Genomic DNA, 72,089 nt, shown 5'->3' on the forward strand with positions numbered 1-72,089 from the left:
TGTGTGCTAAAACCATCATTGTGCTAACTATTCTATTTCTTCTGTGCTTGTAGTACATGGAAATGTCAACCAAGGATTTCACAGTCTATTCCTTCAGATTGAATTGGTTTTGGATAGCCTAAGATCAGATTCCTACTTTCATATATTTATTTTTTTTTATTTTATTTTATCATTTTAACATTTACTTACATGTGTATATATTATTTGGGCCACCTTCCGCTTCCTTCCCCCCACACCACCCCTGTTCCACCATCTTGATCTGACTTTGTTGAAGAGAAAACGTAAGAGATAATATGAAAAAACCTAGCATTTTTGCTAGTTTGAGATACACATAGCTATACAAAGAGATTCCTAGTGTTGTTACCATGCATATGTGTATTATAAACCATATTGGTTCATCTCCACCAGCCCTCTTTACTACTTCCTAGTCCCCTTCCCATAGTGGCCTCTGCCAGTTTAAGGTTACTATATTCATTTCTGTACAGTGGGCATATCAACAACATTCAAGTTTTAGGTTTCCTTCCCTTTCCTTATTCCTCCCATGCGAATTCTCCCCTTAGTCTATAATCTGCATAGGAGCGAGAACATGTAATTTTTGGCCTTCTAAATCTGCCTAACTTCGCTTAAGATGATGTTCTCCAGTTTCATCCATTCATTTACTTGCAAATGACAATATTTCATGGTTGCTGAATAAAATATCACTGTGTATAAATACCACGTTTTCTTAATCCATTCGTTGGTAGTGGGGCACCTTGACTGTTTCCATGGGTAGGCTATTGTGAATAGTGTTGCAATAAACATGAATATGCAGGCGCCTTTGTAATAACCTGAGTAGCATTCCTTTGGGTATATCCCTAGGAGTGGTATTGCTGGATCATATGGCAGATCTATGCTTAGTTTTTTAAAGAAGCCTCCATATTGTTTTCCATAGTAGTTGTACTAGCTTACATTCCCACTTCCAGTGTATGAGGGTTCCTTTTTCCCCGCATCCTTGCCAACATTTATTGTTGTTGGTGTTCTTGATGGTAGCAATTCTAACAAGAGTGAGGTGGAATCTTAATGTGGTTTTGATTTTTCATTTCCTTTATGGCCAGGAATGGTGAGCATTTTTTCATGTGTTTTTTTGGACATTTGGACTTTTTCCTTTGAAAAAGTTCTGTTTAGTTCACTTGCCCACTTCTTTATTGGTTCATTGATTTTTAGGCTATTCATCAGTCCCTTGTCTGATGAATAGCTAGCAAAGATTTTCTCCCATTCTATTGGTGGTCTCTTCAATTTAGAGACCATTTCTTTGGTTGTGCAGGAGCTTTTTAATTTCATGTAGTCCCATTTGTCAATCCTTTCTCTTAATGAGCCACTTGAGTTCTACTGAGGAAGTCCTTGCCTACTTCCAGAGTATTCCCTGCTCTTTCATGTACTAACTTCAAGGTTTCAGATCTGGTATTAAGGTCCTTAAGCCATTTTGAGTTGGTACTAGTACAGGCTGTCAGGCATGGATCTAGTTTCAGTTTTCTGCAGGCAGATAACCACTTTCCCTAGTGACATTTGTTGAAGAGGCTGTCTTTTCTCCATCATATGTTTTTGGCACCTTTGTCAAAAATTAGGTGGTCACAGTTGCATGGATTCATATGTGGGTCCTCTATTTTGTTCCACTGGTCTTCATATCTGTTTTTGTGCCAGTACCATGCTGTTTTTATTGCTATGACTCTGTAGTACAGTTTGAAGTCAGGTGTTGTGATACCTCCAGTATCGCTCTTTTTGCTCAGTATTGCCTTGGCTATTTGTGGTCTTTTGTGTTTCCAAATGAACTTTAGGATAGATTTTTCAATCTCTGTAATGCATGTCATTGGATTTTGATGGGAATTGCATTGAACATGTAAATTGCTTTTGGTAGTATAGCCATTTTTACTATATTGATTCTGCCAATCCATGAGCATGGGATATCTTTCTACTTTCTGTAGTCTTCCTCGATCTCTTTCTTCAGTGACTTGTAGTTCTCCTTATAGGGGTCATTTATATCCTTTGTTAAGTTTATTCCTAGGTATTTGATTTTTTTTTTCCTGAGGTTATTGTGAATGGAATTTTTTTCCTATATTCTTCTCAATCTGTTCATTATTGGTATATAGAAAGTGTACTGATTTTTGTAAGTTGATTTTGTATCTGCTACATTGCTGAAGCTGTTTATGGTGCCTAGGAGTTTTGGGGTAGAGTTTTTTGGGTCTTTAAGGTGTAAGATCATGTCATCTGTGAATAGGGATAGTTTGATTATTTGTTTACCTATCTGTATTCCTTTTTTTCTTCTTCTTGCCTTATTGCTCTGACTAGGAATTCCAGGACTATGTTGAACAGGAGTAGAGAGAGTGGGCACTCTTGTCTTGTTTCTGACTTTAGGGAAAATGGTTTCTGTTTTTCCCCATTAAGTATGATGTTGGCTATAGGTTTTTCTTATAGAGCCTTTATTATGTTGAGGTAAATTCCTTCTATTCCTAGTTTCATCAGAGTTTTTATCATGAAAGGATGCTGAATTTTATTGAAGGCTTTTTCTGCATCTATTGAGATGATCATTTGGTTTTTGTCTTTGCTTCTGGTAATATGCTGTATTACATTTAGTTGTTTGTATATGTTGAACCATCCCCGCATCCCTGAGCTGACTGTCATATATTTATACAAACCATATAAAGGATACCTGTAGATCTTTTCTCTCTAAATCTTACTTTAGAGATATAACAAAGTTATAAATTGAAGAGTAGTTTGGCATAAGCTACTTGAAGTCACACAGAACAGAATTAAATTGGGTTTTTGCATACAGTTGCAGGCAAAAGATAAAATTTACTTTCCCATCCACAGTCTCTATCAGACTCATGACAAGGGCAGACACGATTTTTTCTAAGAAAGTAGAATGTTATATTACATTTGCTACTGGAAAGCCAGTAAGAAACACCAAATAAACATTGCTTTTGTAAAGAAAATGATTGAGATAAGATTTTATTTGATAATGTTCTTCAATGTGTTTTAGAATAATTTAAGTGTGTGAACAATGAAGTTTCCTCGAACATAATATAATTGCCCCCACATATACCAGATGAATAGAAATATCTGATTGGTGGTAAATAATTTATTTGGCAGTACTTGGGTTTGAACTCAGAGCCTTTTGCTGCTAAGCAGGCACTCTACCATTTGAACCCCACCCCTTTTATCCTTTAGTTATTCTTTTGCATAGGGTCTGGTGTTTTTACCTGAGCCAGCCTCAAGTTATAATTTTCCTTCCTATGTTCCCTGCATATTTGGAATTACAGAGTATGCCATAATGCCCAGCTTGTTGGTTAAAATGGGCTCTCACTTTTTGCCTGTGCTTGCCTCAAACTGTGATCCTCCCAACCACCATCTCCTGAGTATCTGGGATTAAGGCATGCACCACCATACCTGGACCATAAATAATCATTTTAACAACATCAGAAAGCAAATTGTATATATACTCGTCATCAATTTATATATGTATATGTGTGTGCGTGTATGTGTGGTATGTGTGTGTGTGTGTGGAGAGAGAGAGAGAGAAAGAGAGAGAGAGAGAGAGAGAGAGATACTTGTTTAGAAAGAATTTGAAAACAGGAAACCATAATCTTTAGCTTCTCGTTTTTCATGTCTACTGCTATAACTTTCTATGAAATTTAATTATATGGAATTAATTTTTCAAGCCCAATAGTTCTATAAAAGCTTTTATTCCATTACAGCTTGAGATTGAGTGAATGGAAAGATAATTTTAACTAAATGCTACACTGAAATTGGAATTTCAAAGAAACATATGAGTATTATGAGATATTGACTATATGTAAAAATTAAAGAAAAATTCTTTGAAAGGTTAGATTAAAAAGAATTAACCTAGAAGGTAACACACACATACAGGAAATCAATGTGAGTCAATGCCCTGTATAGCTATCCTTATCTCAACCAGCAAAACCCCTTGTTCCTTCCTATTATTGCTTATACTCTCTCTACAACAAAATTAGAGATAAGGGCAAAATAGTTTCTGCCGGGTATTGAGGGGGGGAGCGGGAGGGGGCGGAGTGGGTGGTAAGGGAGGGGGCGGGGGCAGGGGGCAGAAATGACCCAAGCCTTGTATGCACATATGAATAATAAAAGAAAAAAAAAAAAAAGAAAAATTCTTCGATATGTATGGCAAGGAAGTTTCTTCTTTCACTGTGACTCTAGCTTTCTCCTTGTCTTATTTAAATTGGCACCCACAGAAAAATATATCCATATTATCACTTTCAAATGTATCTGCAAACATGCAGACATGTGCACGTGCACATACACACAAACACACACACACACACACACACACACACACGCACACACTCGCACACCTTCAGTGAACTTCCATCACCTGTGAGTTTAAACTTGACTTTTGAGGCTTTGCAACTGTCACTCTTTTGATTTGGAAATACAAACTAGTAGAAGGCAATTGTATTGGAAATTCTGGAAGAAGTCCAGACTTACTAAACAAATTACTTATTATACATCTTTGGCTTATCTATGTTTTTGTCCGTATGTTTGTATGGCATTGTGCCAACTCATTATGATATATGTCAGTTTTACCCGGCACTAACTATTCAGAAAAGATGGCTCCAGATGGGTTATCTGGAAAATGGCATTAGTGTTATTACCTTGGAAAAATGCCACCTCTGTGACATCTCTTATTAATAGCTTATGTTTTATCAATTGCACCTGTGATGTGTCAATGGCTGCATATGTCATCCTTCCTTATTTAGGGCAAACCACCTTGGATTTCATGATGTCTTCAGCACCCCTCTGTCTGGAACCCCAAAAGATACATGATGAAATTGACAAAAAGAATTAATATCACTATTTGAAGAAAAGATAAATAAGATTAAATCAAACAAACACAGAAGAGAGCAATAAGTAGCACATGGTCTTTATACCATGTAATGTTTTTTAGTGGATTTTCAATTGAAAAGAAAATGAGAGAGAAATGACTACAGATGGACCTTACAGTTATATAATTTGTAAGAGTCTGGAATAAACTATAGCAAGAGCAGAAAAGTAAGGATAAACCTTTATCTTTTTAATTATGAGGCTGGAAGTACAATGACTTGCAGCTTGATGGTAATTTAGTATAAAAACATTAGTCTCTTTCTTTTCCTGCACAGAGTAATTGGCATGACTGCATCTCTATGACAAAATTAATGAATACATTTGTTAGTGACATTGATATAAATACAGCTGTATTCACCATTTTCAACTACTTACTCAGAGGATAACATAGTGGGTGAACTAAATAAACATTTTTGTCTGTGATATAGCGAGGAGCTCCCAAAATGTTGTAAACACACTGTTGATGTGGTTCTTTTAGGTAGACAACTTCAGGAGTGATGACAGCAAAATGGTAGAATGGAATTCATTAGAACAACTATATAGAAAGGAGAATAACTTCATAAGATCTGGGGAATCCAGATGAGAGTTACAGCACCTGAATGGAACATAGAATTTTTTTTTAAGGTACATTGAAAAGGACAGGAGAGACAGTTTCACATAAACCATATCACTCCAGAGAAATATACAAAAGAACAAAAGAAAAACCATTAACTGATTTCAGAGAAATGGAGATCTGTGAACTGCTTGACAAAGAATTCAAAATAATCCTCTTAAAGAAGCACAATGAAGCACAAGAAAGCACAGATAGATGACTAAATGACATCAGGAAATTAATAACTTAACAAAATTAGAACTTCTACATAGTAATATAAATCATAAAAAATGAAAATTCTAGAGCTGTAGAATACAATGTCATATTGAACTGAAAAATTCAAAAGAGAATTTCACTAGCCAAGTTGTTTAAACAGAATAAAGAATCAGTGAGCTCATTTGAAGTTACCCAATCAGAAAAAGCAAAAAGACAACAAAAGGGAAAAGGAGCAAAGAAAACCTACAGCATATATGGAACATATTCAAATGAACCAATATATGTTTTGTGTGTGCTCCAGAGGGAGCAGAGAAAGAGAGTCATGGTTAAAAAGTTCATTTCAAGAAATGATGACAGAAAACTTCCCCAAATATGGACAGAGAAATAAACATGTATGAATCCTGAAAGATCCTAAATGGATTAAATATAAAAAGGTTTTCACCAAGTTACATTATAATCAACTTCTCAAAAATCAAAGATAAACTGAGAACTTTGAAAGAAATAAGAGAAAAGAAGTTCACTGTATACAAAGGAACCTGAGAAAGCTTTCAGGAAATTTCTGAGCAGAATCTTTGTAGAGCAAGAGAAATTGAGATTATGTAGCCAAAGTGCTGAAAGAATGAAAACTGTCAGCCAAGACTGCCATACTGGATAGCCTGTCTTATAGCAATTAAGGAAAGATAAAGACTTTTTCAGATTAATATAAGTTGTACGAATTTATTATCACTAGATTTGTCTTATAAGAAATGCTAAAAAGAATTCAAGATGACAGAAAGATACGCTAACTAAAATATGAAAACACATAAAAGTATAAAACTGATTGTAATGGTAAGAATACGGTCAAATTCAGAATACACTAATACTGTAATGTTGCAATGTAGAATCACTGTTAACAGTATTAGAAAATTAAAGGACAAAACTATGAAAAATAATTATAGACTGAAATGTGCTACATGTAAATGTTCAAAAACAGCATAATGAAACCCACCCAATATCATGTAAAAAATAGAAGGAGAGAAGGGGAAATGCAAATATAATGGAGGGAGTGAACTCGTTCAAAGTACACTGTACACATGTATGGAAGTACCACAATGAACCCCCCATGTATTATTAATGTATACTAATTCAAAATATAATGAAAACTATAGCTGTGATAGTTTGTTAATGGATACACAATTTATAAAGTATGTAAATTTTGATGTCAGCAATATAATGTTCTAGGAGAAAAGAAGTTAAAGTGTAATTTCTGTGTGCAGTCAAAGTTAAATTGTTAACAGCTTAAAATGTACTACTATGACTATAAGATGTTTAATGTAAGCCTCATGATGCTATAAAGAAAATATTCTTCATTGTAGGACTTCTGTTAGGCTACAAAACAAGTCTTAAGAATTTTAAAATTAAAATCATACCAAGCATCATTTTTTAACACCATTATATGAAACTAGAAATCAATAAACAGGAGGAAAACTGGAAAATTCACAAATATGTAGGAATTAAATAATATGTTCCTGAACTATCAGTGAGTTAAAGAAGAAATCAAAAGTTAATAAAAAATATCTTGAGACAAAATAAAAATAGAAACGCAATATACCTAACCTTATAGAATGCAGTAAAAGCAGGTTTAAGAGGAAAGTTTGAAGTGATAATTGTTTACTTACAAAAAATTAATAACTCAAAGAAACAATCTAACTTTATACCTCAAGAAACTAGAAAAATAAACATCAACAGAAGTAAGAGTAGAAGTAAATTAGAGACTAGAAAAGCAATAGTAAATATCCATGAAAATAGGAGTTGGTTTCTTGAAAAGCTGAACAAAATGGAAGAAACTTTGATAAAACTAAGAAAAAGAGAGAGGACTCAAATAAATTTTTAATAAAAGAGGAAATATTGCAACAGAAAACACAGAAATACAAAGAATCACAGGACTTCTATGAATAATAGATTGGATGATCTAGAAGAAATGAGTAAATTCCTAGACACATACAGCTACCAAGAGTGAATCATGAAGAAATAGTATATCTAAAAAACAACAACAAAAAAAAACCCAATAATTAGTAAGGAGATTGAACCAGTAATCACAAACCTCAAGACAGGAAAAGGTCAGAACTAAGTGGCTTCACTTGTGAATCCTGCCAAATATTTAAAGAAATATTCTAATCAGAATAATTAGGCAAGAAAAAGCAATAAAAGGCACCCCCCCCAAAAAAAGAAGTGAAATTGTCTCTGCAGATGACACAGTAATATTTAAAATCTCCATCAAAAAGTTATTAGAACTGAGTCATTAAAGTTGTAGGATACAAAATCAACACAGAAAAGAGTTCTCTTTCTAAACACTAACAATGAAGTATCAAAAACAAGAATTAAAATTTCATTTAAAATAACTTTAAAATAAATAATAGGTAAGAAGAAAATTGACCAAGGTAGTAAAAAATTCCATATGCAAAATACTATGAAATATTGATGAAAGAAATTACAGAGAAATAAATGGAACACTACCCAGTGTTCATGAATTGCAAGAATTAATATTGTTAAAATGGTCCTACTAACCAAAGTTTTCTACACATTCAATGCAATTCCTATCAAATCAAGTCAATTCTTATCAAATCAAATCAATTGCTATAAAAATCAATGCATTTTTTCACAGAAATGGAAAAAAAATCTTAAAATTTATATGAAACCACAAAGAATTTGAATAGCTAAAACAATCTGAAGCAAGAAAAACAAAGCTGGAGACATCACACTTCTTGGTTTCAAAATACACAGCAATTTGGGCTTGGTAGAACACATCTGTAATCCTAGCACTTAGAAAGCAGAGGCAGGAGGATGATGAGTGTCAAGTCAGCCTGGGTATACAACAAGACACTCAAAAACTATACATACTACAAAACTGTAGTAATCAAAGCAGCATAATACTGGCATTAGAAACAGATATATAGAAAAATAGAACAGAATGCAGAGCCCAGAAATAAATTCACACATTTACAATGAATTCATCTTTGATGAAATTGGCAAAAAAAAAAAAACCACAACAGGGGAAGGGGTAGTCTTCATTAAATGGTGTTGGGACAACTGGATATCCACAAGCAGAAGAATAAAATTAGGCCATTATATCACATACAGAAATCAAATCAAAATGTGTTAATGCTTTAACCATAAGACCCAAGACTTTAAAACTACTAAAAGTAAATATAAGGAAAAGCTTCTTGTTATTAGCTGGGGCAATGAGTTTCTGTATATGACCACAAAAGTACAGGTAACAAAAAGAAAAAATAGAGAAACTGGACCGCATCAAATTAAAAAGCTTCTGGAGCTGGGGTACAGTTCAGTGATAAAGAATGCCTGCCTAAACACAAACAACAAATCCTCATGCACTGCTGGTGGGAATATAAGCTAGTACAAAACATTATGGAAGGCAGTATGGAGTCTCCTTAGAAAATTAAAAACAGAACTGCCATACAATCCAGTAATACCACTCCTAGGGATATACCTGAAGGAAAGTGACTCAGCTTACAACAAAGGCACCTGCACATCCATGTTTATTGCAGTACTATTCACAATAGCCAAGCTATGGAAACAGCCAAGATGCCCCACTACTGATGAATGGATTAAGAAAATGTGGTATTTATATACAATGGGATTGTACTCAAACACAAAAAAGAATGAAATTTTGTCATTTGCAGGTAAATGGATGGAACTGGAGAACATCATAAGTGAAGTTAGCCAGGCTCTAAACTGTTACAGGAATCGGGACGGGGGATAAAGGAGAATGGTGGACAGGGTAAGGTCACGTATGATGTATTCGATACATTGTAAGAACCTTTGTAAATGCTGCAGTGTACCCCCACCCAGAACAATAAATTAAAAAAAAATAAAATAAAAAATAGAACAACAAAAAGAGTGTTTGCCTAGCATGCGCAAGGCCCTAGACTTGATCCCCAGCACTGCAATCAATCAATCAATCAATCAGTAAATAAATAAATAAGAAAACAAACACATAAATAAATTAAAAGCTTCTGTACAACCAAGTAAATAATTAACATAATGAATAGACAAGCTATGATTGGAAGAAAATCATTTGCAAACTATACACCTGATAAAGAGTGTATATGTGTGTGTGTGTGTGTGTGTGTGTGTGTGTGTGTGTGTGTGTGTATGAAATACATAGGGAATTCAAACAATTCAATTATAAGAAAGCAAACCAGTTAAAAACTGGGCAAGAAACTTGAAAACACAGTTTTCAAAAGAAGACATACAAATGGCCAATAAGTACATGAAAAATTATTGAACATCACCAGTTATCAGGAAAATGCAAACAAAATCATATCTCACATCTGTTAAAATGGCCATTATCAGAAGGACAAGACATAAGAATTGTTGGTGAGGATCTGGAGAAAAGGGAACCCTTATACAATGAGTGAGAATATAAAATGGTACAAGTATAGAAAACAGTATGGAATTTCCTCAAAAAATCAGAATGACACATTATTTAGCCATCTCCCTTTTGAGTATATATATATATATATATGAAGGATATATATATATATATATATGAAGGATATATATATATATATATATGAAGGATATATATATATATATGAAGGATATATATATATATATGTATATATATGAAGGATATATATATATATGAAGGAAATGAAATCAGTTTTTTAAAAAAATAGGATCTTGCTATGTAGTCCAGGCTGGTCTCAAACGTGATCTTCTTGTCTCAATTTATCGATTGCTAGAATTACAGATGTACACCACCATGTCTATCTGAAATTGTTATCTGAAAGACATCTACACTCCAATGTTTACTACAGCATTATTTACAATAGCCATGATACAGAATCAACCTAAGTGTGCATTATAGCATTATTCATCCATAAAAAATAAGGAAATCTTGTCATTTGAGACATGAAAAAGGAACTAGAAAACATCATCCAAAGTAAAATTAGTCATGCACACAAAGACAAATGCTGCATGATCCAATTGATAGGTGGAACCTGGAAAAGTCATACCCACAAAAGCAGAGGGCAGAATGGTGGTCTTCAGAGGCTGTGTGATTGAAGACATGGATAGATGTTTCTCAAAGTTGAAGTTAGCTGGATGTTAAAGCTCTGATGATCTAATGTACAGCATGGTATCTATAGTTAATAATACTGTATTGTATACTTGAAATTTGATAAGAGAAAAGATCTTAAATTTTCTTACTACAAAAATGAATGGGCATTTTAATTAGACTATGCTAATCATTCATTTCACAATGTATACATGTGTCAAATATCACATTGTATGTCATAAATATATAGTTTTTATTTGCCAACTATACTTCTATAAAACTGGAAAAAGTAGACAACTTCAGTTGTGAAGTTTTCTCTTAGTGTGTGTTAATTTTCTTGGCTGTCCTCTCACAGTACTTGGTGAATGAAAGGAGATACTTAGCAATGATGTGGTTCCATTTGATTTCAGAGATAGTTCATATGCTTTACAGTGTGTTGCCAAGTATTTGCACACTTTCAGCTTAACTGATCTACTTAACAATATTCCTAATATTAATTCAGTTTTTCCACCAATGTGTACTGATTATCAAACAAGACATAGTGGGGTAATAATCATGATTGAGTCTTAAACACATAGATTTTGGGATAAGAAAGACTTAGGTTAAATTCCAAGCTCTTTTGCTTTCTTGTTGTTTGTCATTGAGACACTTGCCTAAATTATTTCATTATGTTTCCTCATCTAAAAAAGAAAAGAATAAAAACTACCTCATCAGCTTTCTTCAATGATTTATACAGGAAACATATATGACAGCATATAGGAGAGTTTCTAACACAAATCAGATATTCAATAATTTTAAACTTCACTTACATCTTATGAAATTATCTACAATTTCATGCTAGACAAATTTTATTTAAAAATTCAGATAATTTGTTTTAAAAGGTTTAGAATGGATTTATTTACCAGCAATTATGCATACAATTATGCCCTGTTCTAAAAAAGAACATGAAGAAATGTCCAATATAACACAAAGTTCCTTCACATTCAATGAGAAAAAGATAACGCAATAGACAAGAAAAAAACACAAAGAACATAATAGGCAATTCAGAGAAGAAAAAAATTGTTATCATAAATGTATAAAAATTACTCAGCCTAAGAAAGGATTAAGAAAAGATAAATTATAGTCACAATGAGATATGCTTTGCCTAACAAGTATACAAAGTCTAATGGAGATGATTTTTGATTAAAATGTCAAGAAAAAGAAATAAACCTATACATTTTGAAAGGAATAGAAGCTGGTCCAGCCTCTTTGAAGGATAAATTTGCAATTGTAAAATGCACATACCCTTTTCCAAAAAATTCATTTTTGCAAGAGTAAATGTTAGAAGCAACTAATGTTGCTTCTTTATGAATTAAATAAGATAAAAGGCCCCTAAATGCTAGAGACGAATAGCCATGTTTCCTTCCTTCCTTCTTTCCTCTCTCCCTCCCTTTCTCCCTCACTTCTTCTGAGACAGGATCTAATTTTGTTGCCCAGTCTGGCCTCAAACTCATGGGCTCAAGTGATCTTCCTTTCTCAGCTTCCATTATAGCTGGAACTATAGGCATGGATCACCAAGACTGGCTAATTTTTAAAATAATTATTAACATTTTTGGAGTATAATTTTTGGCCCTATAAGTGGTAAAATCTTAAGTGATTATATGTGATATACATGTTTTTATAATGAATTTAATAAAGATTAAAATTTTCATAAACAAATTAGGATTACACATAAAAAATATTTCTTTCATTTTTATTAGCATATCTTAATTGTACAAAGGGTTTTCATTGTGATATATCCGAATGCATATACCATACTTTGATCAAATTTACACCCTCTATTACTCTTTCTTATCCCCATCCCTTTTCAAAAACAATTTTTAATGGATTTCATTAATTTTTTCTAGTGAGTAAAAGCATTGCATTTAGTGAAAATATACTCTGCCATGATCTTAATATTCTCACTAACTTTCTCCCATAACAGCAAAATATTGCATCTGAATCTTTTTCAAAGAAGCCTGCTAAACTAATTACTATTGTCCTGGTACTCTTATAGGGAAGCATTTAATAATTCTTGTAGATGGCCATCTCCATTCTTGAAATTTAGAGATACATTCACCAAAATGTGTATATTCTTACAATCTTAATTATTTATTCAAGACAAAGCCATATGAATGAAATTAAATGAAACAAATTTACATTGGGAGACATAGAACATTGAAATTTCAGTCCATTCTGTATCAAAGAGTTAGAAAGGTTAACACAAATGGAATATAATTAAATATTTAGTTTGTTGTGTTTTATTTCACAGTATGCGTTCATCACTGTCAGATTTAAGTGGTAAGGTAACAGAGTTAGTTTTATCTTCTAAAACATTATACTGACTTAGAAGTCATTACATAAATGTCAGAAGATAAAAATGTGTTCATACAAAATTAATTGTCTTTTAAGACCATAGTTCTGAATAGAAAAATAATCCTAGGAAAGCATTCCATTTGTATATATATGTTCTCAGTTTACCTGTTTTTTTTTTTAACAGACTCAGATGATAATGGAGAAAAATAACAGAGCAAGCAGAGCTTTTAGACCAATTCTGCTTTCTGAGCAGTTGTGCCAATGAGTGTGATTTTAGAAAGAGTGATGTCTAAAGAGGATTTTCACAAAGTTCCCTGTTTGTTTTGGATCAAAATTTCCCATCCCCCCAGTGTCAGGGATTAGGTTCCAATTAAGTTTTGAAGTAGGCAATATTTACCTTGAAAATAGTAGTGTTTTTTGCCTTCCTGCCCATCTCTCTTGCACATTCAGTGTCTTGCCTTCTTATCTATAACGATCAACCCATCTGTTAATGCCTTATACACCATTGAGAAACAATGTTTTCCTAACAATACAACTCTTTCACAATAACTTGTTGAGGATTTGATGCATTTGGGTTCTCAGAATAAAAGGGTGATACAAAGGGGAAAAAGCAACATGTAAATCAAATGCTACATAAATTATAATTTAGTATACTTTGATTTTTATATACTGTGGGTTCAGAATTTTCTACATTACCACATCAACCACACAGGCAGTTAATTGCCTTTACATATAAATGTGGTCCCTGAGTGATTATATACAAGTTCAGCTACATTCTTTTTCAAAATTTGTTTGATGTTCTTGCTTCTTTGAATTTCCTTATTGAATTAAGAATAACAATTTCTACAAACATGCCTTCTAACATTAGAATTTAAGGTTGTTTTGCTTATCATTTTCTTTTCTGAATGAAGATTTTTTTTTATTAGTTATCTTAGTCTTTTCCACTACGGCATGCAGAATGCACTGGGGGTGAATAAAGATAAATTGTTATTTTTGTGATATGTCACCACACTGTGAAGTAACTTTGGTAAGAATATAACTCAAAGAACTTGGACGTGGTATGGTTTCAGTAATTGTACAAAATATTGAATAGTTTCCCTTGGAGGAGGGATATGAGTGTGGTTCATGCACATATCAAAATAAGTGTATAAAAAGGAGAGTGTGTATTCATGTTAGAAAGCCAAAAGGGTAGTTCTCAGAGATATTTCCAAATACTAGTTTCCTCTCACCAATTGTTTATTCTCCACATAGCTTCTCTGATCTTATCTCATTAGGATAACTTTACTACTTTTGTCAAAGGTGGTCCAACTGGAACGCATTTAAGACTTCTGTGCAATATGTTTGGGGAAGAAAGTTCTTTCTGCCCTAGATTTGAGCATAGAAACATATAGTCCTATTTGTTACTGGGAGCTATCATCTGATCCATGCATTTGAAGATAGCAATATTTATATCCTTCATACTTCTTCCCTCAACTAAGATTAGCATCTCTTTAACTACTTGCTATCTCTTCCTGGGGCAATCAAGTTCGTCTGTGGTGTTTCTCAAGTATGAAATACTCCAAATACAGTTTTATTAGGACAATGTGGATCAAGACTATCTACAAAGAAGGTCATCTCTAATGAAAAGGGAATTGGCTAGGATCTTGAATTTCACATAGACATTATAGACTACAGACATTATACCACATCCTTTGGGGCATATGTAGTGCAGTGTGGATAACTTAGGAAATATGGTATACTGCTACCCCTGGATTTGTCTCTAAAGCTCTATCAAGTAGAATCCTGGTGGCCTGGCCTGGACTACATGTGAGTTCAAAAGTTTCCATTTGCTCCCTAGCTAAGGATATGGATGAGACACAGTCTGAAACAAACTCTTTTATCATTTCCTTCACAACCCTTTCCTTTGTGTTGACACACACTTTCACAATACTGCTAGCAAGAGCGTGTGTGGAAAAGGGTGCACACACCCTGGGTTTGTTTTCTTAAAACACTGTTTCTTAAACACTTAAATCTTTTCTCTCCTCCAGACCCAATATTTCTTCTGTTCTACCAGACAGACTAGGAAGGTGCAGCCATAGGAGCAACTAGGCCTTAAGGGGAAATAGCATCAGGAATTTCAACATAGCCAAAAAATAAGGTATCTTTTTTCTCATTCCCTCTCTTTCTGAAACATGGGATCTTTTGGTTCTTCTTTCTGCCTCTGTCTGTCTCTCTCATTAATGCTTTATCAACTGTTTATAAACACTGTATTGTCATTTGAGTACCAATTTTACATACATTATAAATAAAATGCCTGATACTCACCCATTTACTCTTTCCTATACAAATTTCAAATTCCAAAACCTAATGTAATTGGGCCAGACAAGACCCACCAGCTGAGATGTCAGTTCTTATCTGAACATGCTTCCCTATAAAAGTCACTCTTTTGTGAGCAAAGAAGAGTTATCAAAAAAGAGATTATGAATTATTTTAACTGCTTAACTCTGATCATAATCAATTATCAGAGTGCCTTTTTTCTCACAAATCAAATGAAGATGGTGAGAGGAAAGAGGCCTTGCAGATATTAGAACATTAGCTCATTAAGATAAGGATCTCATATGATATGATACTATTATCAGACTTGATTTCAATTTGCTTATCAAATTAACCTTGAGAAGAATGAGTCTGTTAAGAATGGAATGGATGTCCACATAGTTTTGATAAGAAACAAGGGGAAAGTTTAGTATCTAAATCATGTGTTGTTCCAAGAAAGATTTTGGTCCTGCAGGATTCTGATCTCATCTATTCTCAGGACCAGATAACTGACTCACCTGTTACTTCTAAATCAGTATTTCTAAAAAAGTTCTCTCATAAGATGATTTAATTTTATGTCTAGAACTCCTAGTAGTCTACAACTATGTGATAGAAGAGGATAGAAGGTATTTACTCGTCTATGGGCAACATTTAACTTTCTGCTCGAATTATATTAGATAAGCAAGTTTGTTAAATGAATGATTTAATTAAAAGCTTAGTCTGCTTGCAGAATGCAGTGAAAGGTAGAAGAAGAAATCAGAAAAAAGAAAGAGAGAGGAGTGAGGTTTGAAGTGATACAAAAATATCAATTTTGTTTATTTGATACTTGGCAAAAGCTTGTCCCAAAAGTAAGAAAGAACTAGCTTGAAAAGCTGTGCAGCTTTGCAATGACCATCTTTAACTAAATTGATCCAACAACCAAGCTTCTGTTCTCATCTTACTCTGGCATCTATCATTACTTTAGATTTTTTAAAGTCAGTTTTTAGTATTTGAATATTTCCATTAAAGCAATTTACCTTCAAACCAGTGTCTGCCTTCCAGCAAAAGCTGGAGTTGTAAGTTTAACTACATTTGCTGAAATGTTAATCTATTCAAAAAATGAACAAATAAATCAATGATATAGAAATAGAGTTCATATTTAGTCGATGCTGCTTTTCTTTACAAATATTCATTTGAAAGAATAGCATGGAATATTTAATGACTCATTACATAAAAGCTATATTTAAGGTAAAATAAGATTTATATGAAATCTTTTGTTATAGTGGCTTTATTCTTATAACTTGTAGTTATTTTACATATATATAGTACTTTAAATACATTTAAAAAAACATTATAAGTAGAGCTAAAGTTCTGTGACCACTTGGATTTTGTTTCTACTGTTAGTATAACCATTTTCTATCACCTATGCTGTGTTCTGTTGTTTCCCACTGCTTATTTGGCCTGCTTTGGGTGAAGGTCTCTAACAAACAGGCCTCACTCTATTGAAAATCCCACAACTTTCTCCCCCTGTGAACTATGTTCAGCAACTTGAGGAGAATAAACTTGTGTGGATTGTACTAGCCTGATCATGACAGGCTATTCCCTTAGCCTGTCATTTCCTTCCTTGCCTTTTCCACTTGGAGTACTCTAATTTTTTTTCTCTGCTGTGATCAAATCTCAATTCATGTTTGAAGTTTTTCCTATGTCTATAATGTATATCCTGTGTATACAATGCATAATCACATAATAATAAACCCTGGAAAGGGCTGGTGAAGTGCCTCAAGTGGTAGAGTGCTTGCCTAACAAAGTGTGGAGCCCTGAGTTCAAACCCTAGTACCTCTATCAAAAAAAAAAAAAAAAAAAAAAAGCCAAATTTCTTGAGTAGGACTCTGGAATCCATCTCTTATAAGATACCTTAAATCAGTTACTTAGCCTTCTTGAGTCTTGGTTCCCTTGTTTGCAAAAGTGATACCTACTTCATAATGCTGTTAGTAGAAGTAAATGAGTTCATATATATGAAATATAACTGTTACTACCGATATTGTAACATCTTTAATTAGAATACTTCTCCTATTTTATTATAACCTATTCTTGCCTGCATATGTTCTCCATTCCTCAAGAGCTGCCCCCATATCACCAATTACTTTGCTTCACCCTTACTTCACCTTGTTCCTACCGTATACTTTATAGCATACACCCTTAGTGCAATGCCCACCACTTAGCAGGTACCCCACAGAATGATGTCAAGCTCCTTAGTAACAGAATTCTTCAACTGTTACATGCTTTTAGGGTATTGACCATACTAGCTACCAGCTTCCAAGCTATATTACTTTCCCTTTCTCTTGAGAACAAATAAAAAGAGATGCTTTGGCTTACTACTTGGCCTTCAGATGCAGTGAATAGTCTTGAGTTGGCAGCATACTCTGTGAAGAGGTTTTTTCAGCCCCTACCTCTACACTTTTCTGCATTCCTTATACCTTATTTTCTCCTTCCCCACAGTTTGACCTTATTCCTCACTTTTTACTATAGAAAGTTTTCCTGTAGAAGCAGTCTTCTAAGCTATTTTGACAGAGTGCCTCAGACCTCTGGGCCCAATTGATTCTGATTTGAAGGTCTATGCTTTCATTCTTTGTGTCCCTTGCTAAAATTTTGAAACCAATTGAGTTCAAACAAAGCTGCTTTTCTGCCTGTATGCACTATGTTTGTTCACTGCCAACTTGAATCAAGCCTCTTGGCTTTTAACTCAAATGATGATATATTGAAAGATTTACTGGCACATTTCAGTTAAGTGAATTCTGAACTTAAAATGTAAAAATGTACCTGTAACAATCACAATGAAGTTAAACACGTTTCTAATTAAATGCTACTGTTTGGCAATATCAACAAACAGATTCATAGGCTACATTACAAGTTCATTAGAAAAAAATGAGCACATTATCTTAGCTTTGCTGGAAATCACTAGAAAAGTTCATATCCACTGTAGTGGGATATTTATGCAGAATATTCAGAGAAATGGACCTGATTAATAGTTAATGAAATTTATGCCACTATAATGTTACCATAAAATTAGCTTAGCTTGTAGGAATGTTTTAGAGTGAATCTTCTTTTTGAATAGGATACTTTATTAAAATAACCTAGCAATGTTTTAAATTATATTATATGCACACTCTCAATCTAGCAGACTGTTATTGCTCTTTTATTTTCTACTTTAGTGTTTTCTCTTCTACTCTAGTATTTCCATTCCCGTGAAATATTTTTGAACTGAATTTTGGAAGAATTAGTAAAGCACTCAGTAGAATGAGAATTTGAATTATTATTTAGTTTCAGAAAGAACTCCTGGCCTGGGAGTACAGAGTGTTACTAGTGGTTGTTGTTTAGGATTTTTCAGGCATATATATTTTGACCTTTGTCAACTCTCCTGACTTCTAAAAGAATGAAATATTTCTCTCAGACTATCTTAAGATCCTTGACTGCTCAGTTAAATTGGCTGCACAAAATATTTTTTTTTAGCAGTACTGGGATTTGAACTCAGGGCCTACACCTTGAGCCACTCCACCAGCTCTTTTTTGTGAAGGGCTGCACTATTTCCGCAGGCTGGCTTTGAACCACAATCCTCCTGATGTCTGCCTCCTGAGTAGCTAGGATTACAGGTGTGACCTATTGGCTCCAAGATGTACAGAACTTCTTCTTAGAAAAAAACAATACAAAACTGAACTTCATTGGGAGCAGGATCTGATTTTTCGCTGTTAAATAATGGGGGTTCCATCACTTAATTCCACAACAAAATGAGAATAATAACACATTGAATAGTTTTTATGCCTCAAATGAGAAAACAGAGGTATAAATATTTTGAAAAATAACAATTTAAGAAATATTATTTTCATTCTTTATATCATCTCAAACCCCACTGTTATTACTGCTTTTTAATGGATATAGGGTTGATAAGTGTTCAGTGCTTTCAATAAGTTCCTATAGAATACTTTCATATGTAGGAATTTATTTTGAGTAGATGTGTACTGTCCTAAGACAATTTGACATTCAGTAAATGATAGGCTGTTTTTATAAATATTGGTAGTGTCTTGTAGTTACAGGCAAGTTGAACCTCTACATCTCCTCCCCTAAAAATTTGCCAAAAGCATCATTCTATGCCTTGAAGACCTCAAATATTACAAAATGGCCCTATTCTACCATGTTAGATCATGGGACTTACACAAATCTACATGATCAGTTACCTATTTTGAACACTGTACATTTTCCCAGTTGGAAAATATTTCTAATATCCCTTCTGCTTAATTTCAATTATGATCTCTGAAGTGACAAGTAATCACCTCTTGTTGTTGCCTCCTAATTAGAATACTTCTAAGATACAGAATAGAGTTTTTACACATTCACACAGCACATGGTTTATACTAATGCACTTAATGCTAATTTCAATGTAAACTCTGTAAGAGTGCCATTTTGCCATTTTGTGGAAATGTACTGTATTCTGTCTAAGTACTATTATCAGGGCCTCATGTTTTTGTTTCTTAAAAAAGTAGGTTAAAGTACATGCAAACCATTCATTTTAATAAATATTTCCTGAGTACTTATTATGTACCAAGCGCTGCCCTAGGTCCTTGGGGGATTAAAAACTAGGCATGATTTAAGTTTTTTACATCCTAATGAGAAAAGGGGTGTTAAACCAATAAGTACCAACACTATAATATTTGCTATAAAAAATAAAATAGAATGTTATGAGATCCTTTAAAATATCATAAGACAGTGTTTTAAAAAAATTTATGGGAGGAGATAGAAATAATTCATCTTGTGAATTAGAATTACAAATACTAGTTATCATAGTTTGTTTCCTTTTTAATGTCTTTACATCAAAAATAAAGATAAAAAGCAAGAACATTTCTAAGAGGGAAAATAATTTTATGTGCCATTGCATGGTTTAGCTGACTGAAACTATAAAATAGCTTAGCAACTGAATGTCATAAGAATTAAAGGCACTTCTATTGAGTCAATAAGTCAATGCATTACTTCTGTTCCCTTGAGGAAATCAGCTTGCTACATGGACAATTCAAGATGCAGTAAGGTTGTTCAGTAGCTAGTAAGGAAAATAACCATGGCAAAGGGAAAAGTTTTGGGGGTTTTAAATAATTTCTTTTCATTTTTATTCACTGTGGTATGTTATAAAATTAAGCAGAAAACATCAATAGACTTCAATTATACTAGGGAGAATAATCTCAAAGGCAAATTCTGGTTGTATGGAGTAAATCCTTGTTGTTCTGAGATCTGACTTTTTTTACCCACATAATTTTGCTTTTTGGTACTGGGGTTTAAACTCTGGGACTACATCTTGAGCCAGTTCACCAGCCCTTTTTTGTGATGGGTTTTTTCAAGACAGGGTCTCATGAACTATTTGCCTGGCCTGGCTTCAAACTGTGATCCTCCTGATCTCTGCCTCTTGAGTAGCTAGGATTACAGGCATGAGCCACTGTGCCTGACTAATTTTTTTTTTAATTGGAATTTCCTTCTGACACTACTTAGTGCATTATAAGCTTGATGCTTTTCATTATAGTTTAGAGCTCTGTAATTTTTTATATGCATGCTCATAGAGTTTATATATTATATACTATTAAATTTACATAATTTTAGTGTTTTTATTTTAATCATTGAAAAATATTATTAGACATGTAAAGTTTATTAGCTAACAGAAAGTGTTTAGATAATGTCTGTTTGTTTTGGCTTTCTATAGAATGATGAGTAAATGAGTAAAGCAATTGTCAACAAAAAATTTTTTATTAATGATAGTGGAGTTTGAACTCAGAACCTTTGTGCTCGCTTGGCAGGTACTCTACCACTTGAGCCACACTGCCAACCCTCAACTTATTTTTATGGTCTTCCATTTAATTATTAAAATGCCATTTCATTCATTGACCTTCTAAGACTTTCACAAACATCAACACTGAAATCAGAAAAATGCATACAACAACAAAAAACACCAGCAAATTTACTGTGATTGACTCTGAACCTTTTCAGAATCAACCAATATTTCAAATTATCCTATCAACTTTCATATCATACTATCATATCAGATTCTTCTAACAACTTGTATTTTAAAATCCTTGGATTTTCAGAACAAGAATGTACTGAAAATTGTCATAGAAATTAAATATTTAGAATAGTGACTCAGATATAGATGGACAGAGAAACATAAACACCAACATCAACAACAATGACAATACACATACTATCTCTCTCAAGAATGCCATAATTTGGTATCATTCCCTAATGATGACAATATTGCAATACTGACATTGAAAATCTCATTGTCTCTGTATTTTGGAAGATGACCATTCTATATATTCAATGAGTCAAAAGTCTGCAAAAGTCTGTTGTCTCTTTGATTCCTTAATTTATTTAACAATATTTATAGAGTGCCAGCTATGTGCCAGGCACTGTGCTATGTTCTGGGTAAGAAGAGAAAACAAAGCAGGCACAGCTTCTTTCCTCATGAGCTTATATTCTAATACAATCTTTGATCCCACAGACACAGAGATAGCTAAATACCTACATACATACATCGTGTAGTTGAATTTTATTTTTAGCAGTATGACAAAGAAGAGGTATATGACTATATAGAGATAAAGATATGTAAATAGGTTGATACACAGTAAGATGTCGATTAGTATTTGTTTATTGACTTATTCTTTTCCGTATAACCAGTTTGGTGATAGAAATCATTGAGCTAGAAACAAACACTACTAACTAACTCTCATTTTCTAAAGAAATACTCTCTCTTATATGCCAATTTTGGCCTAAATTCCATCCTGGAGGACATTTTAAGAGGTTTTACAACATTCTCTGTTCTTCTCTGAAATCTTCAAGAGAGGATTAGATATGAGAAAGAGTTAGACTGGGGGAGGGAGTTATGCATGGTTTTAATGAGGGAATAGTGTTCTTGGCTTTTTTTCTCTGTGCCAAGTAAGGGGGATATTCCAAAAAGACCATTTAAAGACTGGCCATACTTTTCAAGAAGGAAACATGAGCATTGCTCTCCTCAGTTTAGGTGCTTGCTGAGATGAAAGCAACAGCCTCACCTGATGGCCTCCTGAGAAAGATACAAGATGGATTTCTTGAAATTGCTGTATAGTTGTCCTTTGAAATTTGAGAACTGATAGTAACATAGAGATGGTGTCCATTTGTGGTGTAAAAATTTCTGGGGGATGGAGTCTTGCAAAGGTAGCCACTATCAACTGTGTGTACTGAGACCACAGTGTAAAGAGCCAGGAGCAGAAACAAAGAGTGAGTGGCATCTTCCAATCAGTTTGCTCTGCCTTTTTCATTTTTTGTTTTTTGTGGAACTGGGGTTTGTTGTTACTTTTGGAGGAAAGGAAAATCTTAGTAGCTCCAACAGGTCCTTTAGACTTTAGACTTTAAAGTCCTTTGGACTTTAGAGGTGACCTAGCAGCTCCCAAGGCAAAGCAATCGGAATTCCAATTCAGATAAGAAGTCAAAAGATTGAAATATGCCCAGGAGTGCTATACCAGGATCACATGATAGTTCTAGTTTTAGTTTTTTCAGGAATCTCCGTACTGATTTACACAGTGGCTGTACTAATTTCTATTCCTATCAGCGGTATGTGACGGTTCATTTTTCCCTCTCATCCTCACTGCATCTGTTGTAATTTGTTTTCTTGAGGTTAGCAATTCTGACTGGGGTGAAGAGGAAACTCAATGTCATTTTTATTTGTATTTTCTTGAATATAAGTCAACATACAATTGAGATACCTGCACACCTATGTTTATAGCAGCACTAGTCACAATAGCCAAAGTGTAGAATCAGCCACGGTGCCCATCAACAGATGAATGGATAAAGAAAATGTGGTATATATATACAATGGAGTATTATTCAGTCATAAAGAAGAATTAAATTGTATGGCTTGCAGGAAAATGAATGGAACTAGAGATCATGATGTTAAATGAAACAACCATATGGAGAAGACAGATATTGAATGCTGTCTCTCACATTAAAAGCCTCAGTATGTTCATATGTAAAATGGATGTGAAAATATACCTCATGGTGCTTCTATGAAGGTTAAATGAGATAATGCAAGTATATAACAAACTTTAGAGTTGTCCAAAACATAGTTGATATTTGCTTAATAATAAAATTATGTCTACATAAGATACAAACCACTGAAGACAGAGTTGAAGATAGTAAGAGAAAAACAAATTATCAAACTGGACATGATCATAAAAGTCAAGTACTTTAACCTCATTCATCATTCATTGATGAATTGGTGATTTATGGTCCTGCTTTGTGCCAGAAAATGTGCTCAGTAACCCTGCAATTCCTGTGCTGGCAGCTTTGACTGTGATAGTGAACTCTTTCTTCCCTCTATCTATTCTGTTCACTGTCACATTCTCAACACATAAAATAGTGCTTGGAACATAGAAGCATTTGGTAAATATCTATTGATAAATGCAAGGGGACCTTAAAGCTAGGAAAGAAAACAAACATACATAGGTGAGAACAATGAAATTTCTTAAGGGGTGAGTGAGTCTTTCAAGTCATTCCAGAAAGGCAGTGTTTTTACTTCATCCTGCATTCTGTATCTAAAGACCACCACAGAAAATGGCAGCCACATTGTACTTTTGCCCTTCCATCAAGCTTTTTCTTTTGCTTGTTTTTGGATTTTTATTATTATAGACTCTACTGTGTACAATATGCACATTCTACAACACCTCTAGAATGCAAAAATGTAGAACACATACATCCTTTTTGTTCAAGACTTTCTCTAGCAGTGAAATTACTTCCTCTTACCTAGAGGTAAAATCTGAAGGCCAGACATTTTTTGCTCCAAAGCCTGCACTTTATGTTAGATCACAGTCTCTCTAACATCATTGGACTGTATAAAATAAAGTACTAGAGCATCATATAATTAACTTTTAAAATGAAGTATACATTTGTATACTATACTATTTTACACTTTTCAAACTGCACATTGTATATATATATATATATATATACAAATATATATCACTTTCTTTTGCATAGGAATACATGTAAACATACACACATATATATTCTTAGGCAGAGGAGATACTATTTCTACTATTTTGTAGATCAAGAAATTAAAATTTATAAAAAGTTAGTAATATAACTGTTAAGAGGAAGTACTGAAATTGGAGCTCATGTCTTCTATTGCCAATTATTGTGCTCCTTTCAATATATCACAATGCCTCCATGGTCCTTGGAAAGTACTGTTTCCTCCACAACCTTCTTCAACTTTAGTTTATAACTTAAGTCTTGTAGAAGGTATCTCCTAGTAATACCACTTGACATCAAATCATGTATATTTTCCATTTATCTTCTGGGCCTCCGTGTCTCATGTAATAATAATGGTGAATACATGTTGAGCCTATGATATACCACACAGTGTCCTTAGCACTATGATAAGCATGCACTGATTCACTTATAGCTTACAGCAACCGTATGAGATTCCATTGCAATTCCATGTTATAGATGACGGCACAGAGACTTGTCTAGTCTTTGAGAACTAGTAAGTAAAGAAGGTGGGCTATGGATGCAGACAACGTGGCTCTGGAGTGCCTGCATGCATTTCTATCCATTTCATTCTATACTACCTGTGATTTATTTTACTTTGCTTTTGACTAAATATTGCTTTGTAAGTGGTATTCAATCTTGTTTCGTTTCTCACTCTTAATTGGCAGGCTACAATCCAAGTTTTTCAGTACTTCGCAGAAGAACTGTAGGCAGAGGTTTAATACAGCATGGAAGCAGTTCAACAAGTGATTGGAATGGGAATATAGTTCCTTGAGCACAGAGAATACAATTTAAGAATCTTCTCTGGAGCAGATAAAAGGTCTGAGCAAGGCCAGGCATGATGGAGCATGCCAATAATCCCAGCTACTCGGGAGGTGAGGCAAGAGGACTGTGAGTTTGAGGCCAGTCCAGGAAAAGTTAAGGAAACAAAAAACAAATATAAAGAAAGAAAAAACAGAGTTAGGGGCATGATTCAAGTGGTAGAGTGCATGCCTCGTATAATCGAGGCCCTGGATTCAATCCTCAGTACCACAAATTAAAATTTTTTAAAAGTTCCAAATAAGCTCCTTTTCTCTTTTTCTTATTCTTTGAACCCCACATGTCAGGGGATATTGGACACAAATGTGAAAAATTAACATGCCTTTTTATATGTTCAATTTTCTTTTCCTGATGTTGAAATTATTTTCTAGGCATTAGAATAATTTTTGAACTGATGATTCTTAATCTTTCCATCCAATGCCCCTGATCATCAAAAACACATACTGGCAAGTTAGTTCCAGTGATGAGGGTGACATTTTGTGACTTAGGTTGACAAATGAGCTCACAAAAGAGTTACACCCACTTATTAGAAGTCTCTCCCCTTCCAGTTACTCCCCATGTTATAAACACATGCTTACCACAGCTGTCTCAGAAGCAAACAGCTGATTCTGCCATTTGCCTGCCTTAAAATATTCAGTAGTTCCTCTATGCTTATGGCAATGTTTTTCAAAACTGGCTTAAATAACAATAACATGGAAAATTTGAAAACATATACTGTCCAAGGAAAATTATGTATTTAACAAGCTCCCTGAGGGATTTTGATACCCATTCAAGGTGGAAAGCCATTGACCTTTCTCAATTGAGTACACTCTCTTTAGTTTTGCATTCCAGACCCCCTTCCCATTGTCCTGTTCTACCACTTCCATCCTTACTTTCTGGCAAGTCTACATTTCAGTCATCTTTATGTTCCCCAAACCCAGAGTACTGGCTTTGCACTGAGCAGGCCATGCTGCGTGGTTTATAAATTGACCTTGTTATTTCAGTGTTCTAGTCCACTAAGCTAAGTAGCCACCATGGTGTTGTAGGAAATTATATTGGTCTGTGTCCTTTGCTTACTCTGCTACTTTTCCTTTCTTCCTCATCAAACTTGGTGTTGCCTGAAAAATGAAACTTCAAAGTGACATTCTGTTTTTACTTAGTCATTCAGCTTCAGAGAGTGATCACACCAGAATGGAAATGTAAAAGGCAGAGGCATTCCTCACGTTGAGAAAAGCAACCTGCAAGACATAACAGAAATCATATTTCAGTCCCTTCCTTCATCATTCCACATTAATGATTACAGTTTTGAAGTTTAAAATACTGATTGTCTCCTGTTCCAAGAAGCCTTCAATTTATCCACATTCCAATTTTTTCCTCAATTCAGAAGGAAAGATATAGTGCCAGTTACTACTTTTACTTTCTTCAGATCAAAAGAACACCAATGCTTCTAACCCACACAAAATGGGTCTATTATTCTTATTCATTCTCAGTATGTTGATGTCTTATTGTCCCTGGCTCCCTTGAAAATAATGCTGTCATCTATAAGGTCACTCACTTGTGCCCTGCTCTCTTCTTGCTACTAAAATTCTCTCTAATGGAAATGGGAGTTTTGCCAATATGAAAAGGCTCAATTTTTAATCATTTGGTGTTCAAGTTGATATTTTGGGAAGAAAAATAAGCTAAATCAAAAATGTGCTGCTTTATGTGTCTTTGGGCATGTGTTTTCAGTGGCACTTGGGTCTGTGGTGTGCATGCATGTGTACACATAGGGGACAGAGGGTGCTCAAATCCAGCCTATGGTCCACATGTACTTTGGTGCAGTGGTGACTAACACCAGGAAGAAGGGGTATCTTTATTCCTTTCTCAAAGATTATATTTGATTGCCAAACCATGTGCTTCAGGGACCATGCTTTTCCTGATTTAACTATTCATGGATGGTAGCTTTTTAAATTTTCACCGAAACCCATCTAGACTAGAATTCTCTATGAATAACTGTTATGTTCATACATGTGTTTATATGCATTAATTAAATTTGTGTGTGTGTGTGTGAGAGAGAGAGAGAGAGAGAGAGAGAGAGAGAAAGAGAGAGAGAGAAAATGTAAGATCACACATGTAAGGACCAAGGGGGGTGGCAATTTGTATAGACAAAGTAAGCTTGTACCTATTGTGGTAAGAACAAATGTTAAGATCATTCTCCTTCAAGGTATTAAGCATATGTGCAAATATCCCCTCCCCACCACAATGTAATGGAAACTTTCCCTCATAATGGTGGTATGATAAGGATGATGGAGCACTGGGATAAGAATCGGCAGAACTGAGATTTGTCCTACCTCAGTTCTAACTCTAAATTGTGATATTTCCATGTATATATGTATGTGACCTTCAGTGAGTTTTATAACCCCCCAATATTAGTATGTCAACATTCTCATCTACACACATGTATTCCTCAGGGTTCATTTTGCTGTCCCTATAAAACTCCATGTGTGCAAATGTGTTGTGTGTGCATTTACCTTTATTTTCTCAAAGAGGAAGAGTAGCTGGTTGATACTTTATACCACTCACTTTTCTTGCTCTGTCACCTCTGGTACTTCTCTATAAGATTTGTAAACTTTTCATCTACAGACTGCCTTAGAAAAAAAGCTATACAACTTTTCAAAAATTAAGCTGTGGCTTAAGGGTGTAGCTCAAGAGTAGAATGTGCTCCTAGAATGCATGAGGGCCTGGCTTCAATTTTCAGTACAATAATTAATCAATCAAAAATAAGGTCTTTATTAATTAAACATAGCAAACCTGGAAAAGTTTTAAAATTTCTGAAAATCTCAGAAAATGCCAGTTGATTCAAATAGACTTATGTAGATTCTTTTCTTTCGTCAGTTCAACAAATATTTATTGAGAGATTATAAGATGGCAGACACTGACCTAAGCATTAAGGCCATGACAATAAATAAATTAGGCAAAAAAATTACTGCCATCATGGAACTTACATTCTAAATTGTGGTATGGAATATGGAGGAAAATAGGCAAGGCATGGCAATAGAATGCATGAGTGTGTTGGCATGTGTAAAGGAATTAGAAGACTTTTCATTTTGTAGTTTTTAAAAGGGTAGTCAGAAAATGTCTCACTGAAAGGATAACATTTAAACTAAAATGTGAGGTAGTTGAAGGGGCTTTATGGTTTAGATATGAAGTATCCCCCTAAAAGTCTCATTTATTGAGGGCTTGGATCCCAGCTGGTGATGCTATTGAGATGTGATTGAATCACATAGCTGAATGGTCTATTAAGAGGTCGGGCTTGGTGGAGAAAGTAAGTAACTTTAAATAGTTCTTGTCCCCAATCCCTCTCACTGTCCCTGCTTCCTGGCCACATGTGCCTACTGCCTTAATATTTTGTCTCACCTTAGGGTCAAAGCAATAGAGACAGCCAACAATGGACTGAAATCTCTGGAACTGCAAACCACAATAAGCCTTTCCTTCGTTAGGTTCTTTTTTCTCAAGTATTTTGTCACAGTGTTCAAATGCTGCCTTACATGGAGAATTGGTATCAAGAAGTGGGGACATTGCTTTAACTACACCTGACCATGTGTTTCAGAAACTGTTGGAACTTGTTTGTGGGAAGAATTTGGAAAGGTTTGGAGATGCAGGGTACAGAAGCCCTAGAATTTTTTTCTTCTTTTCATTATATTATTGCTGTACTGGAGTACATTGTGACATTTGCAAATGTTCTTATAATATATCATAGTTGAATTTATCCCCTCCATCATTCTCCTTTTTCCAGTTTCATACATGAGTACATAATATTTCTACCATATTCACACTCCTACACCCTTTCCTTATATCCTCCTCCCTCCCATTAGTACCAACTCCCCAGACAAGACCTGTTTTACCTTCTTGTTCTTCATTTTTGATAAAAACCATTTTTGTTTAAAGTAGCTCTGTAGGAAGTTTCCTTGTGACATTTCCATGTACATATGTATTATAACTTGAATTGGTTCATGCCCTTTATTTCCCCCTTTCTACCTTAGTCCCCTTATGTTGATTTCAACAGGTTTTAAAATTGTATATTCATTTTTGTATAGAAAGTACATCACCGGTATTCAATGCCTCTTAACTTCCTTCTTTTACCCTTCCTCTCCTGTTAGTAACCTCCCCTTAGTGTAACCTATTTTTCCTAATATTGCTTATATTTATATTGTGTCTATCTCCAACATATGAGAGAAAACATGTGGCCTTTGCCTTTCTGAACTTGGCTTACTCCACTTAACGTGATGTTCTCCAATTACATCCATTCACCTTCAAACAAAATGGTCTCATTTTTCCTTATGACTAAATAATGCTCCATTGTATATTTATCCGACATTTTCTTAATTAATTCATCAGTTGTAGGGCATCTGGGTTGTTTCCATAACTTGGCTATTGTGAATGGTGCTGCAAAAAACATCAGAGTATGGGTGCCTTTATTGTATCTTGACTTACATTCCTTCAGGTATATCCCTAGGAGTGGTATTGCTGGATCATATGGCAGTTTTATTTTTAGTTTTTTTGAGGAGAAGCCCTAACATTTTGTAAGCAGACCTTAATGGGTGATTCTGGTAGGATCTCAGAGACCAAAATGCTGGTAGGAATGTAGACAGTAAAGACTGGAAGTTTCAAATGGGAGTGCAGACTCCATTGGGAATTGGACAAGAAGTCATTTTAGCAAACAACTTGTCTACATTTTGTCCATGTCCTGAGACTTGTGTGCAGCTAAATGTAAAGGTGATGGATTAATTAGCCTGGTGGAAAAAACCTCAAGGCAGCACAGCATTAAGGTGGCAGCATGAATATTGTTGGCTCCTTTTACCCAGGCTTACAGTGATAATTGGATGCTAAAGCAGAACAGAAAGTTTTGAAAAACTTGCAATTTTGCCAGAAAAGAAGCCTGCTTAAATTTTTGGCCAAGGAGGATGTCACTAAAAAGTAACCAAACACTTTGCATTAGGACAATGGATGCCTTGAGGGCATCTCAGGAATTGATCAGACTCCACCTATAACAGGTTCAAGGGTCTAAAGGAGTAAACTCATTTGAAAGACATTGCTTTGAGATGAGACATCCTGGGTGCCCTGCTTGAACTAAGTTGCCTAGGGAAGTGATTCCCTGCATTAGTTGTCCAGGCACTCTTACGCTGCTGAAGCCTTAGTTCAAGGACACAAATACACTGCTTCTGCTGGTAGAAGACTTTGGCATCATTCACATGATACTGGTGTGTAAGCATGCAGAATTTAAGAATTGTGGGGTCATAGAGGCTTCCATCCAGATTTTAAGGGAGGGCCTGGGAAGCCAGGCAATGTGTGGCACTGTCAGAATTCATGAAGGCAGCCCCTTAGAGGGGGATACATGAAGCAGTGAGAATGAAGTTGAAGCTGTCATGGAGACCACAGGGAATTAAAGGTGCCAAGAATGTAGAAAATCACCAATAAAAGCCACAGGCAGTGAGAGAACCAACCCAAGTGAGAGATGATGTGGGCTGCATCTAGCAAGACCATATGAGTAGGACAGTCCAAACCACATGGGGCCCACTACCATGTGCCCCAGATATTGGACATAGTGCTACAGGATTTAACACCTACCCTTTTTGGTTTTTGTCTTATTTTGGTCCCATTCTTCCTTTCTATGGTCTTATTCCTCCCTTTTGAAATGAGAATGTTTACCTCATTCCTCTCCCAAAGCTGTATAGAAGTACTCAACTTCATTTTTTAATTTTACAGGGACTCACAGCAAATAGTTTGCTTTGAGTGTTGGAGGAGACTTTGAATTTGGTCTTTTGAGTAACATTGGAAATGTCAAGGCTTTGGGGGCTCTTGGAGATGGACTAAATGCATTTTGTATCATGAGATGGCCTAGGGACCAAGGGTGGAATGTTATGGTTTGAATATGAAATGTCTCCCACATGCTCATGCACTGAAGGCTTTGCTTCAGCTGCTGGCACTATTAGGAAGTGATTGGATCATAAAAGCACAAGCCAATCCATTGATGAGTTCATGACTGAATGGGCTAGTAAGTATTTGGGCATGGTTAAAGAATGTAGGTTGTTGGGAACATGACATTGAAAGATATATCTTGGCCCCAGTTGCTCCCTGTATCCTGGCTGTCATGAGGTGTGCAACCTCCTCTACCATGTTCTCCTAGTGCCGTGATATTCTGCTCTGCCTCAGGCCCAAAGAAATGCGGCCAGCTGACAATGTATGGAAAGCTCTGAAACTGTGAGATTAAATAAGCATTTTCTCCTTTAATTTATTTTTCTCAGGTAGCTTGTCACAACAATGAAAAGCTGACTAACAAAAGAGGAGTAAACAGCAATCTATCACAGTGGACATGAAACCGATGTATTCTTGTCATGTTGAAGTAACAAGGAAACCAGTGTGACTAGAGCTGAGTAAGTTAGTGGAAAAATAGAAGATGTCAGAGAAGCAAAGTAGCAGCCTGTTGTGTGGGACCTTGTAGATTACTTCAAGGGCTTTGGATTTCACATTGTGTAAGAAGAAAAACCACTGGAGGACACTGAGCAGATTAACGATATGATTACTTTTGAATTTTCATAAGAACACATTAAGTGTTATATTGAAAATAGATTGCAGAAGCTAATATCTGAGTACAATGATTATTTAGGTGAGAAAATGATGTTAGCTTGAACCAGGGCAGCAGTAGTAGAAAGCAACAGAAGGGGGTTGGTTTTTATATCCATTTTGAATGTACAATCAAAGAATTTGTTCATGCAATGAATATGGGATGTAAGAGACAGGATGGCACCCAGGATAACTTTGCAGTTTTAGGCCCAATAACTGAAAGTATGTAATTTCTGTTTACTGATATGTCATCCACTGACAGTAGGAAGATAGTGGGAGAAGTAGTGTCACGAGTGCCTATTGGTTCAATTGAGTACAGAGAGACAGTACTCAGGAGACTCTTATTTCAGAGAACAGGGTTTTTATTCAAACAACTTCACATGGCACTTTCCTATGGATCCTAATGCCTGTCTCTGCTACCCTAGCCAGCCAGGAGTTACTCAGACCTTCCCCCAAGTCTTGTTCACTGTGTGACATCTTCTTAGCCAATGAGTGGGGCATAGCTGTGCCCCAGGGGATCCTCACAGCTGCCTTCAGTGCAGGTCCAGTTCACGGTTCACCAGCAACACCCAGTGGTTGTCGGGAGAAGGGGCACGCTCAGAAGTGGCAGCTGCCTCTATGTCATGGTCTCAGGGGGACTCCTGACAGCATGGTCTCCAATGTCAAGGAGGCGAGCAAGGCTTTGGGTTCTGGCCTGAGTTTATATACCCTGTGGTGACCTCACCACTTCTGTTATCCACACTGTCACCTTAGGGTTGGCTTATTAGCATATCAGTGGCCATCTTAGGTTTGGCTTATTAGCATATCAGCTTGTCACACTCCGTCTGGCTTCTAAGCCATAACACACACTAGCTAATGCTTCTTTATTTCAACAATTTTTCATGCTTTAATACAATACAATCCATCAATACAATAACAATCTTATATATGTTTACCACAACAATCCTTCAATGCAATAAAAATCTTATATGTGTTCACCACAGTCCACCCCCCCCACCCCCGTCCTTGAGGTCCTAGTCTTCAGCATAGGGCCTCAGGGATAAGTTCCATGGTAAATTGGAAGAGTTAATTAGCATCACAAAAGGGAACAATTCCCCTTTTGTGTCCATGTGGAAGCTGCAATAAAAAGCCTTTTCCCAACCAATGGGATGCCAGTGTCCTGTATAGCATGCTTCATAGCATTCATTTGTCTAGCAGTGACATGTGCCCAGTCTGGCATACATGTGGAAATGGACAAGCGTCACCACTGGGCAGAAGTGGGAAACAATGAAGAAGGTGAAGAATCCTGTTGTTGATGAATGTGGATGAATCTCCTCTGCAGCCCATTCTTGTAAGTATGTCCATGCAGTCCATTGTGTCAATGGGAGAATGGTGTAAATGGCACCCCCTGGTCTGCAAGCTGGTGCTGTGTCTTTTGCCAAGTTGGACCAATGTCCAGGTTTGCACTGTAGCATTATGTCATCCTCAAAGTCCACAGCCTTCAGTTGATTGTTGATGATTCTTGCACCAGTGCCTGCTCCTACATCTGATTGGGGTTGTGGAGGTCCAGCGTTGAGTCTGAAGATTGCCTCATGTCCATCGATGAAGGTCCCCAGTGCTGAGTAGCATAGGGTTCCCACGTTGGAAATGATGACACATGTTGCAGGTGAATTGAAGGTGGGTTCTAGTTCCACTGGATCCATGGGCTGTCCATCTGGATCACATATGATTGATGGTCAGGGAGGGCGTCTTCTGGTTCTTGAGATGTTGAAGGTGTTCGTTGTCCAGAAGGAGTTGATGGTGTCTCTTGTGTGATTATTAGTTGTGTATCTACAGGAGTGTGTGGCATGGACCTGACTATTTGTATTTGTTTTCGTGTGTGGGGAATTACACAAGTAATGAATGGAATATACTGTAAGCACGATGGTAAAAAGTGTAATGGGCCTGTATGTCTTGTGATATATAAGCCTGCCAAATATCCCCATGTTAGTCCTACTAGATAGAAGAAGAACAGAGTAAGGAAGAAATCATTCAGCATTATTTATCAAGCTTATAAAATCTATATCTATCAATAGTAAAAGGCTTCAAGATTAAGAATAAGAATATGAGGAGTGTGTATGTGATAGAAAATGTTATGGCTAGGACTATAAGAGTTATTTCTGGTTTAAGTGTTAAGTGTATTGTCTACTGGGCACCTATGGCGTTATCTTACTGGATGTTCAGTCCTGCAATATGAACAAAAAATCCATCCTATATTTCTTTTGTAAAGGGTTTTAAACCCTATGGTTTTGTTATTCTTGTATGTGTCAAAGTATTATTTCCAAATAAAGAATGCAAGGTATTGTTTAAGTGCATGTATCAGGATTGGTTTAAAAATTGCACAGATAGTAATATCCTCCAAAGATGGCTGGATGACTATAGGGTTATCCGTGATTGGCTCAACAGAATAATGCTTGGATTCTACTAATTGTAAGAGTGTTTCAGGTTGATTATGGAGCATATAGCTCCAAACTGAAGGATATGTGTGCACTTGTTGTGAGAAGTGCAAACTTATCCAGTACATGAGGAGGGAGCCTACCACTTGGTAGCGGCGTTTGTGCCCATAAGTGTTGTGAGGGTTTAGATCATGTTTTAAGATGTGTTTTAGGAATTCTCTATGTGTCTTGCCTTTGCCCTCCATTATATATTGCAAATCTAGCCTTGCAAAATCTACTCTCATCATCAGTATATAATCTTAACATCCTATTAATAACCAAATAAGCATCTGTATGCATTACATATGTGTAGTAGAGGTAACTCCAAGTTATTTCTTTAAAATAATTTCCTCCAAGGGTTTGGGGGTTCCATGTCCTCCCATTATTCATATATTTGTAATCAAAGGCATGGAAGTTGTGTATTGTTGTGGGCAATTAGTTTTCAAATTGCCGAATCAGCACTTTTCTTTTGAGAATGCCTACAATATAGGGAAAGTAGTTTTATTGCTATAACCAATATAAGTATGAGCACTGCATAATGCCATAAATCTCTTAGTCACCTAAAGGGGTTCCAAGAGGTGATACAAGAAATGTCAAATTTCACCAGTCTTATTAACACATCTCCTGCTGAGCAGTGAGAGGGTGTATATTTATGGTGGAGGAATGCCATTGTATCTGTCTCAGCCAAGTACACTGCCATCTTTATTTCTGCCAATTGTTTGTCCATGTGCTCAAATTCCTTATGGACTGCATCATTCATGTTTGCAAATTGTTTTGCATTTTTATGTGTGAAGTCCTTCATAATATCTAATTGTCTATTGGCTTCCTTTGCCATTGCTTCTTCTCTTGCTAAAACATCTGGAGCTGCTGCTTGTGAAAATGAGAAATAATGTTGTGTGGATACTACTCTCCTATCCCAGACCTGTCTCGAATAAGTAGTACTATTGAAAATTGGATTTGGCTGATGTCTGAAGGTGACATTAATTTTGTATGCATTCTCTAGGATAATGCATCCTTCTGGTCTTTCTTGAGTTCTGTCAATAAAGGTATCATGGGTTTTGTCCTGAGCCTCATTATCAATCATTGACATATTTCTGTACCAATACTATATGGTGTGATTATCACCTGAGCATATTAAAAATATATTGTTCCCTAGGGAAGTGGCTGTATCTCTAAGGGGTGTTATTACTAAGTCTAGTTCATGTACAGTATGCAACATGGATTCTGGTATAATATATATGTTTTGTGTGATAGGTATTGCCCTGTCTCTTGGATAAAAGTATGTAGTATTAACTGATTTATCATCCACTACTAAAAGTGTGGATCGTGGTATTACAAATTTATCTCCTAACTTTCTTGGGACTGTCATTGTGTAGTGGGCTGAGACTGCATTGTCTCAGAAAGTTTGTAAGAGATGTAGTTCACAATATCCATCTGCACAACTTGAATGGTATCTGTCATCTAATATAGTTTTAAAATGCGTTGTTTCCCTTCCTTGATCTGTTTGGAACAATATCCTAATTTCATCCATCATGGCATCTAAGGATTGTTGACCTTAATGCACTGTATTTCATGTTCCTGCAGGATTCATTGTTCTTTAAGCCACTGAAATCTTCCTATTGCCAACTTGTCAGATTGAAGCTGAGCATTCTTGATGGACTCTATTTCTAGTTGTAAGTGATGTACTATTTGTGTTAATTGACTCAGACCTCTTGATAGGGCTTCTATTGCCTCAGCCTGGTGTTTTGTAACCTGTTTCAGGTCATCCAGGGCTATGAAAAGTGATGCTGTTAAGGTTGTCATTACCACAGTTGCTACCACAGCTGCGATGACATCTGCCATAAAGAACTGTAAGGGCTTCCTTTTCAGTGGACTTAGGCCATATGAAAAGGTAGGTAGCTTTAACCCTTTACATTTCATTTCCTTAGGCACCATATTATTGAGATTTATTGTGAGCATAAGCTCTCTTATCCTGGGGTTAGGCAATATTCTTAAAGAAGTGTAAGTTAATGGTAAAATCATCAGGGGTTCTCTCCAGATGATGTGTCTATGTATACCAGAAGTATTTTCTGATATCCTTGGTACAAAGAGAACTTCCGGTTTATAATGTATGGAGTAAAATTTAAGTGTCTCATTCCAGCCTCCTCTATACAATACACATGGTGTATCTGAAAAGTCTTTTATCCAACATTTTTTAAATGAAGATTCTAAATGGTATTTGTGTCACAATCATATCCAGGCATAGAAACTGGTATTCCTTTTGTTGGCATTGCCCTTGGATGTATCATTTCTCCATCTAGGTTTGTGGGCTACACAGTCCACTGTATGCCATCTTCCTTTCCATGGTAATAGGAAGGAGAATGCATACAGGACACCAAAATGGTGTATTTTGGTTAGTCCCTGCATGCTTATCCCTGCATTGGATCATCACCATAATGTATTGTTGTCGGCTTGTGCTGTTTTATATATAGGTTTAACATGAACAAGAGGTCTAGCGCAAGCAGATTTCTTAACTTGATTAGAGGTTATCAAACCATCTAAGGTGTAATTAAATGTCACATAACTACTGATCTCATAGTATGTGATGTTTGTCCAATTTGTCATGGCTCTAATAGGTACTGGTAGCTGTTTATAATTTAACTTTTGGGCATTTAGCACAATAGATTTAGTAGCTGGTGTTACTAAGTCCAGTGGGATAGGTTGTTCAGCTATGCTAGATTGGTATGGTAGGGCTTGTCTAGGTATATATTGAGCTTCATGTATATATGTTGGAATATCACAATCTAAATTGCCTGGGATTGTGCCTATTCTATGTATATTTGAGAACTGGGTCTTATTCATTAAGGCATACACTGTTAGATTCCTGGTGGAGCACAGTATCATTAGAAAGGTCTTGATGTGAAAAATTTTGTGCACACAGGAATGACATTATGGCCACTCCTGTGGTATTGTTACCAAATTTGGGGTGAGCAATCTGTAGAGGTGCATCATATTTGGGTATCTCTTCTGGCCTTGGTAAATCCACAAGAGTGTTTACCAATGTAAGAAATCCCAAGACACAATGATAGTGGTCTTGTAATACCAATTCCTATTTAGTATAACCTTTAATTTCTTCCTGCTGGTGTAGTCTTTCTCTGTAATTGATCAGTATTTGAGCTGCAAAAGAAGGGTCTGTTGGTGGGAATGGTTGTGGCAGTAATTCATTTAAAATAATCAGGAATCTCCAATGGTGTACACCCAATGGGAGTATGTCCATCCATGCTGGTATATGTTGGAAGGACAGGTTAGTCACCTTGGGTGTGCTAACATAAGAACTGCCATGGTAATAGTGTAAGGCTCCATAATATGGCAAATTTGGGAAGTTAGCAACACACACTACTATCCTGGTATCATTTTCCTGCATGAACCATAGGATACTCTTATTCATAGCCACTTCTGGGCATATGTCCCCGTATGGCTCATTGGGATAGTCTAGATATGAAGTGGTCCTGCCTTCTGGGGGAGCAAAATTTGGTATAGGTTTTCTAAGTATATCCTGTGGTAATGTTGTGGGAGTACTTGGTATACTTAAAGTATCACTTCCTTCCTCCTCTCCATCATTTTTATTCTCACTATCCTCATACTCATAATCCTCACCTTGTTCATTCTCAGTTCCAAATTCTTGTCTGATCAATGGGGAAAAGAAGATTTGAGGGAATGATGTCTGTATAGCATCATCATAAGTATAGATGGGTTCCTCCTCTAAGGTAATCTCGGTGTAAGAACTGGGTCCCTTGGTGACATTGAATATACGATAAGTTGGAGATTTCCACATCATGGTGTTAAGTTTAATGTCTGCTACATATGTAGCATAAATGGCTGATTCAGTAGTGGCATTCCTCCGTAAAACACTTTCAATACATGCTGCAGGACTTGATTTAACATGACTGGCTGATGGAAATAGCTTCCTGCCCATAGGGTGGAAATGGAACAAATCACTGGTTTCAAAGTAGTCATTGCAGTAAGATGGAGCCACCCACTTTCCTGTAGCATAGCAATGCATATACAGAGCCCAACAGGAAGGCCTATACTTTAAAAATGGCTGTATGTCTAAGTAGTTCTATGGGACCAAGAAAATTGAGGAATTAAGTGTAGGATTAGGGTTGTGGGTTGCTAGGGTTTCATTATGAAAGTATTTAGTGGGTTTAATGATGGTGGTAGCATCACTGGAACCAATGATCCAGGATACACAAAGTATGGTTAGTAAATTTCTTGCACATGAGGTTAGTACTATTGGTAGTATTGTTATCGATATTGCCCTGGCACCTCCTTTCATGGCAGAGGGTATAATGGCCAACTACTGCAATTCCTACCCAAACTAGAATAACTATAGTAATGAGCAAAAGAATGCAGCGGTAAGTAGTATGTATGTAATTCAAGCAGTGCGATGCTAAAGATGGCATCGTGGTGCCAGCTTGTCTATTTTAGTGATTTTGAGGTTTCCCTTTTTCCCTGTTGTCCACACAGTGTTGGGTGCTCCTGAGCACACAATCTCCTGTGGAGAGAGATTATTATTGTGATCTTTTAAAGTAACTTTGTGTGGTAGGAGTACCTTATTACCTGAGTTACTACCCCTGGATTAAAAAATGGTCTGGGGAAGGCACTTTCAAAGGGAGAGGGTCTGCCAAGGCTTAATCTAGAGTTGAGCTCATAAGCTATCTCTAAAGCTCTACTCAGTGGCTGATCCTTCAAATACTGTAGTTTCAGTTTTAATAACCCATTATGTCTTTCTATGTTACCTGCTGCATGTGGGTTATATGATAGATGATAATTCCACATAACATCCATCTCCTGGGCCCATTTCTTGACTATTTGGCTAGTAAAATGAATGCCTTGATCTGACTCAATAATGGCCAGGGGGCCATATCTGGCCCACCAACACCATAGGGTGTATATGGTGGCCATAGCCTCAGGTCTTTTATGTGCTTTTGCCAGCATTACAGCAGAATGTACATCTACCATTGTGCAGGTATAATCTCCCTTATGTGTTTGTAATGGTCCTATGAAATCTATCTGTATTATAGCATTAAGGCAATTAGGTTTATACAATTCTAGTGGGGCTCTATATCTAAATCTTTGTTTTGTCATTGGGCAATCTGGGCAGTTTTCCACTGCCTGTTTACATTTTGTCCAAGACAGATCAATATTCCTTAATTGTCCCCAAGTAAACAATGCATGTATGCCACAATGGCCTAATACCTTATGAAGGTCTCTTAGTTCTTGTATTGAGGGGGTACATATCTTGAGTTTTTGTTGTTTTATTTGTTCATTTTGTTCATTCTTGTAATTCCTAAATGTATTAGTTTTAGTCCATTTAGGTTTATCTTGTATTACCTTACTCCCAGGCCCTCTTTTGAGAGTCATCTTTAGTCCTTCTTGTTTATGTACATGCCACGGATCTGCCTGGTTATCTTTCCTATACAGGGTTACAGAATGGTCTGTGGACTCTTTCACCTGCCAAGGTGTATTTCTGGTAATCATTAGAGCTGCTAACTTATCTACCTTTTCGTTATGCTGAGATGTTGGATCGCCTCTCCCTGTGTGTGCATCCACGTGTGTTACGTAGATGCTAAAAGACTGGGAGAGTTCGTCCATTTTTATCCAACCTTCCTTAGACCATATGTCCTTGGCATTTATCTGCCAGTTGGTATGCTTCCATTTCCCTGACCATACTGCAATGCCATTGCACACACACCACAAATCTTAATATATCCTAACAGTTTTATAACCTTCCTTTTGAGATTGTTCAATTGCTAATCTGGCTGCATGGACCTCTGCATGTTGCACTGATCTACCCATGCCTTGGTCTGTGAGGATTTGCCTGTCCATGGGTCTCCAGGCTGCAGATTTCTAATGCAGCTTGCCACCTGCAACATGGATGCTCCATCAGTGAATCAGGCATTTGTCTGTGAGTTGTCGCAGCTCTCTGTCCCCCAACAGCCAATATTCTTGGCCTGTGGAATTTTTGGCATGGCTATGGGACATGGTACCACTGGGTCTGAGGCAATCTCCTCCACCCAGAGTGGTGTCTTCCCCTTTGCCATGATCTTATGATTATTGAGGAACTCAGAGAGGAACCACTTCCATTGCAACACCTTGGGCTCAGAAGGGGTTCTGGCTAGGGCTTCCTCTTTCATGTTGATCCAGTCCAATATTGGTAGTGGGCTACGGATTACTAGGCATTGATCCATCAGGACCAGGCATACTGTTTTCACCACCTCCATGAGCATCCAAGTGAGCCTTTCAAAAATTGTATATTTGGATTCCACATATGGGAATCTTTCACGATAAAATGATATGAGTACAGTGCATGCACCTCTTTTACACTTTACGCTCTAGTTGCCATATCCTGCTTGATAGGAAATATCCAGAATCATGGTGTCAGTGTGGGCAAGGGTATATAACTGACTATGAGTTGCTATCAACTCTTTTACTGCCTTAAAGGCATGTTCTTGTTGTGGGCCCCACTCAAAATCAGAGGCCTTTTTAATAACTTGATACAAGGGTTGTAATAGGATCTGTAAATATGGAATATGATTTCTCCAATATCCAAATATTCGATAGTTTGTTGGGCTTCCATTTTATTAGTTGGCACCTTTAAATTAGCAATATTATCTAGGACTGGGTCAGGGACCCTTGGTCCTGTCACTGTCCATATCACTCCTAAGAACCTAACAGAGTCTTGTGGGTTTTGTATTTTATTTGGATTTATCATCCACCCATCTTTCCTTAACATCACCACTGTTTCCTCTAGTAATTTTGATACTTTTTCTTTGCTCTTTCCAGCTATAATTATATCATCTACATATGACAGTACTAAGCATTCATCTGGGATCTTTAATTTGTCTAGTGACCACTGTAGTGTCACATGTGCTATAATGGGGCTCTTCTTATATCCCTGTGTCAATCTTTTAAGCTGATATTGTTTATTATTCTAGGTAAAGATGGTCATCTGTCTAGATTTAAGGTACAATGGTAAGGCAAAGAACATATCAGATAAGTCCACTGATGCAAACCACATGTATGCTCCCTTCTGTATTTTGTAAAATAAGTCCTGTACATCTGGTAAATTACCAGGCATTGCAGGTGAAAGCTCATTAATTTTCCTAAAGTCCACAGTGAATCTATAGGTACCTTTTGGTTTCTTAACCGGCCAGACTGGGCTGTTAAAATTAAAGGACTGTGTCCTTTCAATGACTCCTTTGTCTATCAGCGTATTTATGCATGCTGTCACTTCATCATGTCCTTCCTTCAATGGATATTGTTTAGTAAAGGAAGGTTGTATTTCTGGCAGTATTGGTTCTACTTTTACCTCTGCCAGATTTACTTGTAACATTTTGTTTTTCTTTAAAGGTAGCCAGGCACCAAATATTTGTGGAATAATATCCATTCCTAGCAAATCTGTTGGTGCAGACATAAAAACTGCATTTATTTCTATAGGCTCTCTATCATACACTAATATTCTTATTGGGCATCTATAAGCAATATTTACAGCATTTACTCCCTGTATCTGTATAGGATCCTGTTGTTTGGGGCAAGGCACTGATGTAATAATTGTGACCTCACTTCCTGTATCAATTAAAAATGTTAGGAAGTGGGTCTGTCCATTGACAAGCACTGGTAGTTGGATGTAGGGCCTGACATCCGTGGTCTCTGTACTGGCTGGCCCCATAACCTTGGACCTCATGAGTGTATTTCCAGCCTTGGGCCTCTGCTCATGTTTGGGTACCCAAAAGGTCTGATATCCCTCATCACTTGTCCCCATCTGTTCCATCCTGCCCTTTTTTGTTGCATTTGGCCCCGTAGGGGCTTCCCCCATTTTTTTGGAGACAGGGGTCTATATGTACCCTGTGGTTGGGGTCTGGTTGGGAAATTCTGTTTCTGCCTGCAGCGACATTCCCTTCCAGGACTACCACACCTGAAGCATGTTGGTGCTTCAGTTGTAAAGGTGGTAAGCTGTTTTGCTGGCCATTTAGCTTCTCTTTTCTTTTTTACTGGGAAGGATGGTACTTTGCATTTTTCTAAGTTTCTTACTTCCTTAATAAAGTCTGTGATGTCCTGTAAAGTTTCTGCCTGTGCTAAGGCTGTTGTTATGGTCATTTTTAAATGTGATGGAGCTCCATTTATAATTATCTTTTTCATGTCTCTAGAGACTGGTGCCCCCAATAGTGTCCTAATTTCGGGGTGGTAAACTTTATATACAATCCCTACCTTCCTTACCAGTTTTATGGCCTCATCTAAATTCCTCCACTGAACTGCCTCTGCCTCTACTGAGGACAGATCCATGTCTGGTACTGTATTCCTCCACGCCTCTGTTATCCAGGCAAACAAGGTCCTGGTGGCCTCTGGGTGTGCTTCCAGAGCCATCAGTAGTCCCTCATGTATGTGGGGGTTTTCTATCATACCTGCCAGCTGTCTCATTTCAGCTGCAGATAGTTCTACTTTATCGGCTCCATTAGACCATATTCTTTCTAGGTAGGTTACATCTTTCCCTCCTTTCTGGGCAAATTCTGTTCTATATTGTTGCAACTCAGTTCTTGTCAGAGATCTCTTTTCTATTATGGTGGTCTCTTTTCCTGACTCCTCATGCCCTTTTACAGGGGTGTAAGTCACCTTTCTAGTTGTTGCTGGGCATGCCTCAATGAAGGGGTTATTTTTGCCTAGGACCTTATTGACTAGTTGTTTTCCCCTTCTCCGGTCAATATCTATGTCATCTGTTATTTTGCACAATATTGCTGATATCTCTTCCTTTTAAGCCCTTTTCACTATGGGGTTTACAGTGTATGGGTCCGTTAGAGGAATAGTTATATCTGTTCCCTTAGGATAATCTTTAAATTTTTCCTGTGTTAGCGTCTCCGTCTCTTTCCAAGGGGACCCTGGCTCTATCTCCACCCTGGTCTTATTTTTACCCCATTTCCTTTTCAGCTTCTCCCATACTTTACTCCCGGCGGTTGCTATGACCTAGGCTTCAGGTTCCCACCAAGTGGCTAGGGTAAATATTTTCTTAATGAGCACCTTCCTTAGGTACCAACGAATGGATCTGGCCGTGATTAATTCCCAAATTTGTTTATCTAATAGTGAGTCTCCAATTCTGTACAATCTTTTAGCTATCCACTGTCTCATAGCCGCTTGGTGTTTTTCATCAGGGGTGAGTTCTAAAATCCCTCCGAGAGAATCTCAGTGTTGGGGGCTCCCTTTGCTCTAGAGCAAGGGGTGGCCTTCGCCCAAGTTACCCACTCTTCACCAACCACGGCTGTGTTGGCTTCATATGGTTAGTAGGCCTAGGTATGCAGGAGAGAATGACCCACACCTGAGTTACCCACTCTTCCCCAACCAGGGCTGAGTTGGCTTCATACAGGTGGTTGGTCAAGGTTTCTGCTCACTGCGCTCTTCCTTGTTCCTTTGCTCAAGGACCTCCAATGCCTTGATTAATTCCCGGACCAATATTTGTGTCCAGATTGCCCTTTCTCGTGCCAGGCTTATACGAAGCCAAAAAGCCACAATCATAATCCCCTTCACAATATCCTGCTGACTATGCCAATTGGCAGGAGCGCCTATTGGTTCAATTGAGTACAGAGAGACAGTACTCAGGAGACTCTTATTTCAGAGAACAGGGTTTTTATTCAAACAACTTCACATGGCACTTTCCTATGGATCCTAATGCCTGTCTCTGCTACCCTAGCCAGCCAGGAGTTACTCAGACCTTCCCCCAAGTCTTGTTCACTATGCGATATCTTCTCAGCCAATGAGGGTGGCATAGCTGTGTCCCAGGGGATCCTCACAAATGCCTTCAGTGCAGGTCCAGTTCACGGTTCACCAGCGACAACCAGTGGTGGTCAGGAGAAGGGCACACTCAGAAGCGGCAGCTGCCTCTATGTCAGGGTCTCAGGGGGACTTCTGACAGCATAGTCTCCAATGTCAAGGCTTTGGGTTCTGGCCTGAGTTTATATACACTGTGGTGACCTCACCACTTCTGTTATCCACACTGTCACCTTAGGGTTGGCTTATTAGCATATCAGCAGCCACCTTAAGTTTGGCTTATTAGCATACCAGCTGCCACCTTAGGTTTGGCTTATTAGCATATCAGCTTGTCACACTCCGTCTGGCTTCTAAGCCATAACACACACTAGCTAATGCTTCTTTATTTCAACAATTTTTCATGCTTTAACCCAATACAATCCATCAATACAATAACAATCTTATATGTGTTTACCACAACAATCCTTCAATACAACAACAATCTTATGTGTGTTTACCACAAGTAGTCATCTTGATGGTAAGATCATGGACTTAATTTTTGACATGTTACTATCGAAATCCTTACTGGACATCTCAGTGAAAATGTCAAGTTAGCGGCTTGACATATGAGTCTGCCTTTCAGGAGACTCAGTCTACCTTTCAGATGGGTTTAAGATAAAAAATTAAGAACCATTAGAATGTAAATAGTAATTAAACATCTAACTTAATTTTATTAGAGGGAAAGGAGAAGTGTAAGTAAGAACTGAGTCCTGGGACACCATAATTTTTACCAGGAAAGGAGGAAAGGGAGTACTGAGAAAGGAATGTGAGATGTCTGAAGGTCAAACCAAATAAGTGATTTACAGGAAATGGAGTGTTCACCTGAAGAACATTGTTGAGGATAGGTAAGATGACTGTGGACAAGCAGATTCAACAACATAGAGATACTGGCATTGTGAACAAAAATACTTTGGGGATGGTGGTGAGTATGAATGCCTGATTAGAATGAATTACAGAGCATGCAAAAGTAGGAAATTTTAATGCAACTTCAAAGAAATTTTGCTCTAAAAGGAAGGAGAATAAACAGCAATTTGAGAATATATGGAGTCAGAGGAAATTTTTTCTGTTTAACGTGAAATATATGCATGCAAAAAGTGTATCAAGCATAAAGATAGTTTAATAAATAATTATACAGCTAGACAACCACCACCAAAGTCAAGAAATAGAATATTATAACATTCCAGAAGTCTGCTGTTGGCCATTCCTTACAGAAAACATCTGTCCTATTGCTAATCATTGTCTTGACTTTCTCAATCATTCCCTTGATATTCAGTATATTTTTGTATGCACCCCTAAAACCAGTTATCTAGTTTTGGAAGATTTTGAAATTTAGACAAATGTAATCACATTGTATGCATTTGTATCTTCCTTCTTTCCCTAATTTTTTTGTTTTCTATATTTTTTTTCAAGATTTTTTTTAGAGTTATTCATACTCTGGTTTTAAATTATACTTGACTTATTTTTATTGCTCTATGATATCCCATTGTTTCACTACACCATTAAACATATGTATATATTCTTGGTTAGTGGATATTTGGTCTTTTCTACTTTGTGCCACACACAACATTCATCTGGTCAACATTTGATTTCAGTTGTACATTTCAGTTTTCAGCAGCACTGTGGATAGTACAACAGAAACCTTCTAGCTGAATCAGTGCTCACTGCTGCAGGTATTTTCCCAAAGCCCCAGTTATTTCTTCCTTTGCTAACAGGGCAGTCCAGGAGAACACAGAAACTAATTTTCACAGGATCTTTTCCCAACCAATGACCAACACCAGTCTATTAAGTAAATATTATGTGTAGTTTCTTATAACCCAAATGGGCCCCACTTGCTCAGAATACTGCCATTTAATAATGCAGATTTTATTGGTTTTCTTTCTTTCCCTGTCTCATTCTTCCTTCTTCCTTAATTGTACTTCCCAAGATCACTTCCCATATAAATCATCTGAACTTTAATCATTGTCTCAGACTTCCCTTTAAGGGAAATGAAAACAAAGATAAGGCTTTTATGAATAATGCAACAGTGAATATTCTTATAAATACCTCTTGGGGCACAATGTGCACAAATTGCTCTAGGGCAGAGCTCAGCAAATGTTTTTCTAAGGAGGACTAGATAATAAATATTTTAGGCTCTGCTGGCCACAAATGATCTCTGTCACATATTCTTCATTGGTATTTTGTTTTTGTTTTTACAAGGATATAAAATATAAAAAACTTTCTAAGCTTATGGAACAAATTGGCTCAAGGAATACAGCTTGTCGATCCCTGCTGTGTGTATATTCTTATGGACAAAACCACAAAGTCAAAGGATATTCATAGGGTTTTTTTTTTTAATGTGTACTCCCAAATGTTTTTCCAAAATTGTTGTGCACTCCCAGTAGCAAGCAGGGCATTAAACCTGTAGTTATTACATGGCATTTCCCACATTTATGTTTAACAGAATTTTTAAATTTAGCTCTCCTCTTGGGAGTGTAGTAGTGTCATAAAGTAGTTTTTGTTTGTTTATTTGTTTTCTTTTGGTTTTGAGACAGGGTCTCCGTATGTATCTCAGACTAGTCTTGAACTCACTATGTACCCCAGTCTGGCCTCAAACTTGCCATCCTCCTGCCTCTGCCTCCAGAATGCTGGGATTTCAGGTGTGTGCCACCTCATCCAGATACAATGTAGTTTTATTTTGAATTTTATTCATGACTAATCGGGTTAAAAACAATTCCTTTGCATTTTTTTAAAAAAAATCATGATTAGAATTATTAACATGCTAACTGTACAAATTAATGGGATTCACTGATATTTACATTCAGACATACTTGACACTTTGATCACATCCTTCCCAGCCTCATCCTGTCACTCTTTCCCCTCCCCCTGGCTACTTCCCAGTTGCTAGTAAACCCCTCTCTTGTTTTATGGTCATTTTATTAAATTCCACATACAAGACAGAACACATACTTCACTTTCTATGTCTAATTTTCACTTAACATGATGTCCTCCAATTCTATCCATTGTGTTGCAAATAACAAGATTTAATTTTTCTTTATGGCTGAATAATACTCTGTTTATACATATGCCATAGTGTGTTATCTATTTATCTATTGACAGGCACCTACACTGATTCTGTATCTTAGCTTTGTGAATAGTGCTGCAGCAAAAAATGGACATACAGGAAATCTCTTTTGTGTTCTGACTTCATTTGCTTTAAATATATACCCAGGAGTGGGACAAATGGATCATATGGTAGTTTTATTTTTGGACCTTTGGGAAAACTCAATACTGATTTTTCATAGGGGCTGTACTAATTTACATTCCCATCAACACTGTATGAGGGTTCCTTTTTTCCACATCCTCACCAGAATTTTTCAGGGGTTTTTTTGTTTCCTCAACCATAGCCATTCTAACTGGGGTAAGAGAGAATTATTAATGTTATTCTGATTTACATTTTCCTGATTGTTAAATACGTTGAACATTTTAAATTTACATAATTATTGGCCATTTGTATTTCTTTTGAGAATTGTCTGTTCAGTTCATCTGCTTATTATTTTGTTGGATTTCTTCCTGTTTTTCACAAATAATTTTTATTTTATTTAAAAAAATTTTTTATTCATTTATTCACATGTGCATACATTTGGCCATTTCTTCCCCTTATGCCCTGGCCCATTCCTCCCACCACCAACCCTCACTTCCAGGCAGAACCTGTTCTGCCCTTTTCTCCAATTTAGCTGAAGAGAAGACATAAACAATAAGACAAAGCATTTTTGCTAGTTGAGATAAGGATGGTTATACAGAGACATTCCTAGCGTTGCTTTCATGCACAAGTGTATTATAACCTGAATTGATTCATCTCTACTTGACCTCTTCACTACTTCCCGGGTCACCTTCCCATATTGACTTCTGTCATTTTAAGGTTACTGTATTAGCTCCTCTGCAGTGGGGACATCAAACACTTTCAAGTTTTGGGTTTCCTACCTATCCCCATTCCTCCCATATGTGCTCTCCCCTTAGTGTGTGACCCAAGTCCAACCATATTACTGCCTTTGCCCTAGATCTAAAGTCCACACATGAGGGAGAACATACGATTTTTGGTCTTCTGAGCCTGAGTAACCTCACTCAGAATGATGTTCTCCAGTTCCATCTATTTACTTGCAAATGGTAAGATTTCATTCTTCTTCATGGCTGAGTAAAACTCCATTGTGTATAAGTACCACATTTTCTTAATCTATTCGTCAGTAGTGGGGCATCTTGGATGTTTCCATAACTTGGCTATGTTGAATAGCGCTACAATAAACATGGGTGTGCAGGTGCCTCTGGAGTAACCTGTGTCGCATTCCTTTGGGTATATCCCCAGGACTGGGATTGCTGGATCATATGGCAGACTTATGTTTAGATTTTTAAGAAGCCTTCATATTTTTTTCCAGAGTGGTTGCACTAGCTTGCATTCCCACCAGCAGTGTACGAGGGTTCCTTTTTCCCAACATCCTTGCCAACGTCTCTTCGTGGTGTTTTTGATGATGGCTATTCTAACAGGGGTGAGGTGGGATCTTAGTGTGGTTTTGATTTGCATTTCCTTTATGAGTAGAGATGGTGAGCATTTTTTCATGTGTTTTTTGGCCATTTGAATTTCTTCTTTTGAGAAAGTTCTGTTTAGTTCAGTTGCCCATTTCTTTATTGGTTCATTGATTTTGGGAGAGTTTAGTTTTTTGAGTTCCTTGTATATTGTGGTTATCAGTCCCTTGTCTGATGTATAGCTGGCAAATATTTTCTCCCATTCTGTGGGTGGTCTCTTCAGTTTATAGACCATTTCTTTTGTTGTGCAGAAGATTTTTAGTTTTATGAAGTCCCATTTGTCCATCCTCTTAGTTGCTGGGCTGCTGGGGTTCTATTGAGGAAGTCCTTGCCTATACCTATTATTCCAGAGTATTCCCTGCTCCAACTTGTACTAACTTCAGACTTTCAGGTCTGATATTAAGGTCCTTGATCCATTTTGAGTTGATACTAGTACAAGGTGATAAACATGGATCTAGTTTCAGTTTCTGGCAGAGGGATAACCACTTTTCCCATTAACATTTGTTGAAAAGGCTGTCTGTTCTCCATCATATTTTTTGGCGCCTTTGTCAAAATAAGGTGGGCATAGCTGTGTGGATTCATATCCGGCTCATCTATTCTGTTCCACTGGTCTTCATGTCTGTTTTTGTGCTATTGCTTTGTAATATAGTTTGAAGTCAGGTACTGTGATACCTCCAGCATTGCTTTTTTTTCTGAGTATTGCTTTGGCTATTCATGGTCTCTTGTGTTTCCAAATGAACTTTAGGGTAGATTTTTCAATCTCTGTGATGAATGTCATTGGGATTTTGATGGGAATTGCATTAAACATGTAGATTGCTTTTGGTAGTATAGCCATTTTTACTATGTTGATTCTACCAATCCATGAGCATGGGAGATCTCTCCACCTTCTGTAATCTTCCTTGATCTCTTTCTTCAGGGGTTTGTAGTTCTCCTTGTAGAGGTCATTCACATCCTTTGTTAAGTTTACTCCTAGGTATTTGATTTTTTTGAGGCTATTTTAAATGGAATTGTTTCCATATATTCTTTCTCAGTTTTTATATATTCTGGATATTAATCCTCTGTGAGATGAATAACTTCTTCCATTCTGCATGCAATTTCTTTACTCTGGTAATTCTTCGCTATGAAGAAGGCTTTTTTTTTTTTTTGTCAATTTTGCACTTATACTTTTGGAATCCTTTAGAGAAAATCATTGCTGCACCAAAATATTGAAGTGTTTCCCCTATGTTTTCCTTTAGTAATTTGGGAGTTTTATGTCATTTTAAGGTTTCTTCTACATTTTGAATTGATTTTCACATGAAGTGAGAGACAGGGGTCAAGTTTCACTCCTCTGCATGTGGATATTCAGTTCTCCCAGTACCATTTTTCTTTCTTTTCTTTGTGGCTGAGTAAAATTCCATTGTGAGAAAATTCCAAATTTTTTAAATCCATTCATCGCTAGTGGGTCATTTTGACATATTCTGTAGCTTGGCTATTGTGAATAGTGCTGCAATAAACATGGGTGTGCAGATGCCTCTGGAGTCATCTGAGTCACATTCCTTTGGGTATATCCCCAGGACTGGAATTGCTGGATCATATGGCAGATCTATGCTTAGATTTTTAAGAAACCTCCAAATTTTTTTCCAGAGAGGTCGCACTAGTTTGCATTCACACAAGCAGTGTGTAAGGGTTCCTTTTTCCCCACATCCTTGCCAATATTTGTGGGTGGCATTGTTATTGATAGTAGCTATTCTAACAAGAGTGAGGTGGAATCTTAGTGTGCTTGTGATTTGCATTCCTTATTGGCCAGGGATGCTGAGCATTTCTTTCATGGGTTTTTTGGCCATTAAGACTTTTTCCTTTGAAAAAGTTCTGTTTAGTTCACTTGTCCACTTCTTTATTGGTTCATTAATTTTTGGGGAGTTTACATTTTTGAGCTTTGATGTATAGCTAGCAAATATTTTCTCCCACTCAGTGGGTGGCCACTTCAATTTAGAAACCATTTCTTTTGTTGTGCAGAAGCTTTTTAATTTCATGTAGTCCCATTTGTCCAACCTTTCTCTTAGTTGCTGGGCTGCTGGAGTTCTCCTGAGGAAGTCCTTGCCTATACCTATTGCTTCCAGAGTATTCCCTGCTCTTTCATGTACTAACTGCAAGGTTTCAGGTCTGATGTTAAGGTATTAAGATTCTTAATCCATTTTGAATTGATACTATTACAGGATGAGAAGCATGGATCTAGTTTCAGTTTTCTGCAGTCAGATAGCCACTTTTCCTTGCATTATCTGTTGAAGAGGCTGTCTTTTCTCCATCATATGTTTTTGGTGCCTATGCCAAAGATAGGGTGGGCATACCTGTGTGGATTCATATCTGGTTACTCTATTCTGTTCCACTGGTCTTCATATCTGTTTTTGTGCAAGTACCATGCTGTTTTTGTTGCTATGGCTCTGTAGTATAATTTGAAGTCGGGTATTGTGACCTCCAACATTGCTCTTTTTACTCAGTATTGCCTTGGCTATTTGTAGTCTCTTGTGTTTGCAAATGAATTTTTAAGGTAGATTTTTCATTCTCTGTGATAAATGTCATTGGGATTTTGATGGGAATTGAACTGAACATGTAGATTGCTTTTGGTAGTATAGCTATTTTTACTTTAATTCTGCCAATCCATTAGCATGGGAGATCTTTGCACCATCTGGAGTCTTCTGCAGTCTCTTTCTTCAGTAGTTTGTAGTTCTCTTTGTAGAGGTCATGTGCATCCTTTGTTAAGTTCATTCCTAGGTATTTGATTTTTTTTTTTGAGATTACTGTAAATGGAATTGTTTTCCTATATTCTTTCTCAATCTCTTCATTGTTGGTATATACAAAGGCTACTTGTAAGTTGATTTTGTATCCTGCTACATTCCTGAAGCTGTTTGTGTTGTCTAGGAGGTTTTGGATGGAGTTTTTTGTGTCTTTGAGGTATAGGATCATGTCGTCTGCAAGTAGGGATACTTTAACTCTTTTTTCACCTATTTGTATTCCTTTTATTTCTTCTTCTTGCCTTACTACTCTAGCTAGGAATTCCAGGATTATGCTGAATAGGAGTGTGGAGTGTGGACATTCTTGTGTTGTTCCCGACTGGAGGGGAAATGGTTTCAGTTTTTCCAACATTAAGTATGATGTTGGCTATAGGTTTGTCATATATAGCCTTTACAATGTTGAGGTACATTCCTTCTATTCCCAGTTTTCTTAGAGCTTTTATCATGAAGCATGTTAAATCTTATCAAAGGCTTTTTCTGAATCTATTGAGATGATCAAGTAGTTTTTTTCTTTACTTCTGTTAATGTGCTATATTACATTTATTGATTTGCATATGTTGAACCATCCCTGCATCCCTGGGATGAAGCCAACATGGTCATGGTGAATGACCTTTCTGCTATGTTGTTGGATTCGGTTTGCCATTATTTTATTGAGGATTTTTGCATTGATGTTCATTAAGGAGATTGGCCTGTAGTTCTCCTTTTGGATGTGTCCTTTCCTGGTTTTAGGATTAGTGTAATGCTGGCTTCATAGAATGAATTAGGCAGTGTTCCTTCTTTTTCTATTTCATGGAAATGTTTAAGAAGTGTTGGTATTAGTTTTTCTTTGAAGGTCTGGTAGAATTAAGCTGAGAATCTGTCAGGTCTTGGACTTTTCTTCTTTGGGAGACTATTGCTAATTCAATTTCATTATGTGTTATACATCTGTTTAGGTGGTTAAAATCCTCTTTGTTCAGTTTTGGATGGTCATAAGTATTTAGAAATCTGTCCATTTCTTGAAGATTTTCAAATTTATTGGAATATAGTTTCTCAAAGTAGTCTCTGATGATTCCTGGATTTTCTTGGTATTTGCTGTTATCTCCCCTTTTTTGTTTCTGATTTCATTAATTTGGGTCTTTTCCCTCCGCATTTTAGTAAGATTTGCCAGGGGCTTGTCAATCTTGTTTAATTTTTTCAAAGAACCAGTTTGTTGTTTTGTTGATTCTTTGTATGGTTTTTTTGGTCTCTATTTCATTAATTTTGGCCCTTATTTTTATTTCTCTCTTCTGCTTGTTTTGGGTTTTGCTTGTTTTTATTTTTCTAGGAATTTGAGATGTAGCATTAGGTTGTTTATTTGAGATCTTTCTGCCATTTTTATATATGTACTCATAGCTATAAACTTTCCTCTTAGGACTGCCTTTGCTATGTCCCATAGGTCCTGGTAGGTAGCATTTTCATTTTTATTAGCTTTCAGGATCCTTTTGATTTCCTCTCTTATTTCTTCTATGACCCACTGATCATTGAGCAATGTGTTATTCAGCCTGCAGTTATTTATGTATTTTCTGTTGTTGTTTTTGTTGTTGAGTTCTAGTTTTAATGCATTATGATGAGATAGAATGCAGGGGGTTATTTGTATTTTCTTATATTTGCTGAGGCTTCCTTTGTGCCCTAAGATATGATCTATTTTGGAGAAGGTTCCCTGGGCTGCTGAGAAGAATGTATATTGTGTTGTTGTTGGATCAAATATTCTGTAGACATCAGTTACATCCATCTGATTTATGGTGTCATTTATTTCTACATATTCTTTGCTGATTTTTTGTTTGGGTGACTATCTATTGGTGATAGAGGGGTATTAAAGTCTCCCACTACCACTGTGTTAGAGTCTATATGTGCTTTTAAGTCCTTTAATGTATGTTTGATGAAATTGGGTGCACTGACATTGGGTGCTTATAGGTTGAAATTGTTATTTCCTTTTGATGTATTGTCCCTTTTACTAGTATAAAGTGTCCTTCTTTATCTTATTTGACCAATGTAAGTTTGAAATCTACTTTGTCTGATATAAGTATTGCTACTCATGCCTGTTTTCAGGGCCATTGGCTTGCTAAATCTTCTTCCTGCCTTTCATCCTAAGCTAGTGTTTATTTCTGTTAATAATATGGGTCTCTTGCAAACAACAGATCCTCAGATCTTCCTTTTTAATCCAGTTTGCTGAACAGTGTCTCTTGATGGAGGAGTTGAGTCCATTGATATTCAGTGTTAATATTGATAGGTATGTGGTGATTCCTGTCATTTAGTTGGTTTTATTATTTTGGGATTGGGTTGTGTGCAGCCAAATCAATGCTACTATCTGATTACTTGTCTTTTCTTCTCCTGTCATTTGATACTTCCCGTCCTCTCATGGTTTTGTTTGCTGTGGTCTTCTGTGTGCAGAATTTCTTGTAGAATCTTCTGCAGTGGTGGCTTGGTGGTCGTATACTGTTTTAGTTTCCATTTGTCATGGAAGATTTTATTGTTCCATCTATTTTTGAATGATAGTTTTGCTGGGTGGAGTATCCTAGGGCTGAAGTTATTTTCATTCATTGCCCAAAATACTTCATTCCATGCCTTTATTTTCCCAGCATCATTTGTTAGAGGTTGTCTTTTCTCCAATGTTTATATTTTGGCACCTTTGTCAAGAATCACTTGGTTATAGTTGTTCTCTAGTCTGTTCTATTGGTCTACAAGTCTGTTTTTATGCCATTACCATGTTGTTCTTATTACTATGAAATCAGGTATAATTCCACCATTTAGTGTTTTCTGCAATTACTTTCTTTGGTGCTTCATAATTTTCATTATAGAGGTCTTTTACTTCCTTAGGGAAGTTTATTCCTAGGTATTCTATATTTTTTTGGCTATTATGAATGAAATTGTATTCATGATTTTGTTTTTAGTCAATTCATTATTGGTATACAGAAAAACTACTGATTTTCATAGATTGACCTCATATTATGCTACTTTGCTGATTTGTTGTCAGTTCTGGTTATCTTTTGGTGGAGTCTAGTATTTTCCATGTATAGAATCATATTATCCACAAACAGAAGTAATTTGAACTTCTTTCCTATTTGTATCCTTTTTATTTCTTTCTCTTTCCTCACTGTTCTGGCTAAATTTTCTGATACTATATTGAATAAGAGCATTGGGAGTGGGCACCCTTTTCTTGTTCCTGATCTTAGATGAAATGCTTTCAGTTTTCCCCATTCAATATGATGTTGGCTATGTATTTGTTGCAGATAGCCTTTGTAATGTTAAAGTATGATCCCTTTATTCTTAATTTGTTCTAGGGCTTTTACCTTGAAGGGATGTTGAATTTAATCAGATACTTTTTCTGTACCTATAGAGATGAAATGTTTGAGCTGTCTAATGGTTAATTGGTTTTCTATGTCCAATTAGTACCTATACAAATCTTTATTCTGACATTTGAATGAGGTTATATGTTGTTCTCTTATTGATTTTGTAGGAGTTCTTTGTATGTTATGGTTATGAATCCATCTGTTCATTTGTTTGTGCTTCATATATATTCTCTCACTCCATAACTTGCACTTTCACTCTATTGATGGTACTTTTTAATGAACAAAATTTCTTAATTTTATTGAGACCAGACTTACGAATCACTTGTTCAAAGGTTCATGACTTTTTAAAAATTCTTTTTTTATTGGCATATACTAATTGTACAAAATAAGGGGTTTCACCTGAAAAGATAAACAAGATTGAAAAACTTTTAGCCAAATTAACCTAAAGAAGAGAAAACCCAAATTAACTGTAGTTATCAAACTGAATACTCACTTTCCAGAACTTACTCCTCATACAACTGGAAAGGAGGATATTACAAGAAATATAAATAAATAAATGGAAACCAATCTTTTTGCAGTTGGTGAACTTTGTGTTCTGTTTAAGAAATTTCTCCATCTCAAGGTTATAGAATTATTTTCTATGTTTTCTTCTATTACTTTATCTTTTTCTATTACACTTAAATCTAAAATCTAATTGGAGCTATTTGTGTATAATATGAGGTAAAAGTTTAAATTTAATTTCCTTTCCATTCATATATAAATAATACTAGTAGTTTTGTTTAAATGATGATTCTTGCTCCACTACTGAGCTATGACAGCTCTGTTATATCTTAGTTATCTATACATATGTGAATCTGAATCTGAACTCTATTCTGTTCCAGTATTCTACTTGATGACCTTACAAAAATATAAGTTTGCATAGCAATTTTTAAATCAGACATCAGTTCCTTCAAACAAAAAGAAAAATAGAATTTTTGTGAGGATTGTACTGGTCTATCAATTAAGTTTGGAAAAATGACATTTTTATAATGTTGCACTCTCAAATATATGAATATTATAAATTTCTTGATTTGTTTAAGTCTTCCTTAATGTCTTTTCATGTTTGTAGATTACCATGAGATTGACTGCTTGATTTTTAGGGTGTTGTTTCTATTATAGATTTCATCTTTATTAAAAAATTGTTTATTCATTTTTCTAGATTTGTTGAAGTATTACTGATGAATAAAATTCTATAAATTTACTGTCTACAATGTGATACTTTGATATATGAATACATTGTGAAATGGGTGTCAAAATCAGTCTATCACCTGACCTTGTTACTGTGTGTGTGTGTGTGTGAGAACACTTTTAGGTATAGTCTCTTAGCAAATTTCAAATATATGATTATTAATTATGGTTATCACACTGTATACTCACTTTCCAGAAATAACTCCTCATACAACTGAAAGTTTGTCCCCTTTGATTGACATTTCCCTTTTTCCCCATCCCACATCCCCTAGTAAACACCATTCCATCCTCTATTATTATGACTTCAATTTCTTTAGGATCCACATATAAATGAGATTATATAATATTTGTCTTCATGTATCTAACTCATTTTATTTAGCATGATATCTTCCAGGTTCATCCAAATTGCTACAAATGACAAGGTTTCCTTTTTTGTAGACTGAATATTGCTCTATTGTATGTACGTTTATGTATTGTTCTGTTTTAATGATTTTCAGATAGGAGGAAATGAGTACTGGTGTTGTATTGCACAGTAAGGTTAGTATACTTAACTATATTTTATTTTATTTTTTTCCCTAATTATTATTAGTTTATTTTTTCCTTTATTGTGCTGGGTGGGGATACACTGTGGCATATACATTTACAAAGGTTCTTACAGTGTATCAAAAATATCATATTTGAATTCACCCCTTTCACCACTATCCTTCATCCCTCCTCCTCTAACTCCTGAAACAGTTTCAACAGGTATCATTTTTTGCATTTACATACATGTGCACACATTATTAACACTGTATTCATCTTCTTATGCCCTTTCTCTGCCATCTACCTCCTCCCACCGGTGCCAACTTCTGCCAACCGGTTCTGCCTTCCTATTCTCTGATTTTTGTAAAAGAAAAAAGATAAAAAGAAAAACATGATGTTTTTGCTAGTTTGAGATAAAGATAGCTATACAGGGATACAGGGAGTGTCCTAGTGTTGTTTCCATGCATATATATATATATACATATATATATATATATATATATATATATTATAATCCCAATTGCTTATTTCAAAATAAATATGAGAGGGTTTGAGATGATGGATATGCTAAGCATTCTGACTTGACATATCAGAATGTCACCTACAAATACCATTTTACTTCTTCCTTTCAAATTTGGTTGTCATTATTTAGTTTTCTGTCTTTCATTTCTGTCATTCTGTCTTTCACCACTAAGTATATTAGATGTGCACTTATCAGGTAATGATATTTGTTCTATTTGTTCATTGCCTTTATCATAAAAGTGTATTTTTGTAAAATATTTTCTGAATCTCTTGAAATAATCATGTGCATTATGAAATTTTACTGCTATTAATTTTGTATTTCTAAGTAGTCTTGCATTCCTGGGATAAGTCTCAATCAGTCACGGTGTGTAATATTTTTATATGATGCTATGTTTGGTAGAATTTTGAAGAGTTTTGCATCTGTATTCATGATTTGTATTGTTTGGTAGTTCTATTTTCTTGTGATATCTCAATTGACTTTTGTTATCAGGTTAATACTGGCCTCTTAGAATGTATTGGAAAATAGTCTATTGATTTGCATTTTTAAAAAAGGAGTTTGAGAAAGTTTTTAAATGGTTGTTTAGGGATGATAGCATCCTAATGTCTAACAAGCATATTTAGAGTGATTTTAAAGTCTTTGTCTAGTAAGTCCAGTGTCTGGGTTTCCTCAGGCATAGTTTACATTGACTGCTTCTTTCCCTGTTTATGATTTATACTCTCCTGTTTCTTTGCATGCTTTATATCTTTTTTTATTGAAAACTAGAGATTTTATATAATATGCTATGGTAACTCTGAAAATTAGATTCTTCCTTCCTTCCAGGGTTTGTTGTTGATCCTAGTTGTAGCATTTTATTTAATTACTTTTCTGAAGCAAGTGTAAATCTTTGTCATATGTGGACACTAAAATTTGTTTTCAGTTAGTTTACTGGTTAGCTAATGATTAGCAGAAATTTGTTTATAAGTGCAAGGAACAATTGACTGCCCAGTCTCTTCATAGAGGCTCTGTGTCCGAGTTGAGATATTCCCAAGCACTACAAATTTAGTTTATCCTGAACTGCCTGCTTTTAATTGACATTTTTATTTATGTCACCCTTTCTTTTCTTTTTAATGTATTATTGTTTGAGAATTTACTTATGTCCTTCACTTTGCATGTATCATATCATATTTTCCTCATAATATCTTTATAAAGTAGATGATATTGCCTTCATAATAATAAAGCTAAGTCTCAGCAATATCTTTTAAGAGGCTGAGACAGGTCATGAGTCCAAACATGACTTAAAAGTTTATATGCTTAACCAGTGTCCTATATTAATTTTTCTTAAATAGAAAACCAATTATACTGTCCTTTCATTTTGGATCAACTAAAGCATTTTAATTTTCTTCTTGCAGCAAGAAGCCACCCACTTAAATATTGTTTGTCTGAATTCCTGAGGGGTGGTAAATTATTTTAGCAAAGTAACAAGACATTCAGTTTCCTTCAAGTGCCACGGTATAAAACCCTTTACATTTTCTTATATTCACAATAGCTTGTAGTTACCACTACACTCTCCTCAGTCACTGTAGCTCCAACTTCCTTTGTTATATCATAGAACATATATTTGCTGCCTATAAAATCACAACTCCTTTCTTCTTTCATTCTCAACATCCTTCTGGATATGTGTTGAATGTGTAAATCACAGTCTCTTCCTGAGAAAAATCTTATAAAAATCATGCTTGAGAGTTTAAATAATGACTCTTATCCTTCATCCCAGTAAAATATCTGTGTCACATTCAACATTAATACTCATTTTTATCATTTGGAAGAAGTTATGTAATCTTATTTTGTTAGTTTAGTTCTTCTAAGGAGCACATGTCAAGATACAATTAAATGTGAAAGAAAATAATTAGATCCTGTGAAGGATAAACAGAGAGAAGAAAGGGTAGACAGAGAGAGTCTTCCATCTGTGAAACAGATATGACATGTATGAAAGGAGAGTGGAAAGGAGCAATGAAGTTGTAAGACAATTTTGTAGAGGCTTACAGGGAATCCATGTCAAAATTAATGTGATTAATTAATGGAACCACATGGCCCACGGGAATGAATCTGAAATAGTACCACTGCCATGTTCAGTAATTGCTTGTGAATAATCCAGGAGAAGTATGGCCTTGGCACTAGCATGATCTTGGATCTAGGATGGTAGTAATGGGGCTATCACTCAATTATGCTCCTCACAGCAGGACATTTATTTGGTGTACTGTCATGGCTGCCACAATCTAGCACACCTAGATTTACATCACACATTGTCATTGGTTTGTGTAAAGCATTAAAATTTAGTAGATAAATTAAAAGTAGACAAAAGCAACAAAGAGTTTTTAACAATAACCATAGATTATACTGAAAAACATAAAATTGGGAGATTCCAAGATGGCAACTAGAGGGAGGAAGCAGAAAGCATGCTTCCTAAAGTAAAATCTTGGAGAGACACTGGAGATACACCTTACAGGAAAAACCACTGAGAAGAGGCAAAACTTTGACTCCTCCACACCCCAGCCCGCACATAGCATTCCCACTCCATGTTAAACGGAGAAACCAGGAGCGCTCCCGTGCCACAAGATGCCAGTGCCCAGACTGCTGGGGAAGATGCAGACCACAAGGTGAGCTAAGTGACATGCAGTACTCCCACAGACAACCCTAGGCCAGATCAGCATAGCCCCACAGACAGACTGACCCCCACCCAGGGAAAAAAGAAAAAAAAAACTGAATAATAAGCAACAACAACAAAAAAGACACATAGCAAAGAGGGCAGGGCACCCTGAGCACTGACGGGGGAGAGGGGCAACACCCCATGGAACTGTAAATAAACAAGCCACCAGAGGAGGCAGGAGAGGTGGCGCCGCCCAGCAACCAGGAGCGGGAAAGCTTGTAAAAGTGGCGGTGGAAAGAAAACTCCACAGGAGAGGGGGAACTGTCTCTTCCCATGTGAACTCTAAATAAACAAGCCAGCTGTAAACAAACAAGCTGGCCAGAGAAGGCAGGAGTGGTAGCACACACCCAGCAACAATGAGTAGGAAAGCTCATAAAACTGGCGGTGGGAGGAAAACTCCACAGGAGAGGGGGGAATAACCACTTCCCACATTCCTGAGATCTGCAATCAATAAAGACTCCAGCAACAGGTGGCTGACAGCGGCGAGCAGGTGAGGCACAGCCTCAGATAGACAGTCACAAAGCTGTCCCCAGATTCTTTTTTTTTTTCTCTCTTCCTTTGATGAGACAACAACTGAACTACACCTGCATGCTGAAAAACTTATTGAAACTGTATTGCATTTAAACTTGGGACACTTTGTGGTGCTTTGTTTTTTTTTTGTTGTTGTTGTTGTTTTTCCCCTTTGATGAGACAATGACAGAATTACTTCTGAGAACTACCCCATGGCATATTATCATTAAAACAACAAGTACAGAGACCCGAGAAAGAATATTGAAGAATGTAAGAGAGAAAAAACAAATAACATACAAAGGTAAACCCATCAAAATCACAGCAGACTTCTCAACAGAAACATTAAAAGCAAGAAGAGCTTGGGGTGAGATCTTCTGGGCACTGAATGAAAATAACTTCAACCCCAGGAAACTTTACACAGCAAAACTATCATTCAAAATAGATGGAGCAATAAAAGTCTTCCATGATAAGCAGAAACTAAAACAATATGTGACCACCCAGAGCTACCAGTTCCCTGAATCCCCATTGCTGGGCAAGGTCTGAACCCAGAGACAGGGCATATTTGGTGGAGAACACACTGACCCACTAGCTGCCCAAAAAGTCTGATCCATATCCATGATCTGAGGCCACTCAAATCTGGAGCTGCCCTGCTCCCACCAGAACTGCTATAATGGAATTGCTCTATCCCCATGGAATTGCTGTTATTAAACATGATCTGTCATGCCCCCTACTGTCACTGCCCCTAGTCCAGAGCCTAAGCCAGCCATCAACCACCACACCCAGGTTTCATCCACAGGGGAATCATGGAATGTGCTGGGCCCAGTGAAGAACTGGTAATGATCACATAGGGAGAACCACAGACAGAATGAAGTGGCAAGATGGGAAGAGAACATCTGCTGCATTGATGGAGCCCAATGGATATACACTCTCCTCCTCAAGAAGAAATACTTTTTTTATGGTAGGATTGAGGTTTGAACTCAGGGTTTTGTGCTTGCAAAGCATTAGTGCTACCACTTGAGCCACACCTCCAGTTCATTTTGCTCTAGTTGTTTTGGAGATGGGAACTCACAAACTATTTCCCCAAGCTGGACTGGAACTGCAATTCTCCTGATCTCAGCCTCCCAAGTAGCTAGTATTATGGCATGAACCACTGGTGCCCAAAATTTTAAAAATTTTTAAACACCTAGAATGCCCTATAAGAATCTGGTTCCTTTTACAATTAACCTTATTGGTTTTGTAGATGATGTTTCCATCTTTTTTTTCTTCATTTAAATATGTAGTCTGCTGAATCTAAGGGTTAACACCTATAATTCCAACTATTCAGGAGATGGACATTGGGAAGATTGTGGTTGGAAGCCAGACAAAGCAAAAATTTGCAAGAACTATTCTCAACCAATAAACTGGGCATGATGGCATGCATATGTTATTCTAGCTACATAGGTGGTATAAATAGGAGGATAATGGTCCAGACTGGCATGGGCAAAAAGGAGACTCTATATGAAAAATAGCTAAAGCAAAAAGGCTGAGGACATGGCTCAAGATCAAATCCCAGTACCACCAAAAAGAAAGAATGAATGCATGGATCAATGAATAAATGAATGAATGAATAAGACTACATTGGCTTTGAATTGGTGAGCTATACCACCAGTCTAGTGGTGTGAAACTGCTCAAAAGCCCAGTCACTAATCAATCTTTTCTGAACATGGAAAATAATCCAATTGGAAGACTACCAATGATTAAAACCTCCAACAAATGACTTATTCTCACATATACAAATTCCAATGCAGAAACAAACAAATATGAAAAAACAAGGCAACATGACTTCAAAAGCCAACAATTTTACAATAAAGGATTCAACTGATAGCAAAGTAGATAAATTCTCACACAAAGAATGATAATAAAAGTGATCAGTGAAATTCAAGAGGATACAAATAAATGCCTGAATAAATTTTAATATCAATAAACAGCTGAATGAAATAAGGAAACCAATGTAGAATACACAAGATGAATTTAATAAAGTTATAGAACTACTGAAAATATCAAATTAAAATTTTGGAAATGGAAAACTCAATAAATCAAATTTCAAAAATCTCAATTGAAAGCCTCACTAATAGACTGAATCAAGTTAAAAATAGAATATCATGACTTGAGAATATGGTACATGAATTAGAACATTCAGATAAAGATAATGAAAAAAATAAAGTATGAAAAGAGCAGGTGAAACCTTCAGGATACCACTAAAAGGCTAAATCTATGAATCATGGGCATAGAAGAAGGTGAAAAGGTGGAAGGTAAAGGCATGGAAAACAGAGTCAATAAAAAAAAATCAGAAAATTTCTCAAATCTTGAGAAAGAAATGGTCATCTAAGTACAGGAGGCTTTTAGGACACCAAAAAGACAAGATAAGAAAAGACCTACATCATATTGTAATTAAAACATTAAGCATGTAGAAAAAGAAAGAATGATGCAATACATAAATGGAATCAAGGAGGAAAATCACATGATCATCTCAATTGATGCTGAGAAAGTCTTTGACAAAATTCAACATTCCTTCATTATAAAATTCCTGAAGAAACTAGGAATAGGAGAAACATACAACAACATAAGAAGAGTTAGATATAATAAACTTATAGCCAATATCATACTAAATGGGGAAAAACTGAAAGCATTTCCCCAGAAGTCAGGAACAAGACAAGGTTGTCCACTCTCTTCATTCTTATTCAATGTAGTGCTTGAATTCTTAGCTAACGGTATAAGAAAAGTGTAATAAATAATACAAACAGAAAAAAGAAAAAGTCAAATTATTCCTATTTGCAGATGATATGATCTTAATGTTGAAAGACCCCAAAGCCTACATCAAAAAAAAAAAAAAAAACAAAACCCTAAAGTCTGATAAACACTTTCAGCAAAGTAGCAGGATACAAAATCAATATACAAATATCAATAGCTTTTCTATATCCCAATAAAATAATAGACTGAGAAAAAAATCAGGAAAACCATCCCAATCACAATAGCCTTTTAAAAAGTCTAACTATAAACTTAACTAAGGAGGTAAAAGACCTTTATAATGAAAAGCATAAAATCTTGAAAAAAGAAACTGAAGAAGATACTAGAAGATGGAAAGACCTCCCATGTTCATAGAGTGGCAAAATTAATATTGTGAAATGGCTACTTAAAGCATCTACAGATTCAATGCCCATGAAAATCCCATGGTCATTCTTCACAAAAAATAGGAAAAAATCAATTCTAAAATTCATATGGAATAATAAAAGATCAAGAATAGCCAAGCAATTCTGAGCAAACAATGTTGGAAGTATCACAATGCCTGACTTCAAATTATACTATAAAGTTATAGTAAAAAAAGTCAGCATAGTGCTAGCATAAAAAGAAGCATGTAGACCAATGGAATAGAGTAGAAGACCCAAAAATAAGCCCACACAGCTATAATCTTCTGGTAATTGATAAAGGTGCCAAAAATACATTGAAGAAAAGACAATCTCTTGAGCAGATTGTTTTGGGACAAGTGGATAGTCACATATAGAAGAATAAAACTAGCTTTCTATCTCTCACCCTGCACAAAAAATCACTTTGAATTAGATCAAAGTCTTTAATGTAAGACCTGAAAATTTGAAACTACTACAAGAAACATAGAGAAGACAGTTGAAGACACATAGGAATAGTCAAGCACTTTTTGAATGGGACCCCAATTGCTCAGATAACAAGAGGAAGGACTGACAAATGGAATTACATCAAATTTTAAAGCTTCTGTACATCAAAGAAAACTTGAAAAGACAGCCCACCGAATGGGAGAAAGTCTTTGCAAGCTAGTCATTGGAAGAAGAATTAATATCCAGAATATATAAAGAGCACCTGACAAACAATCCAATTAATAAATGGGCCAATGAATTGGACAGTTCTCAAAAAACAAAGTGCAAATAGCCAATAAACACATGAAGAAATGTTCAACCTCCTTATCCATAAAGGAAATTCAAGTCAAAATGGCTCTGAGATTCTATCTCACTCCAATCAGAATGGTTATTGTCAAGAGAAAAAATAACAGATGTTGATGGTGAGGAGGAGAATGAGGAACTCTCATACCCTGTTGGTCAGATGTAAAACTGTATAGCCACTATTGGAATCAGTATGGAGGTTCCTCAAAAAACTAAAAATACATTTACCATATTATTCTGCTGTACCACTTCTGGGCATATATTCAAAGGAATGTAAGTCTGCATACAACAGAGATACATGCTCCTTCATATTTATAGTAGCACTATTCACAATAATCAAGGTATGGAATCAGCCCAGGTGCTCATGAACCAATGAAAGGATAAGGATATATATATAAATAATTCAGCCATAAAGAATGATGAAATTATGCCATGAATGGGACTTGAGAATATTTTAAGCAAAATAAGCAAAACTCAAAAAGACAAGTATCACATGTTTTGTCCCATATGTGGAAAGTAGACCTTAAAAAAAAAAAAGAAAGAAAATTATGACATGAATGTAAAAGGGAGACAAAGTTTGGGTGGGATTCAATGGGAGGGGTGGGGGGAGAGGAGAATAATGGTGCTGTGAATATGATTAAAGTACATTATATTCACATATGAAAATAAGAAAATAAAAAACATTAAACTATGTATAAAGTAGGCATCAGGTTAAGAAAGAGTAATAGAGGTAACAATCATGATCAAAATATATGATTGCAGAAATATCACAACAAACATCATTGTACAATTTTAAAAATTACCTCTTGAATTGCCTACAAAACCAAAACCAAAATCAACCAAAACTTCTCCAAACAAACAAAAAACAAGCCTGGCATGTCTTTTGCCCATCCTGCTCAGAAGGTGGTATTAGAATTGCAGTTTGAGGCCAGCCTGGGCAAAGGTAGTGTAAAACCCTCTAGGAAAAGCAAACTAAAAATAAAAAAGAATGCCAGCATGGCTCAAGTGGTAGAGCACCTGCCTAGCAAGCATAAGACCCTGACTTCAATCCCCAATACTGCAGAAAAAATGTTATTCATTCTTAATAAGTAATAAATCATTGATACGAATTATATGTAGATGAACTTTAAAAACATTATGCTAAGTGAAAGAAGCAAATCACAAAAAACCACAAATGTCTAGAATAAGCAAGTGTATAGGAACAGAAAAATTAGTTGTGTACTAGGGATAGGAAACGTGGGAGTTGAGGTAATGACTAACAGTTACAGGGTTTCTTTTTTTAGAATATTTTGATGTAAATATTCTAAAATTGATTGTGGTGGTGGTTACACAACTATGTAAATATAATAAGTCACAGAATTATACATGTTAAATGTGTGAATTTTATGCTAAGTGAGTTATGTGTCAATAAAGTTCTTTTTTTAAGAAAAAAGACAATGACATTAGCAAACTGCTTCATGATAACAGAGGATCCTAAGTATAATACATTTCAAATACAATACAAAGACATTAATAATAAACTTATTAACTTTGCATAATGTAATATTTTTTCTTAACATCTTTGAGGTAAGTTCAATTGATTACCAAGTGTAATGTGTCCATGTGGACACTTTAGTTCAGAAATACAATTATGCTTAGAAAGGCCATTAGCAACATTAAACAAATTTTAATGAACTTGCTATTTCATAATTATTATAGAAAGGTAATATACGTTAAAAGAGAAAAGAATCCTTTTAAAATTATATTTTTGTATTCAGGAGTAGAAAATCTTTAAACTTTTTTCCAATGTGATGTAGTTTTAGTTCACCTTATCTTAATGCAAGAAACAAAAACTATTCAAATGATGTTAAAGCAAAGAGTTTATGGTATACAAAAAGTAAAATTGAAAGTTTATCAAGAAATCAAGGTAGCTCAACTAGAGACTTTCACTGTGGGTTCCTTTTTCTTTCTGTTATCCCTTCCTGTTAAATGTCTGCTGTCTTCTTTGCCTGGCATCTATACTGTCTATATTCTCTTTCTGTTCCTTCATAATCTTGTTTTTCACATGGCTTTAGTGCATGCTCTCAACTTTAGCCCCTCAGGTAGATCACTATTTCAGGTTTATGATTTGACACAAATTTTCACTGGTGAATCTGCGTAGGTGAAGTCATATTTTGTTTTTATTTTTATTTTTTAAAGCAAATTATAAATCATTGGTTACTACCAAGACTATGGATTTGCTACATTTTGGCCAGTACTCAACTTCAAACTATCCAAACTGCTGTAAATCATGTGAAGGTCACACAATATAAAACCATATAAGCAGAAAACATTGTGAGAACTTCTTTAGAAAAGCATGTAGCTAGGACAGGCAATGTTTGCTGCCTGTTCAGTCAAGAACAATATTAAATAAATGTTGTATTTTATGTTTTATTGTACTAATAGTTTTAAGAGTTTTACCTATAATCTTGAAATCCATCTCAAAATATTTCATTGTAATATTAACCACATGATCTAACAAGAAAGGTCATATAAACATATATATGGAGGACATATATTACATAGAATAAGTTAAACATTCAGAGACCTAATAATTGAGGCATTGTTTATTCTAGATCACATTAATGTTTTTAGTTTTCCTCTTTCCTTAAGTCTGATGTACTTTCTTGGTGTGATACTGTAGAGATGGGTTATTCAGAATGGATGAAGATACTCAAATAAAAGCCTTTAAGTAAAAAAAAATTCTTTAGGAAATATTAATGCATAGATGTATTAGCTCTTTTAAATTTAAAAGATTAATTTGATTAATTTTAAAAAGTTTTATTTTATCTAAATAAAAATGTTTGCAGTGTAATAAGCTGCTCTGTACTCATATTTTTGTTTGGGGTATATCATTGGATATTGATTGAACAAAATTTCTAACACTATTACACAAGATGACTCCAATATTATAGATATGGATGATGTTACAAAATTCAATTGTGTCAGTGATTAACATTATAAAATTATATGGGATATACATTTATTTTAACACATTTCATATGTTAGTAGCAGAAGAAAATGAAAATATCAAAGTCCTAAATTAGAGAATCATAAAAGACAAGGATCATCTGGGACAAAACCACATGGTAGCAACATGGGAATAGGATTCAAGAGATTGTTTCTAGTCTTGGATCTGCCAAGTATTATCTGTGTAAAAAAGTAACTCCTCTTTTATGGGTCTCAGGTATTTTAGCGTCAAATGACAAAATCCAACCAGCTGATCTCTAAGGTCCCTTCCTCTGTGTCAGATCCTTATGGTTGCTTCTCCTGCCCTTCTAGACTCACAAGAAAACATCCACATTTTCTTTCTTTCTTTCTTTATTTATATTTTATTCATATGTGCATACAATGTTTGGGTCATTTCTCCCCCCTTCCCCTCTGCCCCCTGCCTTACCCCTCTTCCCCGCTTCCTCCCTTACCCCTCCTTACCTCTCGCTACCAGGCAGAAACTATTTTGCCCTTATCTCTAATTTTGTTGAAGAGGGAGTATAAGCAATAATAGGAAGGACCAAGGGTTTTTGCTAGTTGAGATAAGGATAGCTATACAGGGAGTTGACTCGCATTGATTTCCTGTGCATCTGTGTTACCTTCTAGGTTAATTCTTTTTGATCTAACCTCTTCTCTAGTTCCTGGTCCCCTTCTCCACATTTTCTTAAAGCTAAATATTTGCTTTGCCCAATGATATGTAGACAAAAGTGATGTGTGCCACTTCTGGGTTGGAGAGCTTATGATCAATTTTCTGTTTTCTCCCTTCCCTAGCTGCAGCTATCAGCAATGTTATAGATGGTGTAACCTTGGACTCTTGAGTGGAAATGGCAAGGAATAGAAACTCTTGTGAACACATAATGAATATATTTGAGAACAAGCAGTGTACTTTGTTCTTTATAAATCACTGAGAGTTGGCAGTTATTTGTACCTCATAGCATAACCTAATCTTTACATAGAGACTATGGTACCAGAAGTAGGATGTTTCCATAACAACAACAACAATTCCTATGATAAGTAGCTTTAGTTTTGAAGCACAATAATGTTCAGCAGAAAGAAAAACTGATACCTGAGGCTGGAGAGGTGAAGATGCATCGATCAAATATTGGCCAAATAGACTTTTGTCCTAACTTTGAACTTGAAGCTTGGAATCCAAAGACTAGAAAGCAGAATGTTAGTACCATGAGATAGTTGCTTTTGGCAGTGTTTGACAAGAAAAACAATGAACTCAAAAAAAAAAAAAAGAGAATTATAGATTATAGGGATTATAAAACTGAAAAAAGTAACTACTTCTTGGAAGAGAAATAATAAGAGAAAAATGAAAGATGCTTTGAAATATCAAGTACAAGTAAAATGATCCTTGACACAGAGATCAAATTAAAGACAAGCCTCCACACCTGTTATTAAACTCTATAAATGGATTTAGGAGCTTTAAAATAAAGGTTATTTTAAGAATATTGTGTCCAATAAATCATCTCCATTAGGTGAAATGACTCAGGAAAAAGAGTCCAAGAGAATGTCTCTTATGCTGAATCCCTTGAGTAAATGGGCATTTATTTGAGAGATAAAAAAGAGAAGCATGAAAAACTAGAAATAAAGTATTTTTGGAAACTATGTTTTAGACAGAAATATTGTTAAGATATGGAGCACATGAAACTGACTATGATGAAATAGATAAGAAGCCTACTAAGTTTTTGTGATAATTGTGTTGCCAATTGAAGCATGCCACTAGGATTATTATAATTTTCAAAGGAAACTTGGATTCTCAGTGATTTATAATGATTAAAGTGGTTGAGAAATCTGTCCATCCCTTAAGTACTGGATATAACATGTTATTAAATTCATATGTGGCAAATTCTGTAGAGTGTAAGCACTCTCTAAGGCTGGGAAATCTTTTCAAGGGAGCAGGATAATCTCTGTTAGTGTCTTTGTGATGAAATGTGAATAACTTAAGTTTTTAGCATTGGGGAGTCACCAGATGGCAAACATATACCACTGTCCAATAAATATTTAAGATTTCATGAACATGGATATAGAACATAATTTTTAAATTTTCAGGCTTTTGAAAACTAACCCCAGGGGGAAAATATAACCTTAGGGGATATAATTAAAATATGCTTTTTCTGACAACATACATGTAGTTAATTCAATCCTAACCAGTAGAAATTCTAAGGGTTTTTTTGTTTTGTTTTGTTTGTGGTACTGGAGGTTGAACTTTCTAGGCAGGCACCCTACCACTTGACCCATGCCACCAGCCCTTTTTGTTTTTGCTTTTCAGCTAGGTTTCTCTTTATTTTCAGGCTGGTGTGGGTGGCAATCCTTCTATTTATGCTTCTTTGCATAGCTAGAATGAGAGGTGCATGCCACTGAGCCCAGCCATTGTTTGAGGGGGGGGGGTCTCAATATTTTGCACAGGTTGGCCTAGAACTGTGATCCTTCTGATTGTTGCCCCCTGCCACCGAAGTATATACAGCCTTGAGCCACTATGTCTAGCCTTGAATTTCTAAGTTTTATAATAATTAATGGCTTCTTTCATGACACCTTCTTGACCCCAAATCACAGAATTTCAGGTAAGGTGAGCTGGGTAATTTAATCCACTCACTGAAAACAACTAGAATAGATGATTAAAGTATAAAAATCACATACTTGGAAGAAATTGTGAACCAACAAGAGAAAACCATTGTGAGGATTTGGTATAATATGGAAGATTTGGCGGATTTGGAGATAGGTAGACAAATGGGGCCATTTTTCTTCTATGGCAAAACTGGAAAACTATGACATACAGGCCATATCCACCCTACCTTCTGCATTTGTAAGCAAAGTTTTATTGTAACATATTCATGTCAATTTGTTTATATATTATTGTTTATTCCACTTTCGTGCTTGACAGCACAGATAAGTAGATACAACAGAGACCTTATGGCTTACAAAATTTAAAATATATACTCATTGACCACTGGGGTATAGAGTGATTCTAGAGGAAGTAAATGAGAGTCTGAGGCAATGAGAAGCACTTTTGAATGAGTTTCTGATTCTGGGAAATAGGATGTGGAGTCCAGCAACCATCAACAAATAGTCAAGCCATCTTATTTCCTAAAATTGGATTGAGGTGATCTCAGATTCCAAGTGCTGACAGGCACCCAGCAGAAGTAATATAAATTTTTTCTGGTGGGAGATTATTTCTGAAAGCAAATGCACAAATACAATGCCCACATAAAAGTTAACAATAGTCTTGTACAAAAAAAGATAAGGCTAGGTGAACAAAAATCAGGAGAAACAACAAACAATACAAAGGAGCCAAAATGAGCTCTAGACACATACTTCAAAATCCACCCAAGAAACTTGATATTAGAGGAAAACTTTAATATCACCAATTTATTGAATTTCATTTAAAGCCTTTATAAAATGAAGTAGTGTGATGATTGGCAAATGTCTAATAAGAGAAAATTGTGCATTCTTTATAATATTTTAATATATTAAATAATTGTTTATGCCATATCTATTCACCTCTTTTTATGTCCTATTTCTGTATTGTCACTATCATGAAATGTATGTACTTTGCCCAGTTGATGTAAACCAGGGGCGCTGTTCTCTGTAATCCACTTACTGAAGCACCATTATGTCTCTAAGATAATAACTTTGTAACTTCCAATGCCTGACTTAATTGCTCAAGTTTCTGATGGGTCAAGAAGATCAGTCACCTTTTTTAAGTAAGCAATTGAAAGAAAACTTACATTCATATCAAATAAGTGCAGCTAAGTGAAGTTAAAATACTAATGGAAATTTGAGAATAAAGAAAATCATCCCAAAGAAATGCACCTGCTTAACAAGAGAGAAATGGGATTATGTAAAATCATAAAACGTAAAGGCCAAATTTGTTTGAGTTGGTTCAAAAATACCTATAAATTTACTGAATGTAAGAGAAAACTGAAGAGGGCCAAAATTAGCTCTAAAACGATTCTGAGATTGGGAACTTACCAGAGAGTGGTATGGACTAGGTGTCAGCCTAAGACTTAGCTTTTCAGCAAAGTGAGTCCAAGTTCATGAGTCCTGTCAGGTGAGTCCAACTTTGGAGGCATCAGTTTAAGTAATGCTGTCAGAGACTAAGGGAGATATTTCATAAGCATAAAGCAAATTATCATAACTTTTCTGCATTTTATCTTGTTCTGTCTCTCTGTTGGCACATCGATAACTCTGACCTTTTAAAGTTATTCTTTAGTGAGCCAGAGAAATGAAAGCCCAGACAAATCTTTCAGATGGAATGGGAAGGAAAGCAAATGCAATGCAGATGTAGCCCCCTTCCTTTTCTGACAACAAGCATCCTCTTTTAGCCTAACTTAACAACTTGGACAGTTTTTAAATATAAAAAATAGCATTTGCCAAGTACTATCCCCTCTTCTCTAATGCAAACCGTAGATACTTTCAATATTCTTTATTCTGTCCTATATTTTTATGGTTGTGTATTCATCTTCCACTTCGGTGTTCTTTAAGTGTCTTAAAGGTGTTGGCTTATTGGTCATGATTCCTTTAGATTTTATCACAGAAGGTTTTTATTTCTCCTTCAGTTATGAAGGATATATTTACTGTTCACAGCAATCTAGATTGGCAGTTACTTTTTTCAGGTCTTGGAATGCATTATTCTATGTCCTCTGACTTTTAGAATTTCTTTTGAATAATCTGTTTTTCTGATGAGATTGCCTTTACAGGTGTTTGGAGCTTCTTTCTGCAGCTTTCAATATTCTTTCCTTGTTCTCTTAGCATAACATTTTAAATATAATGTGAAGTGGAGAGTTTCTTTTCTGGTCTGGTGTTTTTGGTGTTCTCAAAGCCTGTATTTGAGAAATTTTTACTATTATTTTATTGAATATATTTTCTATGCCTTCAGTTTGCACCTTTTCTTTTTTTATGCTCATGATTTATAA

General features: G+C 35.9%; 1 long non-coding RNA gene across 2 annotated transcripts; it reads left to right on the forward strand.

Moving 5' to 3' along the window:
• Positions 1-15,119: 15,119 nt before the first annotated feature.
• LOC141419773 (uncharacterized) lies at positions 15,120-36,210 on the forward strand. 2 transcript variants are annotated; one of them, XR_012444465.1, is made up of 6 exons: positions 15,120-15,231; positions 31,502-31,630; positions 33,015-33,150; positions 33,331-33,476; positions 35,858-35,946; positions 36,035-36,210. It is a non-coding gene; the product is annotated as an uncharacterized lncRNA (long non-coding RNA). The 2 variants fall into 2 exon arrangements; XR_012444466.1 differs by lacking the exon at positions 33,331-33,476 and having other exon boundaries at positions 36,035-36,208.
• Positions 36,211-72,089: the final 35,879 nt, after the last annotated feature.

This window comes from Castor canadensis, chromosome X (genome assembly GCF_047511655.1).
Source record: "Castor canadensis chromosome X, mCasCan1.hap1v2, whole genome shotgun sequence".
Lineage (NCBI taxonomy): Eukaryota > Metazoa > Chordata > Mammalia > Rodentia > Castoridae > Castor > Castor canadensis.